The sequence below is a fragment of the Borostomias antarcticus genome, assembly GCF_949987555.1.
Source record: "Borostomias antarcticus genome assembly, chromosome: 20".
Taxonomy (NCBI): domain Eukaryota; kingdom Metazoa; phylum Chordata; class Actinopteri; order Stomiiformes; family Stomiidae; genus Borostomias; species Borostomias antarcticus.
The window spans coordinates 6956754-7026898 of NC_140253.1; the positions used below are offsets into that span (position 1 = coordinate 6956754).

At 46.7% G+C, this 70145-nt stretch overlaps 3 protein-coding genes across 7 annotated transcripts in view; 2 read left to right on the top strand and 1 right to left on the bottom strand.

The window, feature by feature from the left end:
- The first annotated feature begins 26229 nt into the window (after positions 1-26229).
- frg1 (FSHD region gene 1) lies at positions 26230-34784 on the top strand. The gene is made up of 9 exons (XM_084454323.1): positions 26230-26350; positions 26652-26719; positions 26814-26936; positions 30601-30658; positions 30909-31023; positions 31309-31413; positions 31990-32081; positions 33405-33515; positions 34620-34784. Exons 1-9 carry the CDS (start codon positions 26292-26294, stop codon positions 34654-34656), a joined length of 768 nt encoding a protein of 255 aa, XP_084310449.1. The 5' UTR covers positions 26230-26291; the 3' UTR covers positions 34657-34784.
- Positions 34785-35878: 1094 nt separating this feature from the next.
- Positions 35879-40522, top strand: asah1b (N-acylsphingosine amidohydrolase (acid ceramidase) 1b). Its single transcript, XM_084454339.1, has 14 exons — positions 35879-36020; positions 36191-36237; positions 36523-36613; positions 36721-36807; positions 36935-37013; positions 37145-37219; positions 37339-37384; positions 37591-37735; positions 37888-37942; positions 38104-38185; positions 38455-38586; positions 39217-39340; positions 39675-39731; positions 39852-40522. The coding sequence occupies exons 1-14, from the start codon at positions 35952-35954 to the stop codon at positions 39939-39941; spliced, it is 1179 nt and encodes a 392-aa protein (XP_084310465.1). The 5' UTR covers positions 35879-35951; the 3' UTR covers positions 39942-40522.
- A 9215-nt stretch (positions 40523-49737) lies between these two features.
- The window catches only part of pcm1 (pericentriolar material 1), a 23822-nt gene continuing 3414 nt past the window's right edge, over positions 49738-70145 (bottom strand). Inside the window, exons 5-40 of one of the 5 annotated variants that reach the window (XM_084454577.1) lie at positions 69846-70016; positions 68790-68900; positions 68053-68242; positions 67780-67892; positions 67342-67630; positions 67063-67210; positions 66602-66811; positions 63816-63976; positions 63476-63732; positions 62221-62348; positions 61982-62111; positions 61405-61575; positions 61010-61185; positions 60676-60867; positions 60072-60342; positions 59616-59761; positions 58988-59223; positions 58677-58857; positions 58195-58559; positions 57463-57627; positions 57095-57151; positions 56299-56471; positions 55883-56008; positions 54925-55054; positions 54518-54715; positions 54242-54333; positions 53951-54085; positions 53609-53830; positions 53449-53505; positions 53193-53349; positions 52932-53080; positions 52739-52802; positions 52244-52455; positions 51291-51383; positions 50763-50886; positions 49738-50479 (exon numbers count right to left, since the gene is read on the bottom strand). In XM_084454577.1, coding sequence (XP_084310703.1) covers positions 50454-50479; positions 50763-50886; positions 51291-51383; positions 52244-52455; positions 52739-52802; positions 52932-53080; positions 53193-53349; positions 53449-53505; positions 53609-53830; positions 53951-54085; positions 54242-54333; positions 54518-54715; positions 54925-55054; positions 55883-56008; positions 56299-56471; positions 57095-57151; positions 57463-57627; positions 58195-58559; positions 58677-58857; positions 58988-59223; positions 59616-59761; positions 60072-60342; positions 60676-60867; positions 61010-61185; positions 61405-61575; positions 61982-62111; positions 62221-62348; positions 63476-63732; positions 63816-63976; positions 66602-66811; positions 67063-67210; positions 67342-67630; positions 67780-67892; positions 68053-68242; positions 68790-68900; positions 69846-70016 — 5826 coding nt within the window. In that variant the 3' untranslated portion in view covers positions 49738-50453. Of the gene's footprint in view, positions 50480-50762; positions 50887-51290; positions 51384-52243; positions 52456-52738; positions 52803-52931; positions 53081-53192; positions 53350-53448; positions 53506-53608; positions 53831-53950; positions 54086-54241; positions 54334-54517; positions 54716-54924; positions 55055-55882; positions 56009-56298; positions 56472-57094; positions 57152-57462; positions 57628-58194; positions 58560-58676; positions 58858-58987; positions 59224-59615; positions 59762-60071; positions 60343-60675; positions 60868-61009; positions 61189-61404; positions 61576-61981; positions 62112-62220; positions 62349-63475; positions 63733-63815; positions 63977-66601; positions 66812-67062; positions 67211-67341; positions 67631-67779; positions 67893-68052; positions 68243-68789; positions 68901-69845; positions 70017-70145 lie in introns of all 5 variants that reach the window. The other 4 variants (XM_084454579.1, XM_084454578.1, XM_084454576.1 and 1 more) reach the window with 4 other exon arrangements.

Genomic DNA, 70145 nt, shown 5'->3' on the forward strand with positions numbered 1-70145 from the left:
TACCCTGCATGCATTCGTCATTACAATGCTAATGAGACCAGTGGGGAGGTAAATAAGAAACTAGTGAGAAAGGAAAAATAGATAGGGGCAAACTGTTTGGATCTATGGAGGCCATCTTGGAATTCAAGGCCCATGCACAGAGTATACAGTAAATAAGCAGTCTTTTAACAGGAAGTAATCAAAATTGTTTCATTAAAGATGGAGCAGGAAGTTATATGGCTGTGCAGGTATGGAAGTAACGGCTAGAGTAGATATCTCATGAATATGACATTCCTTGTCAGTAGTGCATGAATAAGCATTTTCTGTCCAGTCTCTTGTGATTCCATCTCAATTATTCATCGCTAAAAAGATAAGGATGATGATGATACAGTATTTCCCCAAAACGCATGCATACCATCGCAGAAGAGTTTATGCACGGAAACATTGACTCTAAATACACAGCTGTCCCTACCACACAACTCCGCGATCATCCCTATCATTAACCTGGGGAAGAAGACGACAGCCTCCACGTGGCCTTCCCTGCAAGTAGCAAGAGATGGTGCAAGACCAACTTGCGAGACGAATGTTGCCAACCAAACATCGAGCTGGCAGGCCAAGGTACGGTGGACCTAATCTGAGGCCTACCAGTGCTCCAACTCAATGTCGACAGTCTCCCCACGGCCAAACTCAAGGTTGTGACTCGTGCGTCACCTGGCTGATTCCAAGGAAACACTCTGAACAGATGATAACATCCTCAAGATGCCTGGGTTCCATCTCGCTGCATCCACCTACAGTAAGCAACACGTTGTGACCTTCGTCAGGACTGATCTAAGATGGTCAGCCAGTAGCCATTCCCCACCAGGCTCTAACATCGAGTGGCTGGCTACTAAAATCCAGGAAACATCAGTCATCAACGTATACAAGCCCGCACTATCAGAGCTGTCTGTGTCGTCACTCCCATCCGTGACTGCACCTGCTATCTATGCAGGTGACTTCAACTGTGAACACACAGATTGGGGTTACAACCGCCCAACACCGAACAGAGTGGGATTGAATGGGTCTCCAACACCGATGCTCTGCTGCTGTTCGACCCTAAGGAGCCTCCAAGCTTCTTCTCTGCACGCTGGAATACCTACACCAACCCTGACCTGACCTTCACCATCTGCCACAGCAATGACCCAAAACCGGAGAGATGCGTCGTGGACAGGTTTCCCTGCTCACACCACCGACCGTCCATCATAAGTCCCTTCACTGCTGCAACCGTTAGCAGGGAAAGCTGTCAAAAGTTGATGATGATATCATACCATTACCATAAACACATGCATACCGTCGCAGAGTAGTTTATGCACGGAAAAATTCACTCTAAATACACAGCTGTCTCTACCACACAACTCCGCGATCATCCCTATCATTAACCTGGGGAAGAAGACGACAGCCTCCACGTGGCCTTCCCTGCAAGTAGCAAGAGACCAACTTGCGAAACAAATGTCCAGCGAACAGTTCCAGCAAGCCCCGAAGTATCTCAGCGTGCGTCTGGGTCGGACACTGTCCTTCAAGCAACATCTTGAAGAAGGTAACATCAAGGGTCTCGCTGATCGGTCGCCTTGCCGGCACGACCTAGGGAGCCTCCGCCAAGACTACATCTACCCAAGCACTGGTCTTCTCTGCAGCGGAATATCCACATCCTGCATATCACCATAACGACAGCAGCGCCCGCAAGTAGACTCAAGTCCTGCCACCCCTACAACAAGGCGGCACAAGAGATGCTCCATTCTGTCCCTGAGGACCTGTCCAGAAACGCATGGCTGATGGCAGCTTGGAAGCAGGAGTGGGAGATGACCGGGCCCACCCGCATCCACCGCTACCTCTGGGACTCAGGAGGAGGCGCCATAGGAGGAGACGAAATACCACGCCGGCAATGGACCTTACTGAACCGTCTACGAACTGGGGAAGTGGGGCCTGGCAGACAGTGCAGCATGCGAGTATGAGCAGACTGACGAACACATAATAACCACCTGCCCCCTATACAGACCACCCTCGGAAGCCAGCCTTTTCGACGTAGGACCAGAGATGAGGGCATGGCTGCACGACACCAAGTTGGATCTCTGATGTTACACGAAAGAAGAAGATTAACCCGGGGACAAATGAAATAAAAACCACATCTGTGGCCAAGGAGGCCCGTTATCTCATGAGAGACAGAACGGTGACATTTCTGGCAACGGTGCCTGGTGATAGTGACTTGCGATGGGCACCCTGTGAAGCATGACCTTCCTGATGCTCTGTGACCTGACCAGGCCGCTCTGATATACCATCAACCTGTGGCTGCTCTGCTGCACCACACACACACACATACACATCGCACTCTTTATTTTGATCTAAGTTCATCTCTTGGTTGCTATCAGTGGTAGTGATATAATAATTACTGGACCTCGAGGGTCTTTTTGCCACACGTGATACACACGTGAGTGAGCGGAGACACAGCACACACACATCTTCAGTGGTTGCCGGTGGAAAGTTGTCCTCTGCATTTGGTGGTTGCTGGTGGACGTTGTCCTCTGTATTCCTCACATTATTACAATGCTACTTGTTTGGGCTAGCAGTACTGTATCAGCAACACAGTCTACGATAAGCACTCTTAATAAATCCTGTATGTGTGTATGTGTCTGCGTCTGTGTGTGTGTGCGCGTGTGTATTTGTGTGTGCGCGTGCGCGCGCGTGTCTGTGTGTGTGTGTGTGTGTGAGAGAGATATCCTGCAATGAGTGTGGGTCTCGGGACACCTCTGAGAAAAGCAATCATCATTGCTATGACTCAGACCAATGTGTAGTCCCAATCTTGCCTCCGGCCCACACACACACACACACACACACACACAGATAGTGAGAATAACACTGTAACAGATTACCCTTTAGGACATAAATCAGCAGCCGTTTTCTTCAGCCCCAGACCACACTCGGCCTCTAGAATCAACTCATCACTGGAACGAGAAATGTCTGATGAAGAAAATATTGGTGTGAAGAATGCCTCTGGCACATTTTTAATGCACAAATTTGTTAAAAGAATATAGTCATGAATTACTTCAGCTCTGTCTTTAATATCCCCGCAGTGTATTTTAGACAGAGGCACGGCTCTCCAGCCATAATGTATCAAGAAACAACTCATTTCAACAGCTAACTGGCTTTTAGTCCCTTTTTTCGGAGATCATTTGTTTCCCCGTTCAATATTTTTCCCCCCGTCTGGCGATCTTGATATAAGGAGTCTCATTCAATGCCCTATTTTTATACTTTGGATAAAGCAGACAGGGAAGGATGCCAGGAGAAGATGAGTGATGCATCGTTACGTGTTGGTGGGGAGTCAGCGATTTGCAATAAATCAAGACTCCTGTGCTCTTTCGCCCCGGAGCACCCCCAATAATTTATTCCCCTCCTTTTAATATTAAACAAATGATCGTGCCCTTTCCGTGGACCCAGAGTATTTTAATTACAAGTAATACTGCTGTGCCAAGGGGATCTTTACAATTACTTATCGGTTACGATTAATCTTACTCACTGTATATCAGGATTCGATTACATGGTGTTTTTGGGGTCATTTCTTCTCATCGTGTCTTCATAATGTGGCTGTCATCAAATGCCTTCTGTCGTCATATTGCCACACTTCGTGGAATCATCAGCTTCCATCGGTTTATGTGTCATAGAAGAGACAGGGTGATTTAAGTGAGAGAGACACTGCGTGATTTAAGCGCGTAATGATATTTAATGGTTTGAAAGTATTAATTAAGATGATGGAGTCTCTTATTTTAGCTGTGAGAGACTGAAACTGACTCTTTAACTTTTGAAATTATGTCCATCATTGTCCCTGCTGGGGGGTTTTTCCTCCCGACTTTGGGAACCTAACCCGGCCTGCCTCCCACGCGGCCCGGCATGCCTTCTCTGTGGGAGCGGGTCGGTGGACTTCAGTTGAAAACAGGCTCTTTGTTCAGTCCTCAGGCAAGGAGGTTTTCCCCAGGTTCAGTAGCATGTTGTGAGGAGGCCATCTTTCTGCCAAGACTCGCAGTCGTTCTCCAAATGGCCTCCTGCCAGAGGTAGCTGACAACCAGCTCAAACAACACCTCACTTTGTCGGTCATCGTAGTTGCATCCCCTTTTTCATGCAGTGTGCCAGCTGGGGGAAAAAGCTTGTCGACTTACGATTAACACCACTGACCTTGTTTTTCATTCTGTGAGCTCCATTATCTCAAGAGGGCCATATCAGGTGAAGTTAGGCATTTTCTAAGACTTTGTTGTGTACAGAGTTCGATTTCCATTTTCAATAGAGAATAGTGCCTCAAAATGAAGCTCTTGAAGCGAGTTTATCTGCTCGAGAAAGTTTGTGGTGTTTTTGTTGTTGTTGTGGTTGATGTTGTTCTGTGCTAGAGTTCATTGATTTCTCTCTGCTAGCAAAGCTTATCTTTGTTTATTCAGTTGTTCTCTGACCCCAAGGTCTTGGCTCTCCTTGATTATAGGTGCTCTGGACGATGACATCACTGGTGGTGCAGAGATTCAATTCCCATGTGAATTAGCTACAGTATACGCTCGTTGATTCGCCTCATGTCTAACCCCCAGACTCACAGCCTTTGGTTCAGTGGTCTAGCACCAACGCTTTCCTCTGCTTGGCTGGGCTGCCGCTGAACCGTGAAATCATGAGTCAAACTCAGCGGAGGGCAACTCTGGTCAAAGGATACAGTGTGTGTTCAAGATGGAAGGATTTCAGAATGCCCAATACTTGGACTGCGGCCTCTAGAGCAACTAAAGCAATATTATTTACATAATTTGATGAATGCTTGGCGTATCGACTGGGATCAACGCTATTGAGTAAATGATGACGTCTGTCTGATCAGAGGGTTTAGTGTATTCCATAAGCGGCACTCATTCAAGAAGAGCAATATGTCTTTGTGTTTGCTGGTTGACAGTTAATAATGTATGGCATGAATACGAGGGGTGTCTTTTTTTATCCTGTCAACATTCCGCCACTGAAAGGAATTTCAAGGTCAAACGACTCGCATACAGTAATTATCTTTCACTTGATGTACAGTAGACTACTATACATTCATACTTCATCAGCACAGCTGAGAACACTTTGGCCGTTTAAGAACTCATTTCCACGCGTTCATGAATCCGACAGGGATCTTTCTTAGGGTTGGTCTTACGAAGTTTGTAAGAAGACATTTAAGAAGACACTTAAGAAAATGTTTAGGAATGAGGTCCAATGTTCTCTGTTCTTAGAGCGGAATGGCAGTTCTGAGCTGCCTCACTAAAACCCTGTTATCGCTGCACAACAGAGGCAATTTTCACCTCGACATTCTGAGCCATTGTCCTTCATGTCATTTTCCAGGGGGAAACAATCCTGTTTCCTGTAGTCAGAGGGTGTTATTTTCGAACTGATGCGAGGGGTGCTTTAAGACTCGTTGGGGGGGGGGGAGTAAAGATCGAATGCAGTGAGAAATCACATGGGAGTCTTATAAACATGTCATGTCAATATGCATTTACAGAACAGACCCCTCTTCCATTCTGAATACACTATCCTGAATAGCTGGTGGCCCAAGTTCTCCCACACAACTTCCCTTCTCCGTTCTCTATACTGGCTCCACACATCCAGTTTAATACTCTGGTATTATAGCCTACAGGGCAATGAAAGGAACAGCTCCCTCTTACCTCCAGGCAATGGGCAAGCCCAAGCCCCCTCCTGACCACTACGTTCTGCTTCCTCGGGGCGACTGGTTGCCCCGTCACTCCGAGGCCCCCGAGGTCAATCAACACGGTCAAGGCTCATCTCTGTCTGGGCCCCGCAGTGGTGGAATGGAACTGCCCAGTTCCCACTGACGTCAGGACAGCAGAGACGCTGGCCATCTTTCGCCTCAGGTTCAAAACTCGCCTCATCAGGACATACTACCAGGATCCCTCTTATTATTTTAAGTTTGCTATTCTTCACTTTGCCTTCAGCACTAGATTACGCTCTTAGTCATTTGTTTTAGAAAGGAGATGCACTTGTGAGTACACTGACTTTTCCTACGTTAAATGCAATTACTGTAAGTCACTTTGGATAAAAGTGTCGGCTAAATGGCTGTAATGAAATGTAATGAATATGCAAGATGTAGGCCTACCACGTGCATACACATACACACACACACACACACACACACAGTATCTTATCAGAGACCGCACACACACACACGTCTCTTCAGTGGCGATGATAGATGGCACATAAGCAGAGCCTGTCTCCGCCCCCTCACCCCCTGTAAGAGCCTCGCTGCTCTACTCCACTGATTCCTTCTCTTCCTCCACATTTATCATTCCGGCAGACGGACGGAGGGACGGACGGACGGAGGGAGGGACGGACAGGGAGTGGGGGAGGGAGGCTGGACCGCTGGGCTGCTGGGTCGCTGCCAGAGACGTCGCCCGGTGGTGGTCTGGTTCTGATGGTGGAACCACATGACCACATCCTCCTGTTAGACCATCCATGTATTACCACTGACAGACTGTACATGAGGTCTTGGGAGAGAGAGAGAGAGAGAGAGAGAGAGGAGGTGAAAATGAGAAGTAGATATATTTGCTGTGAGCTTCCGGGGTACGGAGGGGGCGACAAGACAAAATGACAGGCGAGAGGAGGAGAGCGGAGGAGACGACTGATTGACAGATGGGCCAATGGGTGGCAGATCGCTCGGAGATAAGTCATGCCTGAGTTGGGAGTCCATCATCGCAGCTCGAGATTGATTTGTCAGAGATGAATGTGTGGAGTCAGCATGCCAGACCGAGTGGGCTGTGTACACCCTCTCAGAATAGATGGAGGTAGACAAGACTCTGTCAACTCCATGTAATTATGTTAACCTTATTGCCCACTGTGGATTTACAGCATGTTTTGAATAGCTCAAGATTCAAGATTCCTTTTCTTCGTCACATGTAATGTACGGTGTATAGTCACAGTGTGTTCAGGACGGTACCTTGATGAAGCGTGAGAAATGTTGTGTAAATCGGACAATGTATGTAGGAGTTATGATGACTTCCTGCTTGACCTGTAGGTGGCGCTATAAGTATGACTCAATACTGATCTACAGATGTGTTCAGGATCCGACCTTCATGAAGTGTGAGCAATTTGGTCTAAATCGGATAACGTATGTAGAAGTTATGAGGACTTCCTGTTTTATGGCGAAACGTCAAAATTCGCCGCGGCGCCACGGCAAGAGTGTTTAGTAAATGTACATTTTTTTGGATAACTTTTAATCAGAAAGGTCTTCAGATGAAGCAGACCGAGTTTGAAGTTGATGGGATGAAATCTGTAGGAGGAGTTCGTTAAAGTACGAGGGATGGAAATGTCAAAAATGAGCAAAATGGCGGACTTCCTGTTGGACTTAGGGTATGGCTCCAAGATACTTTTTTGTGTGTGTGGATAAATTAGCTATGTCTATCAACTTTCGTTTGCCTACGAAAAACTGGAAGGTGAGGCTTGCCATTTAAAACTTTCCAGGGGGCGCTCTGGAGCCGTTTTGCTACGCCCATTTCCGGCACCCATGAAATATCTTTTTTTTTTACCGGGACTGACGTATCTGCCAAGTTTCAAGCGTTTTCATGGATGTTTAGGCCGCCCAAAAAGGCATTTGTGGTTTCACCAGTAGGTGGCGCTATAAGTTTGACTCAATACCGATGCATAGATGTGTTCAGGATGCGACCTTCATGAAGCGTGAGCAATTTGGTGCAAATTAGATAATGTATGTACAGTAGGAGTTATGAGGACTTCCTGTTTTATGGCGAAATGTCAGAATTTGGTGGGGCGCCACAGCAAGGGTGTATGGTGAAAACTAAATTTTTTTTTTAAACTTTTGATCACAAAGGTCTTAAGATGAAGCTGACCGAATATGAAGTTGATTAAATGAAATCTGTAGGAGGAGTTCGTTAAAGTATGACGCATGGAAATGGAAAAAACAAGGAAAAAATGGCACATTAAGAGCAAAATGGCTGACTTCCTGTTGGATGTTGGGTATAGCTCCAAGAGACATTTTAGTGCGTCTCGATGAACTACATAGGCCCACCGAATTTCGTTCGCCTACATCAAACTGAAAGGTGGGTGCCATTTTACATTTTCCAAGGGGCGCTCTTGAGCCGTTTTGCCACAGCCATTTCCGTCACCCATGAAATATCAAATTTTTCACCGGGACTGACGTATCTGCAAAGTTTCATCCGTTTTCATCGATGTTTAGGCCGCCAAAAAGGCATTTGTTTGGGGAGAAGAAGAGAATAATAATAATCCTTACAATTTCAATAGGGCCTAGCATCGCTAGTGCTCGGGCCCTTATTACACATTTACAAGTTACAAATTTACAATTTACAAAAATGACAATTTTACAAATTAACAAAAACATACAATACGTCCCCTTTCTATAAGTATAAAATTAAGCAGGGATGGGGTGGATACAGGTCTGGATGGATTGTGTACATGCAATATATGGATATGAATGAATAAATAAATAACCTGGTGAACTACATGAATATTACTGACAACCTGGAGTTTCACCCGGCCTGGAAAAACAGAGAGGGTGATTTCCAATGGCTGTATGATACACAATGCTATCTTTTCCTTGTATCACAAGACACAAAGCAACAACAGCAACAATGTGGTTCCCAGCGGAGCACAATAACAGAAATACGCAGCCTGACAAAATGTAGAAGTTTCGTGGATTCATCAATTCATTTTCCAAGTATCCGAGAGACCAAATGACAGAGAGTTGGACTCTCGGGTGGGAGAAAAGGTATTTACCGTGTGAGTAATTGTCCACAGCAGCCAGAGAAGTGAGTCTGGCTCTTATTAGTTAGGAGGGGAGACTGCAGCTGTAGTGTAGTGTCTCAGGAGTAGCAGTACTTTGTTGTTTAGGAGAGGGCTGGAGAGAGAGAGAGAGAGAAGCTGTGAAGAAGTGATGAATGGTGTAGCACATATTATAGAAAGATAGAGAAAAGAGAGGTGAAAGAGTATGTGTGTGTGAAAGAGAGAGAGAGAGAGAGAGAGAGAAATAAATAAATAATAAATGTTCACCATGCTCGTCTTGGTGAAAGAGGACAAAGAACGAGACTGAACTGAACTAGCTGAATCATTCTGCTAGAACTGGACAAAAACTTTATTTTCATATTTTGCTATATACGTAAGGTGTGATTGTAATGTGCCAGTTTGATTAGGCCAGTCTCATTCACTGTGATCGATGAGAGTCTGAGCTTTCTCACATCTCCCCTGGTCTAGTCTCTCCTGGTCCAGTCTCTCCTAGTCTATTCTCCCCTAGTCACCCTCTCAATCTTATCCTTCCCATGGAAATGTTTTTTTTTTGTTGCTCTGTGTCCTCAATTCCTACTGGGTTCCATTCATGTCTAGTTAGGACAGAGAGAGAGAGAGAGAGAGAGAGAGAGAGATTGACAACCCTAACCCTCGCACTTTGTTCACACCTAACCTCCTTACGTAAGGCGGCAGCTGAGGCTACACACACACACACACACACACACACACACACACCTCTCCCAGCAGACAGAGAAGTACTCACTGTTCCAAAACAGCGAGGAGTGTTAGTGAGGAGCTGAGGTCTGTCTGGCAGCCTAATCTTTCTACTAAACACTTTTAGCACAAGCTTTGCAGACCCATTTATTTATCAACCCCTATTTTACCAGGCAAACTGAGAGTATTTTTGGTGACCTCGCCATACCTTATAAGGTACTGTAGGGATCTTTAACTCTGGCAGAGCAATGACTCAGGGAAATCATGGGAAACGAATATTATTCATAAGCGAACACTGCAAATTCCTTTCTCCACCCAGCTCTTTTTATGGCCACAAGAATGATTTGGGGATTTCAGAAGCTGTTCACACACACACACACACACACACACATACACACACACACACACACACACACACACACAGGTGTACACACACAGGTACATCCCCCCTAACACATACGCACACACAGACACATGCACGCCTCCGCCCACAAACTCACACTCTCATACAGGCATGCACACACACAAGCACACATCCCCACATGTGCATGCACACACACACACACCGGCAAACACACACTTCCACCCACACTCTCACTCACACATACACATCTGTGCCGAACAGGTGTATGTGTGTGTGTGTGTGTGTGTGTGTGTGTGTGTGTGTGTGTGTGTGTGTGTGTGTGTGTGTGTGTGTGTGTGTGTGTGTGAATGAGTGAGTGTGGGTGGCTGGGTGGAGGTGTGCGTCCCTTTGCCAAGCCTGCATCTACTGTTCAGTCGCCCTGCAATCATCTGTGTGTGTGTGTATGTGTGTGTGTGTGTGTGTGTGTGTGTGTGTGTGTGACAGTTCCTTGGCAGGTGGAACAGCAGTGCTGCTCTGGGAGGCTGCTCAGATGTTATTTAGCTGCAAATCTGTCCCCCCGGGGCGAGGAGCCGGCAGGAAATAGATTCTCTCCCCTCGATTCCAAACACTGGCCTCCACCAATGGACACGCGTCTTGGAGAACAATGTCTACACAGACCCTATACACTACAATGCTAACCAATAGGTGTTGATCATATAGGAAGCATGTTGCTAGAGAAATGTGTCTATTCTTGGAGGGAAAAAATCCCACACAGATAGACCACAGTATTTCAGTTCATCAGATCATTGTCTTCGTCGTCATCATCAATATCATCATCATCATCATCATCATCGTCATCATCATCAGGTCCAGCCTTCTTCCTGGTGTCTTCATCTGCAGCACACACACTGGCGGGTCTGAGGAGACTTCTCTGGGCAACTCCTGGGAACCAGAACGGATCCACGCTCTTTTACCTGAGTCAGTATTCGTCTATAGACCTCTGCTCTTCATGAGTCTGTATTCATCTATAGACCTCTGCTGTTTATGAGTCTGTATTCATCTATAGACCTCTGCTCTTCATGAGTCTGTATTCATCTATAGACCTCTGCTGTTTATGAGTCAGTGTTCATCTATAGACCTCTGCTCTTCATGAGTCTGTATTCATCTAAAGACCTCTGCTGTTTATGAGTCTGTATTCATCTATAGACCTCTGCTGTTTATGAGTCTGTATTCATCTATAGACCTCTGCTCTTCATGAGTCAGTATTCAAATATAGACCTCTGCTCTTCATGAGTCAGTATTCATCTATAGACCTCTGCTGTTTATGAGTCAGTATTCATCTATAGACCTCTGCTCTTCGTTAATCTGTATTCATCTATAGACCTCTAAGAGAGGAAATATTGTTTGTTACTCTCAGCGGCATGGGAGGAGAAAACAAAGCAGCGTTTTGTTAAACTGACAGAAGTACAGAATGCTGTTCCACAGTGTGTGTGTGTATGTGTGTGTGTGTGTGGGGGGGGGGGGGGGGTGGTCATGCACTGTGCAGAACACGCAGCTGTAGAAGTGAAGCACCAGCTGGACAATTACGGAGCGGTGTTACACAAAGACCACGTGGAGGACTTATGGACTCTCGCTCAGAGAGAGTGAAGAGCTTCTTCATTGAAGAGTGTCGTTCTCTGAAAATGTTATACCTGAGCACAGGCAAACTGTATTTGTGTGTGTGTGTGTGTGTATGTGTGTGTGTGTATGTGTGTCATCCCTCTCTCCCTTCATCCCTCAGTGGCAGCTTGCTGTGGAATCGCTCCTGATAAAAGATTATCTCTGCTCCAGCATGTGTTAGAAAGGAGAGGTCAAGTGTGTAGAGCTACATGACATGGACATCTGTTGGCATAATCACTGATTAAGACACTCTTGTTGTTTTCCTGTTTTTCCAGTTCTCCTTCTAATGATCTGCTGTGTTTATGAAAATTATTTACTACAGTATGGGTTGTATTGGCAAACCATTACTACTGTAATACACTTAATTAGCCATCCAGCAGCTCCCTGAGGGGACTCACCTGGTTCCATGAAGCTGAACCAGACCAGACCAGGACGGTGTGTTCCGGACCCGGACGGTGTGTGTGTGTGCGTGTGTGTGTCCTCAGGTGCGGGCGTGCCCGGTTGTCCCAGTCGTGTTTGAACAGCCTAATCCTCTTCCCTCGTTCTTCATCCCAAGTTCAAAGGCTGCCGCTGTTTGGCCACTTTCCCCCACGGAGACTGTGGAGCCGCTGTGTTTAGCACACAAACCCAGAGAGAGAGCAGAGGCTGGGGGCCGAGGCTGGTGGGGGCTGAGGATGGGGGGGGGCCGAGGCTGGGGGCAGAGGCTGGTGGGGGCCGGCTTTGCTCTGGCACGTTGGCCTTCAAAGAGCTGCTGCGCCCGCTAGCTGATAAAACACTGTTTGGACCTGTCTCTTTGAAGACAGATACCATACATGAACTGAAGAGTGTATGAAGGACTGGGCACACACACACACACACACACACACACACACACACTTTTTATGATTGAAGCGAAAGGTCTGGTACACACACACATGCTCACCTGCATAGGTACAAATACTTACCGGTGCATTTCTGTGTTTCATGTGCGCGTATTTGGCGCGTGTGTGTCTGGAATGGTGTTCAGTGCTGAGCACAGCACAAGCCATCAACACTAATGAGAAGCATTCCTAATCACTGCTGAACAGCCGGCGCCAAGCTGACTCCATCACCTAAAATGAAGATGGTGAATCAGAACTCCTCCACATGCTCACTAACCCTCCCCTCTCTCTTTCACTGTCTAACCCCCCACCCCTCTCTCTTTCACTCTGTCTAACCCCCCCCCCTTTCACTCCATCTACCCCCCTCTCTCTCTTTCACTCTGTCTAACCTCCCATCTCTCCATCTTCGTGGATTTGTTACCATGAGAATCCCTCCCTTTCACCTGCCCTTTTCAAACGCTCACGCTCTCTCCCGCAGTCTGTCTGTCTCTCGCATCCACTCTTTTGCCAGTCACCCCATCCCTTCTTCTCTGCCTCTCTACATGGTGCCATTAGCATCCTGAAAGGTTACAAATGGGGGATGGGGGGGGGGCCGATGGAGGGAGGGAGAGAGAGAGAGAGAGGGAGGAAGGGAGGGAGAGAGGGAGTCAGACATCTGGAGCCTGATTGCAAATTAAACCAGAGATGGGAGGGCAGCTAATCGCATGTGTTAGTTGACTTGTCTGTGGGAGAGGTGTGGCACATCTGGGAAAGACGCAGGCAGTCGCGGTATATGCTCTGCGGATTTGTACGCCCCGCTTGCTGAGAAAGTGTGTGTACGTACGAGAGAGGGGGGGGGGGGGTTCTCCTCTTTGCAAGCAGTTAGACCAGCTTGTGCGAGTTTTTAACATTGACATGTAATTCGTTCTCCCAGAGGAGTTGAGTGTTGACTAATGTGTTAAGCAGTAGTCAAGTACGTGAGTGCACTCCACCTAGCAATCGTGGTCACTGCTGCTCGAGGCGCACATAACCTGAAAACATCAATCAGCTCCTCTAAACAACCATGTAGCCATTCCAAAAAATACCTGAAATATCTCTGGCATGTGGAGTGCACAGTTGGATGAAGTTTAAACAGGATTCATGCGTTTAATTACAGCACTGGCCAACATTTTAACTCAAACATTTAATTAATCAGGGGAGACAATTGACAGCAAGCTCTCGTTTTACAATGATAATTTAAAAACATGCAGAATAGGGACATGATACAGTACAACAAAACACAAAATCACAAAAAGAAGTCACAAGATCCAAGAATAAAAATATGACTATGAGAAATATATACAGTTGACCTGGAGCGCACCTTCTACCAGAGCCTTGAATCTCTCCAGAGAGACAAGTTGCTCAAGCTTTAGCAAGTCCTGCAGCCTTTTCCACCTCTCGGGTCCATAAAAACTAAAGGCAGACTTTCCTGCGCTGGTGTCACATCGAGGTACACATGTACGCTCAACCTTACATGCCAGTGTGACCTAGTAGGGCGTTCCATGTCTCTAAAACTAAAAAATGAGGAAGTATAATGGCAGCTTGCCAGACAGTGCTTTAAAAATACATAAGAGAGAATGTTGTTCCCTTTGAATGCCAAGGGATGGCCATCCAACTTTGCTATGCAGTACACAGTGATAGGTGAGAAACCCAACACCTGAAATGATATACTCAATATGATACACTGCAACAAGAGGCTTCAAAGAAGTCGGCGAGGCATGCATAGTATACAAAACATCACCATAGTCAAAGACAGATCATATTGTCGACTGCACAATGATTTTCTTGCTAACAATGGGAAAGCAGGACTTATTTATGAAAAGGAATCCTATTTTTCCCCTTAGCTTGGTGAGGTGCCCCACGTGAGTCTAGAATGATTGTCTGCTATCCAGCGAAATACTCAAGTATTTATAGGAGTCAACTATTTCAATGTCAGCCCCCTGATGAGTGTGGATACCTGTACTATTGCAATCATTTAGACTTTCAGGTTGCATAAATATACTGTAATAGAAACCAAATGAATCAAGGGTATTTCACATTGTAGATTTAGCTATATGTTACAGAATAATTGCTGAGTTGTCGTAGTCTTTCACTATCACATTGATCACCGCTTTCAAGATATCAGCGACGCAGTGGAGTCAGACATGTTCGAAGCAGCTGGAAAGTAAATGCATGGACCTGCCTGTAGCTTCACACTGTCAGGCCAGCGGGACGCTAATGAGAAATGTGGTCTCACATCACAATGACCGGCTGACCCGCCATGCTGGGCTTTGATTAGCCCCCTCTGGACCTCTGGGTGTCCTCGACCAACCGCTGCTCAGAACCTGCTCAGAATATTCATGGATCCTGCTTCGGGAGCCCGGAGGAGGCATGTTGTGTTCGGAACGACGCCGAGACCCTGAAACGGCTGGTTTAGGGCTCTCTGTTGATAGGGAATTAAGCTGTTGTGTCCTGGAACAATCCGGGATAAACCAAGTGTCCGCAGAAGGGGTGCAGTGGTGTTCCCTGACTGGGGCGAGGTATTAAATGTTTGCTCTGGATCTCGGATGGATTCATTAAAAGACCCTTCTTAAAGGAAACAGACAGGCTGCAGTGTCACCTTTTGACATATTAAGTTGATAATCCGGTTAGCCATATTGGCGGCCGTCTCTATGCTCGTGAGTTGGTAACCATAGTAACCATGTGAAGCTCGATGACAACAGCGGAAAGAGTGAGGGGTTTGTTAAGCTCTTATGAATACAAGGTCTTGGTATTTTGCAATAACAATTTAACTGAATAGAGGCAGGACAATTATCTGTGTGTGTGTGTGTGTACTGTATGTCCTTGTATGCATGCTTGTGTGTGTGTGTGTGTGTGCGTGCGTGTGTGTGCATGCTCGTGTGTGTCCTGCTCATCTCTCCTTGCTGTACTGAGTGCTGCTGGGAGTGAGCTCCATCCATCATTGATGAACGCCACAGTCGCCATGCTGCTCCGCTGATGTGTGTCTCTGTCCCGGCTGTGATTCCCGGGGCTGCGTCACATGATGGGACCTTCCCTCTGGGACGCACAAGAAAACACTCTGCCATGAATGATGGTAATATTGAAATGCAAAGCCTGATGAAGGCTTAGAGACACAACAAAAGTTGTTTTTAATAAAGAATAAGACAAGTAGTAGCGGAAAATGCACGCACATCCAAGAGAGAAAAGTGACAGGTGCTCTACCAAAAACGATATAATTGAAGAAAGAAGAGAGGTCTGCACACTGTTTCAAAAGCTCCCAAAGTGAATGAGGCCATGCTGGCTGAAACGTTGGGTTTTATTAAATCACGTTTGGAGCTTTTGAAACAATGTGCAGACCTCTCCTCCTCAAGTCCACTATTCAAGCACCTTGGTTGGACTGCGGGTGAGAAGTAGCAAACCCATTGCTCAATACTAACAATGCTAGATTTCTTCACTCTAAATATGAAAGGAGTACCTTTACTGAGTTATGTGACTGCGAGAGAAGCCTGCCCTAGTGCCGAAATGTATATATTGTGATGAATTGACCTGGTGTGTATTCAATGAATAGCCCAGAGAAGAAATACAAAACTTGAAATCTAATTTCAGTTGATTTTCAGTGTTTGTGACCGGGCCTGCGTTTATGGAAAATACTGTACAAAGAGGTGAACGTTAAACAGTGCAACTTTTGTTGCGTTAGCCAGGGGTGTGGCTGCTGTCAGGTCAAGTTATGGTGAGCTGTCAAAGCCTAAGGTGCTGTAGACCCGGGAAGACGTCCAAAGGAAGTGAATCAGACCGACTCAGCTGATGGTTTGTGTGTGTGTGTGTGTGTGTGTGTGTGTGTGTGTGTGTGTGTGTTCATTCAATGCTAAAGTGTGATTGATAATAGTGTGAGTCATTCAGTGTCCTTTCAGTGAGTATCTGTTTGAGCACAATGGAAATAAAAGGGCTTGGTTTGAGCTGGATGAGTCCAGTCCGGATACAGTTATGTCAGGCGAGGTCAAGAACGTTACAGTCACAAAGATACACACTAACACTTTGTTTAGATTACTTATTGAAACTCTAAGAGCCAAGTCCATTGTTGGTCATTTTGTTACCATTGGTATTGTTAGATCAGATTCAATGGTAATTCCCATCCCATCGGATATAATACTGAATGTTTAAATTAATATTTGATGATTAGAGAGCTAATTATGATTAGCATTGCGAATTGGAGGTACCCCTGGTAAAACTGATACAGAACAACGTTGAGAGGAGAAGAAGAAGAAGAAGAAGAAGAAGAAGAAGAAGAAGAAGAAGAAGAAGAGATACAGTAGAAGAGAAGAAGAAGAAGAAAGGCCTTAAGCCGGAGGATTAAGATGCGTCATGGCGACCCAGGGGCATTCCCTATAAGCTAAAAGATATGGCGTCTATTAGATAAGCAAATGTGTGTGTAAATACATTGTACATCACCACCAGAGGACTAGCGCTTCGGGCTTGTTTTGTTTTTGAAGAAAAGGTTAGAATAAAATACACATATTGTATTTGTTGAAGCTGGGGTGAATGTGACATGCTGGTGTAATCCCCTATTCACAGCACTTTGTTTTATAATTGTGTGTGTGTGTGTAGTATCCCGCATGTGTGTATGTGTAATACTCTTTCAATTTGTGAAAAGCAGCTCCGACTGTCCACATGTCAAAGTATCCTTGAGCAAGACACCTCACCCCAAATTGCTCCCAATGAGCAGGTTAGCACCTTGCATGGCAGCTACCGCTATTGGTGTGTGAATGTGTGTCTGAATGGGTGAATGAGAGGCCATTGTAAAGCGCTTTGAGTGCCGCTAAGGTGGAAAAGCTATATAAGTGCAGTCCATCTATCTATCGTACATTTTTCAGTGATGTCTAAAATGCATGTAAAATGGCGGTTATTTGCAGTGGCGATTGCTTGTCGAGACTCCTATTTATAAAAAAGAAAGGCTAAAGCGGCACTCGACTTTTATATATCAGAACAAGATGTTGGCTTTCTGAGAGCCTTCATTACGTGGCTTCGCTAAGACCAAAATGCAAACCCAAACACTTGTGTGTATAATGCTGATACAATTTCCATGGGATTAGGACTGAGAGGAGGAAAAAAAGCATGAACGGTATTTCTCACCATCACATACTGTAATGGGACTTCAAAGAGTCCAGTAGGTCTAATCTCTGACACAGAGTAACTGACTGTCTGGACAAGACCAAATATGACCCTGCCACATGCTCAGCCATCAGAGGCTGAGAATGTACCCACCTGATTTAGTTAGAACACATGAGGTACTTTTGTAGGAGTCACCTTGTACCAGTATGACTTTAATAGCTACAGTACTGTTCTACTCCTATCCCTAAAACAAAGCTCACTTTAGCCCATACCAGCCAGAGGCCTCACATAGACATGCACACACACACACAGACACACACACACAGGCGCACACACACAATCTGGACTGGATACAGGGGTGGTTTTGTCCAAGGGCACAATCACTGAAGGCAAGCTTTCCCAATGTACATCTCAGCTAAATGGTTATGCAGAGTTCAGGGTTATTCGCATCTCCCCCCCAAGAATAGCTCCGAGGAACTAAGGCACCAGGCGCCTAACCTTTGATCCCTGATGGGATGACCCGGACCCTGGCTGCAGCCCAATCATGATTTCCCCACCTGGATTCGATTTGAAAGGCACTGGATTTACAATAGCCATGGTAACCACAGGCCATAATAGTTACGGCAAGGCTAATAAAGATCCATGTTTATTGCCCGTTGTAAAAGGCTTGATATATATAAATGTGGACCAGATCCTACCATCAAACCATTACATTAAGCGGTTACAACCCTCTCTGCTTGGTCTGTGCTTCCGTCCTGCTCCGTTAGTCCTCATTGTGTCTACGTGTGTGAGCGCCCGGGATTTATACAGCAACGCCCACCGTCAAACAGAAGATGTGCTGAATTCCATTGGCACCCTATTATATCAGGCTGTTGATTCTCTCTCTCTCACACACAATTAGCCTCATCCCTCTCACATTCCCTTCCCTGGCTTTGTTTGAGAGTACTTGAGAGTACTAGTCCTCCTCCTCCTCCCTTTTTCCTCTCAACTTCCATTCCTATTCGCCTCCGACTGCTCTTCTCTCTGTCTGCAGCTGTCTTCATATGGTCTCTGCTTCTGGAGCGGGCCGCCTCTAATAGTCCACTCTACACGCAGTCTCTCTCACCCCCTTCTTCACAAGCTGGATTAGTCCATTTATGATGCTTATGGCTGCCAATGTCTTCACAAGATGGATTAGTCAATTTATGATGCGGGGTGGTGGTGGTGTGGTGTGGTGGGTCTCTTGTGGCTCAGGAAGTAAAGCGGGTCGTCCAATGACCACAGGGTCCGTGGTTTGATTCCCAGCTCCTCCTGTCCACACGTCAAAGTATCCTTGACCAAGACCCTGAATGCCAAATTGCACCCAGTGAGCAGGCTAGCTCCATGCATGGCAGCTGGCCGCCACTGGTGTGTGAGTGGGTGAATGAGTGGCCACTGTAAAGCGCTTTGTCCGTTAGAAAGGCACTATGTACTGTAAGTGCAGTCCATTTACCATCCAATCTGCCCGGTGACAGAGTGTGCAGTAGCCTACAACAACCTCACATGCGGGCTGCGACATTTGGAGGAAGAATGGATGTTTGGGTCACTAAAAATGGCAGAGGCAAATATGGACCTGACCTTACCGCCTGCGCGTCTGATCTAGAATATTATGAATAATGTATTTCCCGTTCAGTGTCCTCTGTAATTCGTTATGAACAGTGGACATGCATTTCCATGTTTGCCGCTGATTAAAGAGGTTTCAGTCAAGAGGATTTGTAAAGACAATGCTATGGGTGGGAGAGAGAGATCAATGCAAATACACAAGAGCCTATATACAATATCCCTTGACTTCAACTGTACATGTGCTGTGATTTCATATTTATACTATAACATAGGCTTATGTTGTAGTTATATTATTGCTGCTACACTGCCCTTGCATATAGTACAGTATAATATGATGTTGATCTGATGTCTCTCGACAACTTTTGCCTGTGAATATTTTGCTATGTTTGGATGGGATTTATGGGCTGCAAATGAATTGCCCTTCTGGGATCAATACAGTTGACTGAATCTGAATATGTGAGCTACTTTTACAGAGTATCCTTCCCCACAATGTAGCCTAGACCATATTCTCACATAGTAATGAATAATCACTGGGCCTCTGGGGTCTTTATTTGCCACACAAACACACGTGAGTGAGTGGCGACAGCACACGACACACACATCTTCAGTGGTCGGCTGTGGAATGTGTCGTCTGCATTTATCCCATCCTGTCTTGCTCCAGGGGCAGCCAGGAGCAGTGGGCAGCCTCGTCAGTGGCGCCCGGGGACCAAGTTCAAGTGCTCAGTCCAAGTCCTGGTCAGGGACTGAAGAGCGATCTGTTCTTCTGCATGCAGAAGAGACTCCACACAGAAAGGCCCGGGAGATACCCCACCCAGGAGATACCCGACAACCCTGGGAAGAACATCCCCAGTGCTGACATTGTCCCAAGCTGGACCCAGGACCTTCTTGCTGTGAGGCAACAGTGCTAAGTACAGTACATACCTCAATATTGACGCATTTAGCATAGAAATGCTCTATGTCAGACTGGTGGGAATCTGATCCTAGATCAGCAGTGCTGCTCTCAAGCCGATGCAACCCTAGATCTACTAGAGTGGCTAAGTCCCAAATCTGAATGTCAAAGATTCCCAAATCTGTCAAAGACAGGTGGGAGATATTTTCCAAACTAACAGTGAGTCTGGTACTGGCAGAGAGATACAGGAAGAGAGCAGCAGCCAGTCCTCTACAGTCAGTGGGACTCTCAATCACAGGCTCTCACTTTGCTTTCAAGAGAGAGTAGAGAGAGTATGTCTGTGGTTTGTGTGTGTGCGCGCGTATGTGCTTGTGTATGTGTCGCCCACTTGCAAGCACATCATGGAGTGGAGGGAGGCACTGAAAGATGAACAGTGTGCCAGTCTTGTGGCAGCTGGAATATGATTCACATCTCCAGGCATTATAAATGCATGGCGATGTTTAAAAATACACATGATTTTGAATTATTCAACCACTCTTCACATTGAGAGACATTTGAGCTTGAATGCTGTTCAGTTAGTGGGTTTATGTGACAAACAAGGCATCATGCCTGACAATATAGGCTAGTAAAGGTGACATTTTCTGTTGTGTACAGAGCTGGAAGGGATGCAGGCAAAATACACTAGCCTAGCCTACTCACCACAGGCCTATAACTGAAGGAAGCAGTGTTTCAATGTGGATGGGTTGTGAAGATGTAGAAGTTAAAGGTAGCCTACTACTGCCTCAGAACTAGGAATAGCCATAGGTGCCATCCCGTCCCAGCATTTCAACGTTTGCTTTTGGTCACTTGGTAGCCTCGTGACACCATCATGATCTCGGGAGCTCTGTCACGTCAGGTTAGTCACGTGGTGCACCCGATGGAGCATCTAAAGGGCTCCGGAAGATCACATAAAAGACACAAACTCTGAGCTTCACAACCTGCCCCCGTACCTTGTGGAATCGCCTTAATTAATGTTTTGTTTATTTAACACCAGCCCTTCTCCTCAGCTTGCCTGACCTACACTCCTAAGCCAAATTACATTCCCGGGAAAAATAACTTCAGCTCATGTACCTCTAAATTATGCATTCACTTGCGCGCAGCCAAAAAATATTCTCCCTCCGATTTATTTTGGAACGCTTCCTAAAACTGACATTGTGGCAGCGCGAGACGTTAGCGTGCATGAAGATGAACTGGCTCATGACCGCGCATGTGCGCAACTATGAGTGGGTAGTGCCCTCTAGTGGCCAGACGCCGAAGTAGAAGAGATGAGTCGCTTTTTTGCTGCCTCAGTCCATTTGGCCCTTCTGTAAGGTAGACCTCATGAGAGATAAATTAATCTCTTTCAACCATCACACTTGTGACGAAAGGTGACATCAATGTCCGTGAGGGTGAGGGACTGTGGGGGGATTGAGAGGGATGAGAGGAGGGAAGGAGAGAGTGACAGAAGGAGAGGGAGCTGAGGTGCTGTGATGCGAGAATGTGAGCGTGTGCCAACAGTGAGGAGAGAGTGGCACAGCATCCACCTGCCAGGGAGGGGAGAGAATGGAGGTGTGCCGTATGTATGTGTCTGTGTGTGTGTGTGTGTGTGTGTGTGCGTGTGTGTGTGTGTGTGCGCCAAACAGCGTGATTCAAACATGATTTACTTCCAACACATATGTTGCTCTCCATCTGTGCGAGTCCTTTAGGAGAATTTTCATGAACAGCCTCTGACAGAACACAAGGGAGGTTTCTAAAAATGTGTATTTTCACTGGGCACCAAAATGACTAGTTTCATCACCGCTTAGATTTTGTAATTACAGGGCCGTCTGTATATTTAAACCAGCCAATGAAAGCTGTCTGGCATGACGGAGGGTTGTGTAGACCCATATATTCCTTCTCCAAAACCCTCATATCAGTTTCTTTTAATGGCACTTGACGTGGCCATTTTCTTTAACATCTTTTGAATAAAATGACTTTTTTTCCCCAATGGTAAAATTATAGGCTTACTTTGACATTACACTATTTCACGTGGTTCGCTTTGTTTGAAATAGGCCTACCTGCTTAGGCGAGACACTGTGAAATGGCAAGCCAGGCCAAGTGTAAGCATTGTGCAGTGCCTTGTATCGAACCTAGCCTTGTGAGGATTGCACCCTCTTATTTCTGTCTTTCCAAGTAGCCAGCCACATGGAATTGCATGGAACCCATCAGCCCGTGGCCTGCGTTTTCACCCTGCGGCATTGTGCGCAACACGAGTCCCCACGGGTAGCTGTCTCTGTGAGGGAGCAGGTACAAACGAGTGAGAGAAGTAGAACTGAGGGAGAAAACACAGCGGAATGTAAGGTTGTCTGTTACCTTGAACAAGGTGCTGAAAGAACATTTCACGGGTGTTTATCCTTTCGCTGAACTCTTCTCTTCCGTGCCCTACTGCGAAATTGCCAGGAGCCCCCCAAATGACTTGAGACTGTTGTCAATTTCCAGACTCAGAGCCCCATGAAGTTGAGTATTACCTATGAAGACCACCATGTGAGAATAGGCCTACTCACTACTTAAAAAACACTCCCTTTTTTCACCTGATGGAAAGAAAACCCTTTTCACCCTCTCAAGTGAATCTGTTCTCTAAACCCTGTGTGCTTGAATTCACATAGTACTTCAGTGGTCAGTTCACTCTCAATTAGCTTTTTTTCTGCATCATTCATTTGCACTCACTGTCACTATAGTAACTGGACTGTCTCTCAACAGACCTGAGCACATAAAGTGCATCATTTCCTACCAAGTACTTGCTTCGTGTTAGTCGAATGAATCCTGAATGAGCTGTTCTCATGTACAGTAACATCACGTGGAGCAGTATTTCAGAGACACAATAGAATAAATACATCTACCACAAGATTTCTCAACCTTGAGAGGCGAAAAAACAACAACATGAAAACAATCAGAAACCAGACAAAAGCTGTGGATATGTTCCCAATACACATACTTTTCTGTGTGAGAATATCACTGCCATACACTACATCTCACATTGGTTTGATTACTAACCCTTATGTGTAAACCAAACAATTCCAGACCTTTCAGAAATGATTGGAAACTCAACTGTAAGCTTTGACCTTTGACCTTAGAAAACCCCCACCTCTCGCACCCAACCGCAAGGTTGGTGACTCCCCTCTCCCTTAGCATCCCTCCTATTCAGGAAATTACATCATCATGTTGGTTTTTAACCCCAGGGTTCCCCCTGGAAGACCCAATCGTAAGACTCAAGTTACTCAATCTGTCCCTGTCGTTCAGATATTGCCCAGTTCAAAGACTCCCCCCTCGGTTGGAGAACACACATTTCCGCGGCGGGCCTGTGAAGCGGCGCGCGGTGACATTGACAAAGTGAGAGAGGGGTCATAGGAGACTGTCGCCACATGCCGTCACTTAATAGGACACCTGTTCCACGCTGTCAGCGACTTCACCCTGCATCACCCGAGTCCTCACCAGTGCAGTTTGAGTGACACATACAGGCCAGGATGAGAGAGGGAGAGAGAGAGAAAAAAACAGTAGACCTATCACAATAAAGCTTTTGAGCATGAACAGACACTGACTACAGTGGTATTGAACTACAGTAAATACCACCAGCATTTCATCTAGACCTCGTCTTTTAAGCTGAATACTCTCTCAGCATGGTTGTGAGTCTTAGCCAATTAATAAAACATGATGAATTCTATTTTTCACGGTCAAGAGGCAGCTAATGGGGCGTGGAGAGTTGTTCGACAAAATACATTTGAACAAGGACATGAGAGACACTAAGGAGAGGGATGGATAACAAGAGTTAGTTCACCAAGCAACATTTTATTCTGCATATCCCTAACACAGTTCTGTTATTGCCTTTTTTATCTCTGAAAATTGCTTAAGGGAATACCTGGAATATGTAGAGAGTGGGTCGTATGCCCACCTCCCTTGTTCTCTGTAAAGCGCATTGTGTTGCCTCTGGGTATGAAATGCTCTATACAAATAAAGCTTTGATTGATTGATTGATTGATTGAATACACTTTACTGAACATTCATCTAACCTGATTAGTGCTTGCAAATTAGCCACCTGTCAAATATATAGCCTAGTAATACTACTACTACTACTACTACTACTACTACTACTAATAATAATAATAATAATAATAATAAATAATCAGGCTACTTGTACATACACAGCTTATTCTCTCAGCAAATTACTTCAGTGAATACACATGATTAAATATTCAGCTAACTTGATTAGAAATTGGTCAACATGTCAAACATATAATAATAATAATAATAATAATAATAATAATAATAATAATAATAACAATAATAATTATAATTATAATAATAGTAAAAATAATTGTCGTTGTCGTCATCAGCAGCAGCATAATCATAATAATATTTAGCTTGTACTATACCGTAGAGTGAGTACAAACATCTGTTTGCAAACATTTTGTTTTCATAATTATAATAGATATAAGGCTGATTTGCTTGTGAGCTGTATGCTAAATGTACTAGCCAACCCAACTCCCTTAAACCCTCACGGAAAGCTTTCCATAGACTTTAGTAATCCATGTCAGCTGAATTTCAGCCCCCTTTTTTTTGTCTGCGTGTCAGCGCAGTGCAAAAGTAGAACTCTGTGAGGAAGCTTTTTGTGACATAGGGCAGGCTTCTGTTTCACTTATTTGACTTCCTGACAATGTCAATCAATGATTTATTACCTCTAGTCACTAACTTCCTGATTGGGCCATTCCTCCTTAATGGGGTGTCATTAGCATAAACTGTCATTTGAATCCCCTGGTTCCCTCCTTGCTTTCCCTCAAAGGTTGAGGTCGATAGTTTCAATGAAGACTCATGAGAGAAATACTGTAGTTAATTGCATGGAACTAACACATTATGTCAGGAAAAGTTGAGCCGCAGACCCTAAGTGTGTTGAGCAGCAGACCATCTGTGGTGTGTGTGTGTGTGTGTGTGTGTGTGTGTGTGTGTGTGTGTGTGTGTGTGTGTGTGTGTGTGTGTGTGTGTGTATGGGGTGGGGAGCGGGGAGTGACAGAGAGAGAAAATACTGCTTATGTGATAGAGAAAGGGCAAAGGAGAAAGAAAAGTCAGACAGGACGAGAGAGAGTGTCAGTGAGTGAGTGAGTGAGTGAGTGTGTGTGTGTGTGTGTGTGTGTGTGTGTGTGTGTGTGTGTGTGTGTGTGTGTGTGTGAGAGAGAGAGAGAGAGACAGCGAGAGAGAATATGTTTTTGTGTGTGTGTGTGTGTGTGTGTGTGTGTGTGTGTGTGTGTGTGTGTGTGTGTGTGTGTGTGAGGGAATGTCCTTTTCTGTAGGCCGACATGCATGTGCAGACTTTGCATGTGCAGAGCTTTCATCCGCAGGCCTTCCAGGAGTCTTGGCGGAGGGGACACAGAGCCCAGGTCTGGGCTGTAATTTACAGTAATTTGCTGGTCAGGGACAGCAGACGCACTGTCTACTGAGACAGAAGCCAAACTCCAGAGCGAGTCGGAGACAGTCTTACTACCACTACACTGCCAGTCTGGTCTGCGGGGAGTTTAGGTTTATATGGCCAAACTCTCTCTCTCTCTCTCTCTCTCTCTCTCTCTCTCTCTCTCTCAAGCACCAACACTTGTCTTTCGGTGTAGCCTATTACAGTAGATGTCTCTCATTTAATCTCTCACCACTCACTCACTCACTCACTCACTCACTCACTCAACTAGAGGGCTCACCACTCACACACTCAACTAGAGGGCTCACCACTCACTCATTCACTCACTCACTCACTCACTCACTCAACTAGAGGGCTCACCACTCACTCACTCACTCACTCACTCACTCAACTAGAGGGCTCACCACTCACTCAACTAGAAAGCTCACCACTCACTCACTCACTCACTCACTCACTCACTCACTCACTCACTCACTCTCACTCAACTAGAAAGCCACCACTCACTCACTCACTCACTCAACTAGAGAGCTCACCACTCACTCACTCACTCACTCACTCACTCACTCACTCACTCACTCACTCACTCACTCACTCACTCAGCTAGATAGCTCACTCACTCACTCACTCACTCACTCACTCACTCACTCACTCACTCTTACATACACACATACACACACACTCATCGCGAAATCTGGAAAATAAAGTGCGGAACCTTCCATGCCATTGTAACCGAGTTGACTTGGTTCAACTCACCCCTCAGCCTTAACCCACCCGCGCCCACCGAATCACGGCTTTTTTTTGCTGCGCCGCGATGCTTTTCTGCTTTGACTTTTGTTTGGACCTTAACAGCCACCATACACACGAATTGTTTTCGTTTTGCTAGTTTATCTTGTGCGATAGCTAGAGTACGAACAAATGGCTGAATATTCGCACATAAAATCAACCAAACTCGTATTGAAGGGGTTGAACAAAGGGTGAGTTAATTCACAAAAACATATCTATCTAGCTACGAACCATAGACTTAGAGATATGGATGTGGTTTGCTAGTTGGCCTGCTAGCTGGTTAGCGTTTGTAGTAGCTAGCTAGCTAGTTTAGTTAGCCATCTAGGCTAGCTATGTTTGTACTAGCTATGTTAGTAAATGGATGTCTTAAAGGAGTGTGTGTAGCTAGTGAAGGTGTGTGTGTGCGTGCTTACCTTCCTGGGCTTCTCTGGCTTGGGAAACCGTCCAGTCACGTTAACGTTCCAAATGTTGGCCTGTCTCTTCTCTTTGCAGGAAAAAGAAGAAGCACAAAGACAAGAAGAGGAAAAGAGAAGATGGCGAGGGGAAGGTTGACATCGTCGGTATGTATTTTAAAATGAAGTGAAACGAATAGAGGATTGCCTAGTCCTATGAGCACATGGAAGCGTCAGACCCAGATCATCCTCGTCCTTCCAGGTGGATGGTGGAGCGTCAGCGGCTTTGGAGACATATCAGGAACTGTGGCCATAGAGATGCAGAAGGATTCCTACGTCCATGCCCTGGATAATGGGCTGTTCACAGTGGGGGCCCCACACAAAGGTAAAGGGAATAACCATCTAATCATGTTCACTCCGCATGCAGTTGTGTTGTAGACATGACTCCTTATTTAATTATTTGACCAGGAGGGTAGTCTCATTGAGATTAAACATCTGTTTTTTAGTGTCCTGGCAAGACCAAGACAGGCAGCAGTACAAATAGACGGTTGCAGACATATAACAATTAAGAATGAAAACACAGGACAAATTACAGAATCATGAGAATAATACTAATCATCATCATTAGGGTTGCAAAATTCCGGGAATATTCAAAGTTGGAAACTTTCCATGGGAATTTATGGGAATTAACGGGAATGAACTGGGAATTTGGGGGTTATTTATACTAACTGTATTTACCTTGTCATATACAGACGTAAATATAAACATTTTGTTTTGTCATAGCAGACATGCAGGCAAACATTTCATTTTTATAATGACATTTTTGACTCTAATTGTGAGTAGAACTTTAATGGATTCTGCAGTCCTGTGTGTTAGGAATTAGCTGTGCGTGTGATGGAAGAATGCACTGCACATGGAGGAATGCACAGTGCAGTTGTTTTAACCAACATTGTTTTTAAATCAGGTTGTTTTAACCAAGATCTTGCTTCAAGATCTAGAATTGCATTTTATGTTTTTTTCCCCAACTAAGCTATGTTTAAGTTCCCTGTCATAGGGGTCCACAATGGTGTAGCAGTCTAATGCATCCAGATCTGAGTATGGCCGGATCCCAGAGGGAGGGCCTATTGGGCCGCCACTCCCAGAGGGTGGTTAGTTTAATCTCGGCTTGAGGGTTCGTCTCACAACAGCAACCCTGTCTGGTGTTGGAATTACGGTTTATGAGCTGAGAGTCAAGGAGTTGTCACAACCTTTCGTATTGCCGACCGGCCGGGCTGTGTGATGAATCCTCAACGGTTAGTAGGGGGGTAATTGGACACTAGCTCAGGTTAAATTGGCTACAAAATTGGGTGAAAATGAGATAAAATCCTAAAATAAATGTATAAAATAAAATAGGCTACAAAAAAGGCAAAATTTCCTAAATTCCCGAGCTTAAGTTACCATGGTAAATTTCCGGAAAGTTTCCGGAAAGTTTCCACCCCTTTGCAATCCTAATCATCATCATTCAAAGCATATACAGACAGATGTGCTTGCTTCCATGTCATTAAAAAAAAAACTTTAAGTGGTGAGTAAGTAAAACCGTGTCAAACTGTATCTCAATGCTCCATGGTAGACAGCATCCAGCATGTGTAGGTATTGCAAAGATCTCCTTATATTATAGCTTCAGATAGTAGCCCAGGTCCTAAGAAAAGGAGTCTTTTCATTCTCAAATCAGTTTCCTTTCTTCGTGATCATGAAATGGAATCCGGCGTAGAGACCAATTGCACAGAGAAATAAGTGTGAAATAGCATGCATAATACAATGCAGACCTATGCATGAATCTCTGCATGAATGCCCATTTTTCGAGACCATGCAATCAGTCTTGAGATGTAGTCACTTTCCACTCTTCTTACACTTCACCTAGAATGTCACAAAATGAGTCACTTCAGGGTATCTTTGAAGCTGCACAGATTGCACATTGAAGTACCTGCACAGTCCGAAATAGGCCAGGCTTAAGATCTGTATGGCTATTGATGGCTCCCTGATATCATAGTACCACTTAGAGCAGTGTCGCAGCAGGTGTTATTTAAAAGGAGCCGGTAATTGTCAAGAATATACGACTCCAGATTGGGGGCGGGCTGTTTCCTTTCTGTCCCAATAGCGAGGGGGCAGGGGAAGTGGCAAAGAACGGAGCTGTAATGGACTTCATGTTCCATTAGCCTGCCTAGTCTGGCAAAACAGGGGGCAGTTTTTTGTGTTCATTCATTTGTGGTAATGATAAAGGGTGGGGGGGAGCTACACTCTGTTGTTCCAGAATCTGTTAGAGATGCATTTGTGCACCCCCCCCCCCCCCCCCCATACACACACACACACCCACACCAGCCATTAATCTCCTTTCTGGTCCCTCAAGCATGTTATTGAAGATCATCAGTATGAATCCTGCCGCCTAGCTAGGACGATTCATGGTCTCCGTCCACCTGCAGCTATAAGACAGCAGGATTTGCTACAACCTGTCTGGAATGGCAGAACGCCTTGCTGGATTAGAGAGCATTTACCATTTACCAACATCTGTCTAGCCCCTGCAGCGTCTTTCTACTGTGGCAGACTAGGAGAGTGTACTGTGTTGTGTCTCTGGGCCAGGTTCGGAAGGACCTCACTGCTAAATGGGGCTGGGTTTAAAAAATCAATTAATCGATTTATGAATCGCAAAATCGATATTTTATTTAATGAATGAATGAATAAATGAAGGAATGAATAGTTCATTCATTCATTCATTAACCGAATCGATATTGAATCAATCAAATCAAATTGAATCGTGATAATCAATTCTGAACCTTGTGAATCAGAATCGAATCGATTCTTGAAATTCAAATCGATATCCAGCCCTACTGCTAAACCATCATTTCCCTTGCACCTCTCTGCCCTCGGGCTGCTCACGCTGAATACAATAGGCCGCTCTAAAAAGAAAGAAAAGAAAGGTTGACTCTGTGCTTGGAATTCATTCGGAGAGAGAGAGAGAGAGTGAAAAATGACCGGGAGATTGGAGCGGCCCAATTCCGCCGGTGGCATCCGCCCTGCGTCCTCCTCCGTGTGCACACGGGCTCGTTTAAGAGAGAGGAAAGAAGGATGGAGCTAGCACTGCACAGAGCGAGGGAGATAAGACATAGACACGTCCTTTTGTGGGGGCTCCTCAGTGTAGGGCAGCAGGTCCATGGATAAATTAGCCGCCGCAAATGAGAAGAGGAAGGGGGGGGGGGGGGGTGTTAGTGAGGAGTGGGGGGAGCGGTGCCCTTTCTGCTCACCTTAATGGTGAGGGAAAAGTTACAAATGCCCTCCAAGGAAACTTGAGAGACCAGAGGGTATATTTGGCATGTAGGCTAACCCACTGTACCCATCTGCTTAATTTGTCGCATGCACATGCACACACACACACACACACTATATATATATACTGTATATATATACTGTATATGGACTTTCTTTGGGAGATATAGAATTTTGAGTGGGTTTGGGATTGAGCAATACCATGGTCTTAACTGTTTCCTTGCAAACAGCGTTAGATTATAAAGTTGTCTTCTTGGCGGGTGTGCATATTTGCAACAGCACCATGTAGCCCAGGGTATTAGCCATTAATCACTAGGAATGATTAGAAAGACATGGAGTCTCTCAAGGGTGCACCCACTGTGGAAGGACATGATGCATATTGTCCAGCTCTGAAAATGACAGCTCATTATTGTACCTCTTATTACATCTGAGATTAAATACATAGATTTCGCAACGCAACAGTTTTTTTTCTGTCAAGATAGCAAACTCAGCTCAATTATTCGGAATGAACGAGATGCTCATTAGCACACGCGGAACGCTAACTCAGGCGGCGGCAGCGCGTGGCTTCTTCGGACGTGTGAAGTGATAATAAAGTTGTTGTCTCTCCTTTCAGGTTCCTCATTAAATACACTTTTAAAGAGAAAGGTGGGTGGAAAGCTGATTGGGCCTTTCACCCTCGTCTGATTAGAACATCAATCCTTGGATTTGTGACTCTCAAAAGGGGCATCTTGTCTTTGAATTTCTTTCAGATGATGAAGGGCCAGACCCACCTGAGCAGTTCACTGCCATCAAGCTGTCAGACTCAAGGTAGGTTGAGGGGATAACTAACATAGACAAATCTACCAATTCTTCCAAGAAAGACGTTTTGAGTTATGAATGTTAACTAAAAAAGTATTTTGTTGTTGTTTTTTTTAACAAAAAATCTAGAATTTATTTGCCTTGTAGGCTACAGTATATGAAAGTGAGCATTTTTGCCGTGGTCTTCCATTATCCAGATCTAATGTTACCACCCCCCTCCTGCTGTCAAATGTTTTTTTTACGTTCTTCTTTCCCCCAGGGTAGCCCTGAAGTCCGGCTACGGGAAGTACCTGGGCATTAACTCCGACGGTGTGGTCGTGGGACGCTCCGACGCCATCGGTTCCCGGGAACAGTGGGAGCCGGTCTTCCAGGAGGTGAGCTGAGCGATCGAGCCGTCAGTCCTAACTTCACATCCTCAAGTCATTTAACGTAGGAGACCAGGTAGTTGTCATAGACGTTCCAACAAAACAAGACATTTCCCTCACCGTTTGCTGTTTTGGTGGTTGAGGTAAATGTACTGGTCTCCGATGCGGCACACAGAGGAAATGCACTCAGCGCTACCAGTAATGGAGCCGTGCTGTAGATGGAGTATCTGCATGTGGTTGAAAGTCATTGCACAACGTCATTGCCTCTCGCTCTCCCTCCGCCTTTCTTCCCAGGGTAAAATGGCTCTTATGGCTAGTAATAGCTGTTTTATCTCATACTGCGAGAATGGGGACATTGCGGCCAAGAGCAAGATGGCAGGGGAGGAGGAGATGGTGAAGGTGAGCAGTCCATGTTTATTCACTAGGCTGCGTCCAGACACTCACACTCATTACACACACACACGCACACGTACACTGCTCCGTCTTGGCAGACAGAAAGAAGAAAATGTCCCAGTAGATTGGAGGAGCTCTCTCTGGGCTTGACGGAAGCACTAACAGGTGCTCTTTGAACTGAAATGACAGAAGACAGACAAAAAAACACTTTCCTGAGTAAGTGTGGAGAAATCAGAAAGTGTAAAAGGCCTCAGCATCTGATGAAGACAGATGCAACACACAGGTGTTTTTATTACTGTGAGTATACATAATAAAGATCGAGGGCTTTTGGAAGTTCTTTCGCTCTTCCATTTAGTGATTTCTCCTCAGTAACTCAGCAAAGCTTTTTATTCCTTTTGAAAAAACAAAATGCTTCTCAATTCACATTTGAAGTTATTGCTTTTCAAAATGCATCCCCATCTCTCTTTCTTTCTTTCTCTTTCTTTCTTTCCCTGCTTTCCCCCCTCTCTCTCTCCCTGTCTCTCTCTTTCTCCCCCTGCCTTTCCCTCTCTCTCTCTCTCTCTCCATCTGTATGATGAACAGATCCGGTCGTGTGCCGAGAGGGAGGTCAAGCATAATGACGACATCGCAGACGAGGACAGGGGCAACGTCAAGAGTTGCGAGGTCAATTATGTGTGCGTATAATTTAACCTTCCCTCCCCTGGCTCACACTGACACAGACAGGACAGAAAATACAAATGTGCGTGTCTTGTTGCATCTCTCGACCTATGATATGTTATGTAATGTAGAATATCGCTATATTATTGAAGTCACAAAAATACCCTTTTTCCAAGGGTATTTTGTTTTGCTGTGTATTTCTGATGTAATGGCGTTGAGCCAGGTGTTGTGGTTTTGTAGCACATGGCCGCTGTGCAGACCTGGGGGAGGCCGAGGCGTTTCACGTTGAGCAGAGAGACGCCTACGGGCGGCGGGCGGCCTTTCCGTAGTCTTGACAGCCGCCATCCTTGCGTCGCCCTGGTAACCCTTGCGTCACCCTGGTAACCCTCGCGCTCTGCTCTGCTTCGACGAGAATCACCGGCCTGGACGGGAGGAGGGAGGGAGGGAGGGAATAGGCAGAAGGCTGTGGTCCCATCAATTATTCCATCAATGGCCCACAGGGGGCAAGAGACGGGCCACTGTGTTTGAGGATAGGGCCCTCAGCCCCTCAACCCCCCCCCCCCGAATGGGACACCACTGCTGTTTTTTTTATACAGCCTGTTCGCGGCCCATTAAGCTCCCAGGCGAGACACATTCGAGGCTATTCTCCCCTGCCTCTTGTGCCCCCCCCCCCCACCGCCCGTATTCTTTTTTTTTTCCAAGCTAGAACGCCGGGGAAATGGACTCATCATGTTGACGCGATGATAATGGCCGCCCTTGAGCCCTGCTTCTTGATGTAGTGCTCAGCATCCAGAATGTCCTCCCGGAACGGAGTGCCGTTCCGGAGTCATAAACCACTGTCAGAATACCTCCTTCTAGCCTGGCCCTAAATGTTGCATAAGTGCCTGATAAAATCACTTATTTGTTCATAGCCCCCATTTCACTCTGTAGTCACTCGCTATTAGGGCTGTTTACTTCAATGGGAATGAAGTGGTTGAACGTCAGTGGTCCCAGACACATTTGTCATTGTTAATGTAATGTTTTGCGGTGATACGTCAGCTTTATGCTCTGTCATTGAGAGTACCAAGTTCGAAGGAGTCATTATGAACACTTTCACTCTGGCTGAATATTGTGATCATTAAAGAGCAATGCAGAGATGTCATTGCTGGCAGTTCCATGGTTTGATGTCAATTTATTAAGGGTGTTTCAAAATGTGTTTTCTTTTTGTGTGTGCCTCACTTCACTGTATATATAATATGTTTTACCGTTAACATACGTGTTGCCGTTTGTGTGTGCGCTAGTGTACATAGTGGTTGCCATTGGAGTGTTAACTGATGATGTTTGTTGTTGTTTATCACCAGAAAGAAGTTCCAGAGTTTCCAGGACCGCAGACTGAGGGTGAACGAGGAGGACAGCGGTTCACTGAAGAAGGCCCGGACAGACGGGAAGTTTCACGAAACACTGTTAGACAGGTAGGAAACAACTGTCCATGTGATGTTAAGTGATGTTTTAAACAGGTTACGTGAATAAATGATGTGTGGAGGTTAGGGTTAAGGCAAGGCAAGTTTATTTGTATAGCACATTTCAGCAACAAGGCAATTCAAAGTGCTTTACATGAGACATTAAAAGCATCAAGACAAAGTGCAACACATAAAAGGTCATATAAAACGAAATGCAAAAAAGGACACTTCTTTATGACATACTGAAATCTTCTTTCTTTTCACTCACTTACGTACAATGTCCTTCTGTATAGTTGCTCGCTGGCTTTTCACCAGTGCCTCAAACATCCTTTCTGAGCAAGGGACCACACCAGCTGTCAGTGGCCTGCTGTTGTGTCACTAGGCACACTTTGCACCAAAAATCCAACTCCTCCATTTCCAACATACATTTCCGTCTTTCTCTTCCTCCCTCAAGTCGTTCTACTAACATTCTCTTGTACTTTGCAGAACATTTAAAACAAAATGCAGGAAAAATAAAATACAGGAATAAAAGTTTCAGTGCAGTGTATGAATAAATAATAATTTGATTTAATAAAAAGCAGCGGCAAAAAGAAAAGTATTCAGTCTTGATTTAAAAGAACTGAGAGTGGCAGCAGACCTGCAGTTTTCTGGAAGTTTGTTCCAGATATGTGGAGCATAAAAACTGAACGCTGCTTCTCCATGTTTTGTTATAACTCTGGGGACAGAAAACAGGCCTGAGAGGTTCATAACCTAGCAGCAGATCAGAAATATATTTTGGCCCTAAACCATTCAGTGCTTTATAAACCAACAGCAGTATTTTAAAGTCAATTCTTTGACAGAGAGGAAGCCAGTGTAAGGACCTCAGAACTGGAGTGATGTGATCCACTTTCTTAGTCTTAGTGAGGACTCGAGCAGCAGCGTTCTGAATCAGCTGCAGCTGTCTGATAAGTTTTTTAGAGAGACCTGTAAGCACACCGTTACAGTAGTCGAGTCTATTGAAGATAAACGCATGGACAAGTTTTTCCAGATCCTGCTGAGACATAAATTCTTTAATCCTTGATATGTCCTTTAATCCTTGATATTAATCCTTGATGTTAACATTATTTCTTCCCACAGGAGAGCCAAAATGAAAGCAGACAGATACTGCAAGTGAGATGCAAGACCTGGATGATTGACATATCTTTGGTTTTCCTGTTTGCATTCATGAAGAGCATTTTCTTTTTCTTTTTTTTGATAAATTTGTGATTGTCATACTCAACTTTTAATGTACCTGTTCACATTTTTTTTTATTTTAAATCATGAATAAATCTTATTTGGTCAAAAATGGTGTAGTGATTTAGCCCCTACTCTATTCCTTCTCTGGGAGATATATAAAGACAGTCTATCCTTTGGTAGCACAGGTTACTTTCATTGTGAAGGGGCTATCTCTTCCTCATCTCTCAAGCATAGACATATTACCAAATGGGCCTACCAGGCCCAGGGGCCCAAGACCTCTCAGGGGGCCCTTTGGATTTCTTGTTGCAGGGACACCGATAGAAATTTAGGGTGAGATTCCTTACACAAACATAAAAAAAACATTAATATTTTGAACAGTTTATAGGGGCCCACTTCTTTTAAAAAAGAAAGAAGCTTGTGTGGGCTACATATTTTGCTTTACAGCAGGTTCCTTGCATTTCCAGTTTTTAAAAGAAAACAAACGATGAGACCAACAGTGTTGCGGCGAGGCTGTAGGGGGGTGGGGGGAGTGGGTAGGGAGGGGGGCCCCTCTACACATCCAGGCCCAGGGGCCCATTTTTTCATGATCCGTCTATGCTCTCAAGACAATAAACTGTGGAAGTGACTACAGTGTCCTAGATAAGACACGGCCTACTTTCTTGTACAGTATTATCCCAATACCACTACATTGCTTGCTTAGCTAGACTATAGTTCACTGTTTATGTCCATGTTTTCAGACTGCTGACAGAATGCTGACAGATGCTTCCGTTATGTTTCTGTGACAATTGATTCTGGATGCTTCAAGCTTCTGTGTCCATGTGGCACAATTCACTTACACAATTTGACCTGATGAGCACCTTCTGTCTGGCAGGCTGGGATCCGACAGATTGGTTTGACCAAAGGTACTGAAACCCCCGGCTAGACCCTTTTTCATGCGTCTTAAAATAATCTTGTGCACTTGTTTTCACTAATTACAAGTAATTTACAATTAAATTACAAATAACTAATAGATAATGTATCTTAAACAGGGTGCATTTGATGAATTAAATGAAAGCGCTGCTGGATTTGAAGCCTACCACCCCCTCCATTTAGAGCAAATGGATCGTCCCTCAGCTGAACAGTCACGAGGAAAAGGCACTACTTCCGCATCCAGTCCAACCAACAACTACAAAACAAGTGAAGTCAGTCAGAAGAGTTCAATAACAAGCCAGAGTCGAACAACAACGGGGAGAGATGGACACGCTGTGTTGTCTCATTTTGGTCTCTTTATCTACGGCCGTTTATGGCCAGTTTGTACCACCGGTGAGTGATTACAAAGCGTGAACATTTAGTTCTCTTCTTAATAGTCTTACTAGCTGAAGTTAGCGAGGCGAGCTTGCTAACTGCACAGTCGCCGATGTTGGCAAGCCTTATGAAAGATGTCCCGTCTGTTGTGAACTTAACTAAGCATTGCATGGACTGGTCTGTTACAGTACACGGAAGAATGTCGAACGGACATGTATCCTCCTAAGGGCCCAACGTAAGTATCTTGTTTAAAGTTATTACCTGTGTGACTCTCACACACAAACACACACACAAACACACGGTGTCTTAACATTGGACGTGTGTCCATGCATAGGGTTCAACTAGACCTAGACAGTACTACTAGTAAATACTTGGAATTTCTTGTCACTTCTGGGGGCTCCAATGAAATTAGGAAATGAATCAACAATGAAATGAGGAAATGAATCAACATCTCTCAGGAGCTAGTGTAGTGACTTTGATGGAGTTACTCTTAACACTGTTGCCTCCTCCTTTTGAGCAGGTTCAAAGGGAGCGTGACCTGGTACACAGTAGACCTTGATAAACACCCCAGCGACCGGTGGACTGCAATGATCACTGACAAAAAAGCAGATGTGAGAATCTTCCATGTCGCTTTGGTCTCAATTTTGCCCATTCAAATGTAGTTTATGAGTAGCGTGAACATAATGGTCTTTCTGACAACTTGTCTGGTTTTCTTTAGCTGGTGAGCATGATCCAGGCCATTAAAGATTTGGCTGATGCTTTCGTGCCTAGTGGGAAACTGATAGAAATTGTTGACAAAGGTTTGGTAAGTGTTTTTTATTGTCCATTTCAGCTTTAACACCTTAATAAAACTGTGGCAATGCTTGATTTGAAAGTGCCTTTGTTTGAGGTGTTTATGATTCTTGGTTATGGCTTCTTTGTGTTCTGTACAGCCCTTAGTGGCGAGCACCCTCCCCTATCCTTTCAGGGATGAATTAAAAGGAATCGCAACCGCATCTGGAATCCCTCTAGGTAATGTTCCCTCAAATCTCTGTTTGGTGTTTTGTTTGTGCTACCCCAGTGACAGTTCCTTAATCTTAGTGTTCCGTGTGTGATTAAGTCTCTATTCTGATCCATGTCTGCTTCCCCTGTTCGTTCTTTAGGTGAAGTCGTGCTGTTCAACATCTTCTATGAAGTGTTCACTGTGTGTACTTCACTTGTGGCAGAAGACAGTAATGGTAGGTGTATACGGGGATAGCAGACAATGTCGACGTGATGTTACAATGCTTGTCTTGAGTTTTTATCACACACACACACACACACACACTCTTGGGTCGCTGACTCCGCCTTGTTCCAGGTAATCTCATACATGGGCGGAACCTGGACTTTGGGCTATTCATGGGGTAAGTTCTTGTCAGTTTGTGATCATCTCATGTCAAGTCAAAAATCAGACAAGTTGATCTTTAATATTACGGCGCTGTTGATTTATTGTTGAGAGGCATATGGAAGAAGAATAATACTTCTGAAATGTGTTTTTAAGTATAGCCTAAATAGTTTATAAAAGTATAGCCTACACAAAAATGATCAATCTCTTTTCTTTTTGTCCAAGCTGGGACATGAAGAACAGGTCGTGGCTAATCACAGAGAAGCTGAAGCCTCTGGTGGTCAACATTGACTTCACAAGGAACAACAAGACCGTCTTCAAGTCCACCAACTTCGCTGGATACGTGGGAATGCTGACCGGTATCAAGCCTGTGAGTTTTCGGACGTTCCGTTCAGAGAAAGTCGGGTCGTAGATCACACATCTGGTTGTCTTCTCTGAACGTCACTCACTGTAGATGTAAATTGGCGTGTCGTGCAAAAGGTTCAAATCATAACGATGGGCCTGCTCTTGTTTTTCTTTAAGCACGCGTTCACGCTGACCATGAACGAGCGCTTCAGCCTAGATGGAGGATACATCGGTGAGGCTAAACTCCCATTAGTACACTTGAATCTGATTCATAGAATCTGATTCACATCAGATTCAAATTCATTCATTTGACATCTCGCTCGAAATATGAGGACCGGACTGTAGTCCTGATCATCATCATCATCATCATCACCACCTTCTGTCCACCAACAGGGATCGTGGAGTGGATTCTGGGACAGAGGGATGGCATGTGGATGAGCTTCCTCACTCGCTCTGTCCTGGAGAACGCCACCAGGTACCTGCATATCCCTGGCTGTTGGCGTCGGCTCGAGCCGAACGCATCCTCTTCCTGCTGTAGAATAATGCGTCTCGAGGCTAGAGACCTCACTTGAGCGGCCCCGACGGCAATTTGCAAAGACAACGCATTAAACGGTGCGCTGCGCTGAAAAGGCCAACGGGGCAATAAAGCCCGTCTGAGATGTGAAGACAAAAGGGTCAGAACATTCAATCGCAAGTGGCAGCACCAGTAAAACCGCATGCTCTTCTCCTCCCTGTCCTGTGTAGCTACGAGGACGCCAAGAACCAGCTGGCCCAGACCAAGCTGCTGGCTCCGGCCTACTTCATCCTGGGGGGGAACCAGACAGGCCAGGGCTGCATCATCACCAGGTCCAGGGTGCTCAGCCTCGACATCTTGGAGTGAGTATGGTGGTGGTGGAGGTGGTGGTTGGGGTTGTTTGGGGTGGGGGGGGGGGGGGGGGGGTTGTGCCGGATCTACGGTTATTCACGTAATTGTGTAGTCCCTTTAGCAGCACTGTTTGACATGTCAGTGCGGTAGACTTGAGTGTTAGTTCACTGGAGCTGCGGTTACAAGGTTTTGATTTGTTGATCACCAAAAGAAGAATCGTAACACTGCAGTTCATAGTCTAAGACAACAGCCTAGGGCTAGCTTAAGGGCTTATCTAGAATATCACTACAGTCAAATGGATGTCATGAAATTGGGAGCGTGTGCACTGTGAGCCTTTGGTTTGAGACCACGGGATGAGTCATTTCTTATTTGGCCCGTGAGTGGGATTGAGACACAGCAGTCAGTGTCTGAACACCACTTGACTCTGGAATGACTTGACGGGGGTGCGCTGGTCACATGATCTGCCATGATGCAGCAATTCTGAAGAGAGTAGCTAGACGGTTTTGTAAAACAAAAACGATTTGCAATGCAATGCTTTTTAAATTTTATTTTATTCAGCTTTTATGTATACAGATTAGCCTCAAAGATACCAAGCCTATGTCCCAATGCGTAGAACTAATCTGATCACCGTCGTCTGTAAGGATTGACGTGAAGCTGGGCCGCTGGTACGTCCTGGAGACCAACTATGACCACTGGAAGGAGCCCCTGTTCCTGGACGACCGCAGGACCCCGGCCATGAAGTGTATGAACCAGACCACGCAGGCGGTGAGTAGAGCCCACCGCGCTCCAACACCGGGCCATAGGGACCCTCATGTCAGCCGGTTGGTTTAGTTTGACCACCCTGCCTCTATACCTACCACGGTGTTACGTTACTCAGAGGGCACTTGAATTAAATCTAGGAGTGGAGCTTGTGCAGCAGGAACTTGAGAAATCAAGACAATATTGTGATGCTGATAGGATAATTTTTTGCGGTATGTATGTATGTATGCATGCATGCATGCATTAATGCTCTGGTTTAGATGCATGCATGCATGCATGCATGCATGTATGCATCTAAACCAGAGCATTAAATAACCTTTCCCTTCCCGTGTCTTTCCAGAACATCACTCTGAAGACCGTATACAATGTGCTGTCAACTAAACCAGTCCTGAACAAGGTAAGCCCACACTAATATGTCCAGTGTACCGCCCTTTTCCTACACATCCGTCTTAATGTGGAGCAAAGACCTCCGAGTGACCTTGTCCTCCTTGTCCTCCACCCCCCCATCACGCTGCAGTTGACCACCTACACTACGTTGATGGAGGTGTCCCAGGGGACGCTGGAGTCGTACATCCGCGACTGCCCCAACCCCTGCATGCCCTGGTGACAACGTCCTGACAACAGATCTCTGATCAGTGATCAAACGCTCTAATTGCACAGAAAGGGGGGAGGCGGGTGGGAAGACGAGCTCAACCGGTACAGGTGCAGGCAGTGGAAGAGACATTCTCGTCGATTTCCAAGTCAATGCACAGCGACTAACCACTATGAGATCACCTCACAACCGAGCACTAGCTTTTTGAGATTTTTTTTTCCGTTAATGTTTTTGAAACAATGCAGGTAAAAAGAGAATTTTATAATGCTGTTTTTAACTGATCTGTTGGAAATAATAAAACAGCCTTCCTTCCAACAGCTTTAGCCTTTTCAGTGTTGCTTGAAATCACGTCTAATCAAGTCAACAGATTGTGCGAAAGATAATTAATGATAAACTGGTGTTTTGTGTGTATTTTGTAATATGACGGGGTGAAGATGTTGCTCAGTGCCCGGTCGTGGGATCAGGGTCTCTTACTGTAACGGCACATAATTGTAGCATTGATGTCCTGCATTCCTCCTGGTGTTGACGGTTGCTTTTCCAAACTCTTAATGTCCTTTCTAATGTGATTGTTCTTGTTCAGAATAAAAAATAAACACGTCCCTATGTGGAATTTGTGTTCATTCCGAAATTATTTAACATGGTATTTGACAATTTTGAAAAAAAGAGCTTGTAAAAAATGATTGATAAAATTATCAAATTATGATTTATAGTTTTATTAAATTATAGTGAATTCCATTTTAGTGTATATTATTTTTATATAATAAAATATAGAGGATGATATATTATACATTATATAGTTTATTATATGCAATCCTAGAGTAAATATTTCATAAGTATAAGTATCTAGTCAAACTACAGAGTCCTTTCAGAGTAAAGTTTGTGCTTAATTAATTGATGCCGACTTACGCAGCTGAAATTGGGCTGCAGTTGCAAATTAAAATGTCCTCTCCTCCCAGCACTCGCCCATGGATGGGCAATAATCTCTGTTTTCACCAGTTGGCACAACAACATTAACAAACATGTTGGATATCACAGAACTATAGGCACACGGCAGGAACTGGACCTGTGTTTGTTGAGTGAAGACACCCTCATTGCCTCATTGAGCTACCCGAGAGGTCAGCAAACAAGCGCTCATCCATCATACTTACACCTGATTCCATATCGAGTTAGCAATAATGAATTATTGATATATGTACTGCTGGAGTTGAACCCTTGTCCTGACTTACCCTCTAAACTACAATTTTGCTCCCCTGACAAGTGATAATTCAAGATTATCTAACATCTTTCAAACCCGTACTAGTTGACAATTAGCCTTTAGGGAAGCCGGACATCTTGTTGCTCAAGCCACCTACCCAGATGAATCTGATCTAATGCAACAATCACCAGGATAGAAACAGTTTGCAGATCTAGCTCTAACATTGAGTCTATGGGTAGCAATGCTCAGAACTGACCACTTGTTTTAGATCTGGAACCATTGCCATACCATTATGGGACTCCGCATTACATTATTATTATTATTATTAGACACAGCAAACACTCAGATGTGATGATCTGACCAGAAGATGAATTGTCTCACTTAGGGTTAGGGCTACTGTAGTTGCTAGAATTGGTATTTGTAATGATCCCAACCAAGGCAAACATATCAATAAATCATTGTTCACATTGTTCATTGTTTGACATCTGAACTGAATGACAACTTTGATATCCACCTGTGATATTGGCACCCGAATGCAAAATCAGCCTCTAAAGTGAATGAGGACTCAAAGGGATGTGAATGCAGCACAATTTGGACATAGCCTTGCTTTCCACAGAGAGACTGATTAGACCAAAGCTTGAAAAAGCAAATTTAATTCAAGCAAATTCCACTTTAGTGTAATGGTAGCCGCTGAGCGCTCCAATACTGGAGATCAAAGTTCAATCCCCATTGATGACATTAGATAAGCCTTGGGCTAAATATAAAAGGTCTCGTTTTATGATGTATTAGCTTCAGTTTACAAAATAAAGGTTAAATAAACCTACACTCCTACCTTACCAAACTTGGAAAAATCCAAATATCTGCCTTTGACTTCATCTACCAGTAATTCGTCCTTAGTACCTAATGGTAAATACTGGAGGCTCTTACGGGAGAGAATGGGGTTTGATTCCCTATAATTACCTTACAGTCAGAAAGTTATTAATATAACTGTTAGTAGGGACACGTGTAAGTAGGTTGGACTAGCCCTTATTTGCACAGTACTTGAGTAGCTCACTGGGATGATGCTGGCAGTTGCCAAGCTTGCATTGAGATGTGTGTTGAAATCTGGCAGTGCCCAAGTCCTAAAGTTATTATTATAAGTATGGTAGTAGGGAATCGGGTGTAAGTAGGATAGACAAGTGCTTGTGTGCATAGCTCTGCAGTAGCACACTGGGCTAACTTTAGCAGTTGCCAAACCCAAATCTGTCCATGAGATGTGGGTTCAAATCTGTCCGTGTCTGGAAGGTTTTATTATGACTAAGTTAGTAGGGAATCAGGTGTAAGTAGGATGGATGAGCACTCAATTCACAGAGCTGTCTGGTAGCTCACTGGGCTAATGCTGGTAGTTGCCAAGCACACCATGTGTGCATTTACACGTGGGTTCAAATCTGGCATGCCCATGTCAGAGACCTATTATAATAACTACTCAGGGAATCAGGTGTGTAAGTAGGATGGACGAGCACATGGTTCCAGAGCTATTGGGTGGTCCAATGGGTTAATGCTGTCAGTTCCCAAGCTTCTAGATTGTGCATTGAGATCGGGGTTCAAATATGGCAGTGCCATGTCTGAAAGGTTTTATTTGGCTAACAAGGTAGTGAATCATTTGGATCATTTGACTGGTTTGAATTCACCTGGCCAGTTTGCCATCCGCCAATCAACAAGATCATTGATGTCATGTGTTTGTCCTCTTCCATTTTTGGCAGACCCACCTAGAAAGATTTGATCTAATGCAACAATCACAGAGATAGGAACAGTTAGCAGATCTAGCTCTAACATCGAGCCTATGGGGAACCAAAAGCAGAAGGCCAATTTCCGGAACTTGGTTCCCCATAGGCTCAATGTTAGAGCTAGATCTGCTAACTGTTTCCATCTTGGTGATTGTTGCATTAGATCAAATCTTTCTGGATGGGTCTGCCAAAAATGGAGGAGGACAGTCACATGACATCAATGTTCTTGTTGATTGGCTGATAGCAAACTGGCCAGGTGAATTCAATCCAGTCAAATGAACCAAATGATTCACTAGCTTTTTAGTTTTTTCTTTTGTTGAAGAATTAATTAAAACATACACCTGACAAACAGGACATAGACTCAATACAGTCATACCAATATATTAACAGAATTACATTTTATTCATGTTTTTCCTTAAACTATTTTTGAATAAAATCTGTATCCCATGGTTGACTTTATCATTGTCCAATTGATTGGCCAGTGGCTTCAGCCAATAAGTGATCAGCAGTCAGCCATCTTGTTTAATCATACCTATCCAGATGAATTTGATCTAATGCAACAATCACCGAGATAGAAACAGTTAGCAGATCTAGCTCTAACATTGAGCCTATGGGGAACCAAGTGCCTGAAATCAGCCATCTGTTTTAGATCTGTAATGAGCTACAATGAGTGGATGGCTTCATCATTAGATCTGGTTCATCTGGATTGACTTACTTGGAGACAGACAAAAAGCGTTGTCATTCTAATATACAACCTACAAACGTCTGAATTACCCTGCTTATACAATATGTTTCAGCCAATCTTGATGCATCAGATCTAATGATGAAACCATCCACTTATTGTAGCTAGTTACAGATCTAAAGCAGAAGGCCAATTTCTGGAACTTGGTTCCCCATAGGCTCAATGTTAGAGCTAGATCTGCTAACTGTTTCCATCTTGGTGATTGTTGCATTAGATCAAATCTTTCTGGATGGGTCTGCCAAAAATGGAGGAGGACAGTCACATGACATCAATGTTCTTGTTGATTGGCTGATGGCAAACTGGCCAGGTGAATTCAATCCAGTCAAATGATCCAAATGATTCACTAGCTTTTTAGTTTTTTCTTTTGTTGAAGAATTAATTAAAACACACACCTGACAAACAGGACATAGACTCAATACAGTCATACCAATATATTAACAGAATTACATTTTATTCATGTTTTTCCTTAAACTATTTTTGAATAAAATCTGTATCCCATGGTTGACTTTATCATTGTCCAATTAATTGGCCAGTGGCTTCAGCCAATAAGTGATCAGCGGTCAGCCATCTTGTTTAATCATACCTATCCAGATGAATTTGATCTAATGCAACAATCACTGAGATAGAAACAGTTAGCAGATCTAGCTCTAACATTGAGCCTATGGGGAACCAAGTGCCTGAAATCAGCCATCTGTTTTAGATCTGTAATGAGCTACAATGAGTGGATGGCTTCAACATTAGATCTGGTTCATCTGGATTGACTTACTTGGAGACAGACAAAAAGCGTTGTCATTCTAATATACAACCTACAAACGTCTGAATTACCCTGCTTATACATCATGTTTCAGCCAATCTGGATGCATCAGATCTAATGATGAAACCATCCACTTATTGTAGCTAGTTACAGATCTAAAGCAGAGGGCCAATTTCGGGAACTTGGTTCCACATAGGCTCAATGTTAGAGCTAGATCTGCTAACTGTTTCCATCTTGGTGATTGTTGCATTAGATCAAATCTTTCTGGATGGGTCTGCCAAAAATGGAGGAGGACAGTCACATGACATCAATGTTCTTGTTGATTGGCTGATAGCAAACTGGCCAGGTGAATTCAATCCAGTCAAATGATCCAAATGATTCACTAGCTTTTCAGTTTTTTCTTTTGTTGAAGAATTAATTGAAACATACACCTGACAAACAGGACATAGACTCAATACAGTCATACCAATATATTAACAGAATTACATTTTATTCATGTTTTTCCTTAAACTATTTTTGAATAAAATCTGTATCCCATGGTTGACTTTATCATTGTCCAATTAATTGGCTAGTGGCTTCAGCCAATAAGTGATCAGCGGTCAGCCATCTTGTTTAATCATACCTATCCAGATGAATTTGATCTAATGCAACAATCACCGAGATAGAAACAGTTAGCAGATCTAGCCCTAACATTGAGCCTATGGGGAACCAAGTGCCGGAAATCAGTCACCTGTTTTAGATCTGTAATGAGCTATAATGAGTGGATGTTTTCTTTTGTTGAAGAATTAATTAAAACATACACCTGACAAACAGGACATAGACTCAATACAGTCATATCAATATATTAACAGAATTACATTTTATTCATGTTTTTCCTTAAACTATTTCTTTAAGGCATTTCTGCTTTATTGTGATAGGACAGTGTAGGTGACAGACATTAAAGGTGGGAGAGAGAGAGGGGAAGACACGCAGCAAAGGGCATGGGTCGGATTCGAACCCACGCTGCTGCAGAAAGGACTAGCCTTTACATGGTAAGCGGCCCAGCCCATTGAGCTACCGGGGCGCCCCCTCTTGAACTATTTTAATAAAATCTGTATCCCATGGTTCACCTTATTATTATTAGTTACAGATCTAAAGCAGAGGGCAATTTCGGGAACGTGGTTCCCCATAGGCTCAATGTTAGAGCTAGATCTGATTCACTAGTTTTTTTAGCTTTTCCTTTTTTTGAAGAGTTAATTAAAACATACACATTACAAACATCATTACATAAACTCAATACTGTTATACAAATACATTAAGAGAACTACATTTTATTCATATTCATCCTTGTTGCAGTGCGCAGGACTTGAATCTGCATTTGGTGGGTGGCAACTCCAGCATTACCCTGTTGAGCTACCCGACAGCTCTGGTATTGAATGCTCATCAACCCTACTTAACTGATTCCCTGCTACAATACTTAGGCTATAATAATAAGTCTCTGACATGGGAACTGCCAGATTTTAACCCATGTCTCAACTCACAGCAGGATTGACAACTGCCGGCATTAGCCCAGTGACCTACCCGACAGCTTTGGTAGGCTACCAAGTGCTCGGCCATCCTACTTACACCTGATTTCCTCCTACAATACGTATAATAGGTCCCTGAGATGGGCTCTTAAGATTTCAACCCACATAGCAGTTTTGGCATCTGCCGAGAGAGCTACACAACAGCACTGGCCTCAAGCGCCCATCTATCCTCCTACGTACACCTGATTCCCTTCTACTATACGTATAATAGGAAGTCCATCTATAGTGCAGATTAAGTTGTAATGAGACAGCACTTGGCCTAGATAGAGCAGGATTCAATCCCATGTCACAATGCACCCAAAGGAGGCAAGCTACATGACTTGCCCTCATCCACTGAGCCACCAATGCTTTCTGCGTTAGTATACCGGATCATTATATTCAAACATCATCTCAGACTAATATGTGTGAAAGATGAGCAAACCAAGAATCGAACCATGCATATGCGGTCCACATTGATATACAGTATGTGAACAAGTATTGGGCAGAGGTAGGGCAGGGTTTGAACCCATGCTGAAATGTACACAAGATCGGTACATGACTTGCCCTTATCCACCTCTAACGCTGAGTGAGACAATTAACTGTCCAGATCATCACACCTGCGTGTTTGTTGTGTCTGTGATTGGCCCATTATAGTATGGCAATGGTTCCATATCTAAAACATGTCAATTCTGAGCAAGTCTCCTCATAAACTCAATATTAGAGCTAGATCTGCTAACGGTTTCCATCCTGGTGATTGTTGCATTAGATCAGATTCATCTGGACAGGTGGCTTGAGCAACAAGGTGTCTGACTTCCCTAAAGGCTAACTGTCAACCAGTTATAATTAATGTCAGGTGTGTTGGTCAAAATATGGGCATGTCCCTTTACGTATGCCTCTGCCAAATGTCAGGTTGCTCGAAACATCTTTTGTGAACTTCACCTGTAGTCAAGTGTTATTGACCTTTGAGCACCAAAATCTAACTAGAGTCCAACTGGACATTCTGGCCAAATTTGAAGAAATTCCCTCAAGCCGTTCCCAATATATCACGTTCACCAGGCCAAAAATACCATGGCCTGGGTGAATACTCTTCTGATTGGCTGGATATTTAACCTGTCTACCAAATATAATATACAGGTGTGTTCACTTGACACAGCCTAATGTGGAATGCATTAATTTTTCTTAAAGGTGCTCTGTTCGATTTACTGCACTTTTTGTAAAAAAATAAATAAAATTCTATATATGCAATAAATAGGTCCAGGGGAGTCATAACCATCTGTACAGAAAATATAGCCAACAGTGTAGTGCCTGTGGAGCAAATGCATAATTTATTTTTATTATAAGCGAAGCCGGCCCGGCGCTGAGCCCCACCCCCTGAACGGCATCATATGGAGTGAAAACGCCCACTTGTTTATATCTGATACGCTGCACCACTGCACCATCTAGTGGCCGAAAAAAATCGAACTGAGCACCTTTAAGTGTGTTGCACTCTACCTAAGACAAGTCATTTACTTGTGTAGCAGAGGGTTGTGTGTGATGAGTAGTCCTGCCTGCGACTGAACAGACCAAATATCATCACAGGATGTGATGGAAATCCTTACATGCTCATATTGTTAGATTAGATTAGATTAGACTTTATTGTCCCTCAAGGGGAAATTCATTTTCACAGGACTGCAGCACAATACATTTAACAACGAACATTTACATAGACATCGTAGGTGGACATTACATAGACATTGACAGTACAGTAACAGACACCACCGCTCATGGACAGACACTACAAAGTTACACCCATCACCATCGCCATTGAACAGACCCCCTTCAGCGTGGACTGCTGTTCAGGGCAGCAAGTGCTGTAGGGATCAGGCTCTTCCCAAAGCGGGCCCTCCTACACTTAAATGTCCTGTATCTGCGTCCAGAGGGTAGTGGGGTGAGGTGATGGTTGAGTGGGTGAGTGAGGTCCTGTTCTATTGTGGATGCTATGCGGGTGATGGCTATGTTGTTCAGTTCTGAGAGGTTGGGTGTGGGGAGGCCAATTATCTTGGCGGCGATGGTGGTGACGTGTACTTTAGGGATGTCACACATTTAGGGAAGTCAAGACATCTTGTTTTTCAGGCCACCTATCCAGATTAACCCGATTTAATGCAACAATCACCAGGATAGAAGCAGTTAGCAGATATAACTCTAACGAGTCTATGGGGAGACGCATGCTTCGATATTCACCACCATGCATCTTATACTGTCCACACCTCTTTTGCTTCACATCCTTTCTAATACCCCCTCCTTACATCCCCCTTTTCCCAAGGGGGCCAGGGCCCCCATTCCTCAACCCCCCCATGTTTCTCCATGTCGGCCCCGCCTCCATCGGTAACCTGCAGGTGAGCCAGACATTAGATCAAGTGGGATTCAAACCCACATTGCAATGCGCATTAGGTACACTGCAGGAATAGAGCCTGCGTTGTGGCAACAGCATTACCCTATTGAGCTATCCAAGAGCTCTGTAAACAAGTTTTCATCAATCCTACTTACACCCAATTCCCTACTAACAGTTAGCCAATAGAGGAACTGACAACACAGAGGCCCTTTATAGGAAAGGACAGAGCAGACCTGTCCTGCTCAGGAGGCTCAGGTCCTTTGATGTGTGTAGCAGGCTGCTGCGGATGTCCTGCCAGTCTGTAGTAGCCAGCACACTGTTCTTTGCTTTTGCCTGCTGGGGAGAGAAGCAATAAAGCTGAACAAGCTGGTGAGGAGGGCCAGCTGTGTTGTGGGGACATAACTGGACAGCCTGGAGACTGTGGTGGAGAGGAGGATGAGGGACAAACTGAAGTCTATTCTAGACAACCCGTCCCTCTATGATGAGCTGTGGCAGATGAGAGAACGTTCAGCTACAGGCTCATCCCACCCGGGTGTAAAACAGAGCGGTTCAGGTGCTACTTTGTGCAAGCGGGCATCACTCTATAACAGTGCCTGAGTGTTCCCGTGTGTTGCGGATGTGTGCATATATGCATGTATATTTGAGCATTAAGATACATTTATACAGACTATGTACAGTATGTTTTGTAATTTAATCCATGTACTGTACAGTATATTATTTTCCCGCCATTGCTGCTGTACTTTTCCCCTGCTGAGACACTCAATTTCCCCCCACAGGGATTATTAAAGTATCTATCTTAACAAACTGACATAGGCACTACTGGATTTGAACCCACATCTCAAACCACACATGGCAGAGCAGACTACTTGATTTACAGTACCATGAACTACAAATCGTCTCTATCCACAGCTGATAATACAACATTAATCAACATCCTCCCAGATAAAGACAAAACCAGCATGGTTTTGAAACCTGTTGCGTTCTACCGTTTCATTAACACATTTAAGTAACATTTCAGAGGTACAGAATTATATGAGACATTTGCAATTGGGTAAGCAGGGTTTGAACCCACATTGCAAAAGACACTGTGGAGCATGCTTACTGTGAACTCTGCTCAAACGCCTTCTTCCATCATATTAGAACATCTTGTCATGAAACCAGGCAGCATGCTTAGATTCAATCAGCAACATGTGGCATTTTTCTACAGCCTTATTTGGTAGTGTAGGGGAACCCAAACCCCTAAGCAGACTAAATACTGTTACTCCTTGAAGAGTCGGTTCTGGATCCAGGATGAGTTAAGTGGGATGGGGTTGTCCAGTTACAGGTGGGGTTGTTAAAACTTTCACTATACAGACACCACCACTGTCAAAAGATCAATTTTATTCTTTATATCTTCATACAGTAGTTAACATTTTAATTACATGGAAATCATTGGAGACTACTCAAAAAATGGAAACATTGCTAGAAAGGTAAAAATAAGATTTGAAAAAGAAAAGAAGAAAACAGAGTGCATAACGTTTGAGCAAGAAGCCCCACTGAGGAGAAAAAGATGAGAAGATATTCTTGCAGGCTAATCAGCACCGTGGAGCCATTTTTGTTGTTATACTGTGAATGGACTGCAATTCTAGTGAAGTTGTGAAAGTTCACTGGTCAAGTGCATGGACAATGTAGGTGCTTTTGAAGTATAAGGCCGAGACAACAAATATAAACCGATTAAAATGACAAACCATTCCAAACTGATCATCCGATATCCCAAAAACAGGACTAAGGCAATTTAACAGGTTTGCAAGACTACAGGATTCAAACAGTCTTGTAAAAACATAAGCGATAACACAGCAGCATAGACGCAGCCCACCCCAAATTAACCTGCCATTGAATCCCAAATCGACAAACGAATCACACAACACATTCAGGAATAAAATGAACAACTGAACAAGTGTTGATAGTGTTTTCAGTTTCAGTTCTCTTAACTGTTGCTTCAAGCTAAGCTAGGTCACTGGCGCCATAAGATGTTTTACCTGCCAGCCATTCCCAGTCTACGCCTTGGAGCAGAATAAAATATCAATCTTGAGTTGTAACATTTAGGGTGTGCAGAAAGTGTTATTGTAGTGTGTACCATAAGTAGTCATTCAAAGATGCTTGTGAGAGACGGTCTTCATGCGCTCTGTGCACCGACTGTTTCTGAAACAAAGAGAACAGAAAGTATTGTACTGTGTGTGGATTGGTCTAGAGGTAAACAGAAAGTTAGTCGGGTACAAGCAGTTGAAATCTACAGACTTGGTTGAGATTAGTCTCTATTTATACCAGTGTTGTATATCAAACCTCTTTTTGCACCTGAAGAGCACTTGAAGTGCGGTAGAGAATATAGCATTTACGGTTGTTTGCAGCTTGTCTATATGAACGGCGGGGCAGTTGTATATAGCACGCTCCACAGAAGAACAAATGTAGTTTAGCTTTAACACACCTGGTTCTTTGAGGGCCTGGCCGCTGCCCACCAGGCCGGTCAGTGTGTCCGTGTTCCCGTTCAGGATCTCTGCAGACAGGTTGTTGTTCTGCTGCTCCTCCACGATCCTCTTCTGAAGCGCCTCCTTAGGATGGAACGCGCACACACACACGCACACGCACGCACGCACAAAGGTAAGTTGGAATTGTTCTAGAGGGCTCAGCCGCCTGACGATAAAGAAGTCATTTAGGATTGAGGATGTAGCCAAACGCTTGCAGAGACACATACCGATAAGGCTTTAGCCCTTTTAGTACAGCGAGTACAGTGCCAACATTCCGAATATTAATTGGATTTTTCCTCTAATACTAGAATGCGCAGGAAAGTGTTGGAATTTTTTGTGTGACTTTTTCAAGATTTTTTAGGGTTAACCAACTACACGGCAACAATTAATGTTGTTGTTTACGGAACAACCTTGAAACAATCATCACACCATCTACTGTGCAGTGGATTCATTTCATGACGATGATGGTTTACTTATGTAATACTGACCTCACACATGACGGCGAGCTGTAAGGGCAGGTCTTCCACTTTGACAAAGTCCTCCTCATCAGACTTCTGGCTTGTGTTCCCTGACCCCACCTCCTGGGTCCACATGGAAAGGATTAGTTACTGGACAACCTTACCAACTGTTTGACCATTAACTAAGGATGTGGTATGGTGCAGTCCCACGCCAGGCTCAGATTGGATGTGCATGTCTCTGTGCCGGGCACCGAGTGACTCTGCTCCTCTGCACTTTATTCATACGTTTGCTCGCGGAAAAAACAGACCGAACGACGAAACTATCGCTGCAGGGTGCGAGCCGGGCGTGAAGCTCCGGCATTATGTGACTCACACACTGAAAAATGAGTCAAGCCCGTAAAAAGCTGATCTCAAGTGTAGGTCTAATGAGCATACATTCAAACCATCGGCAAGAGCGATGCACCGATTGCAAAATTCTGGGCCGATGCCGATGTTTAAAATAACAATCCGGCCGATGGCTATTTTATTTTTATTTCCCATTTTGTGCCAGAGAAACAAAGAAATTAAGTGTTTGGTTCCAAAATGCCAATTTTTATTTCACTTTCACAAGCAAACTACACATGCATTTGCAGCGTTATGTCACGGATCTTCTCCGAATCTGCAGCTGGGTAGGCTAAGTTTTGCAACAAAAAAAACCCCGTAATTGTTGCAACATAACATCGGCCACTACCATCGGTGAATGTCATTTTATTTGCCGACGGGCCGATGGCAGTCAACAAGGCCAACGTCGGCAGATGCATCGGTGGATTCCTAATCAGCATAGGTGACACATTCAACATAATGGTACATTCAAACCATCCAACTGAATGTGCGCTTTACCAACAGTAAGCGATAAATGGTACATTCAAACCCATTCAATTTAACGAGTGATTTGAATTAACATACTGTGGGGGAAAAAACCCTCAAAAACGTGGTGGACTCACGTCTGCATTGATCATGACGGGGGACTCCGTGTCGGGGCTGCTGCTGCTGCTGGAGTGGGAGGCCTGCTGGGGCTTGGAGGTGGCGGAGGGGGAGGAGGCACCTCCCTGGCCGTGGCTGCCCACCTCGGGGCCCTCGCACTGGGCCTCGGCCTCCTCCCGCTCGTCCTCCGGAGAGACCGCCGCCTCCACGCACTCTGACTCAGTGCTCTTCACTGCAGGACGGCACGACGGACGGATGAGGGAAAGCAGGGAGGGAAAGGAAATAGGGTAAGGTGGAAATGAAGGGTAGACGATCAAGGAGCAGAGAAGAGGGGGAGCGGAGAGGAAAGGGAGAGAGACGGTATGTGGATCAGGGCAGGAAAAGATCGAGGTTATCCGACAATCAGGGGGGCTGAAAAGATATGGCCGCCATCAGGGAGAATGCCGAATGAAAGCGTATCACATTCGATATGGGTACATTTGAACGGGAGCTTCTTAAGGTACAGCGTCATTTACCTTCGGGGCTCTCCTGGTCTGACTGGGTCTCTGTGACTCCACTCTGCGCTCCTCCGTTCGCTACCTGAAACATACAACGACGACAAAACCGTGAGAGTGACGATTATGGGTGTGTGTCAGTGTATCAGGGCTGTGAACGTGCACGACTGTGTGTGTGTGTGTGCCTCACTGTGTGTGTATGTGTGGTTCTGACCTGTTGCTCCCCCAGTCCGTCGTTGCTGGCCTGCAGGGAGGTCTGGACGTCCACGGGCCCGGCCTCAAACTCCTCCATCTCCTCCACCTCGTTCTCATCCTCTCCACTGCCGTAGTTGGTCAGGGCCTGGGTCTCTGCTTTGGACAGGCCTGCGACACACACACACACACACACGTGCGCACACACACATTTCGTTAAACCAACAAGACAGATTTGTTTACAACACAATAGCCTAGCGTTCCTCGTAGGGCTTTTACGTACTGATCGAGAGAGGCAGTCCCTCTCCATCGTCCTCGTCCTCTTCGTCGTCCTCCTCCATTTCCGAGGCTGCGCTGCTCCTGCTCCCCTCCCTCTCCCCCTGCGGGTCTCTCTCAGGGAGGAGAGACCCGTCGCCCTGCTGCTCCGTCTCATCCTGGTCCTATTGGAGGGGGGTGTGGGGACACCAGGGGTCAGCAGAACGCTCACGTGTCTTCAGTAGGAACAGTGGAACCTGCGCTAGTGGACGGATAGTACGTACTTTGTCCTCGTCCAGATACGTCAGGGACGCGCAGTTCTCGCCCTCGGACTTCTTTTCCTGATGGGACATAGTGAATATTCAGTTTGTGAAAACATCACACACACACACACACACACACAACACACACAGATACACATGCAAAGTTTGACACATTCCCCACCTCCGGTCTCTGCGTGGGTTTGGCGTTGCTGCTGCTGCTGTTGTTGTTGTTGGCGGTCTCGACCCTCCTCTTGTTCTTGTGCTTGGCCGAGGCGCCGCCGCCATCCAGGTCCTGCATGAGCCTGAAGAAGGCCAGCTCGTTAAAGAGGATCTCCGAGATCTCCACCACCAGGTCCTCGCCGCAGTCCTTCAGAGTCCGCCCCGCAAACTTGCTGAGGGAGTCCTGGGAGGAGGAGGAGGAGGAGCGATGAGAGGAGAGAGCAAGTTCATTTTTCTAAGTTTCACAGGTCCACGGAAGAGCAGTACAGCGTGTCTACAAAGGGAGCGCCCCCGCCGCCCCTACCTGCAGTATTCCTCCCAGCTGCCTGTGAAAGACGCGGACGAACTCCTTGCTCTCGTCGTTCTGCTGCGTGAGGGTGAGCACCAGGCGACGCACCGAGGCCAGCAGCTGGTAGGAGCACACCTCGTCCATGTGCTCCTGGAGGGGGAGGAGAGAGAGAGAGAGAGAGAGAGAGAGAGAGAGAGAGAGAGAGAGAGAGAGAGAGAGAGAGTGCTTATCACATTGGTCACGTCGGCAGTTGCTTGGTGCAGAGACACAGGAAAGAGGGCAGTGGAGGAAGCCAGAGGAGACTACCGTGAAGAAGGGGATGACCTCCCTCATGATGGCCTTGATGTGCCTGTCCAGCTGCTGGGTGTCCACCTGGGGGCATCGGACGGCCGCCGCGCCTTCACACACACAGATTTATCCATTAGGTTATCAACTCCTGTCAGATTTGTCCCGTTTCTGATCGGGCCTAAAACATTTTCTCTGATCTACCCCCCTCAGATCCACAACATGAGTACAGTTAGTTGGGGCTGGAGGCCGGGTGGAAGTGTGGGGAGTGGGAGCGAGAGAGACGTCAATGGGTACCTTCCAGTGGTTGAGAAGAGCGTTGCCCAGCGTTAGAAGCCTCCGAGCCAGAGCCAGAGCCAGCAGCGGCGGTAGTGCTAGTGGTAATGGTAGTAGTGGCGGTGTTGGCGTTGCAGGGGTTAATGTCGGCCTTGAGCTTCATGCGCTCGTACTCCCTCATCCTGGCCATGGCCTTGTCTAAGTAAATCACCGTGTTGCCTATCAGTGCAGTGAGGGAGGGATTGATTAGGCGGAACGTGAACGAGAGGGAAGAGAGAGAGAGAGATGAGGCCAGAAAAAGAGAGAGAGAGAGAGAGAGAGAGAGAGAGAGAGGGGGAGGCAGAGGAAAAGGGGATATTAGAGCAATCTTTGCAACAGGCGGTGTCATGTGAGTGTGTGTGTGTGCGTGCATGCATTTCTAGTCCTACCCAGATCGTCGCAGGCGAAGGGCTCCAGATTGGAGGAGGTGGACATGCTGCTGTCGTTGTCCACGGAGTCGCCGTCGTTCCTCCTCTTGCCGGAGGCCTGCTCGACCCTCGCGTTCTTCTCCGAGCCCTCCTGAGGGAGGCGGAGGGAATCAGGAATTAGATTAGAAAATTGCTCTCTTTAAACATGTTCCCCAGGGGAATTTGCCTCGCGCAATGGGAGTCGACAACACAGAGCAGGTCCCTTTGGCTGGCGATACGGCCGAAAACAGGTGGGGATCTGAATGCGGCGGCACAAAAGCATCCAGATTTCAGAGGCCCGGACAATAGCCGCTCATCCTTCATTGTCTGAAGATTGTGAGGGGAAAAACAAGATTAATCTCAGCTCCCCAGCACCTGAAACAACAGCCCCTCGGCTCCCGTGACGGATTTGTCAGGACGAGGGAAATTAGCAGCGTGCACACTGGGCAGAGACAATAGCGGTTGGGACCCACCACTCTCCCCGCCGCCCTGCGGAACCGAGGGCACTTCATCCATCATTCTGGAACAAAGGCGGGTTATTTAGAGAGACAAAAGGGAACGGTAGCAATTAGCAGAAGCACCCCCTCCGCGCCCGCCACCACGGGAGGAGCACGGCCCCGGGAACAAAGGAGCGCTCGCGTGTTTTCAGGCGGCGAAGGTTCTGAGAGACCGGTTGACACCCGTCTGTTGACCCCGGATGCGCTGGGCGCCTGCTGAAGCCTCGCTGACAGGTGGGACGCAAACAAGGTGGCGGGGGAGGAACAAAGGTGAGACTAGGGAGAGAAAGATGGATGGACAGAGGGAGAGACAGAGGTGGGAGAAGAGGAGGAGGATGAAGAGGGGGGGGGGGGGATGGATAGAGCGTGAAACAGGACAGGTGAAGGAAAGGAGGGAGAGAAGGACGAAGTAGTGCAAATGAGGAGGAGGGGGTTGTACTCACCGCGTCGCTGGTGGCCAGACTCTCGCTGGGCGTGAGCTCCGACTGGGAGCCTGCCGCCCACACCGCCGCCCCCCGGGATGGGGCCTGGTCCTCCACCTTCTCCGTCAGGTGCCTGGTCACGATGTCCTGGAGGACGCACGGGAACAGCGGGTTAGACGAAACAGCTCCGTGGCAAAGAGATCTACTTCCTACGAGACCGTGGCTTCGTCAGCGCTCTGAGGTGCGACCGTTGTTAGGGCTCTATGCGGGCGGATTTAGACGCGCGCGATCCGCGTGGAAATGGCGACTTTGGTTCACCCTTTTGCTGTCCGACTACAGAATATTTGAACAGGAATCGGATTCCCGACAGCATCCACACTGGTATACCATACAAACGCCTGAGCCTCCTCCTAGACATGTAGGAGACTGGTGTTCACCTGCAGGGAGTAGAGCGCCCTCTGGCGCAGGTAGTCGGTATTGAGCAGCTGCAGCTCGTGGAAGAGCTCGATGAGGAAGTGGGGCCGAGACTCGTTCTGGGAGATCAGCGTGGCCACCTCGGAGTAGATGGTCTCCCTCAGGGCCTCGAACAGGGAGAAGTCACTGCTGGCGTCTGGAGCGAGAAAGAGAGATTTGGACTGTGAGAGTAATGAGCCAACACTCCCAAAACCAAACACATAGCATAGAGAGAGAAGCACCAGCAGTGACCACGTCTGGCACCACATCGTTGTATCATTTATATAAACTGGTGACTATTTCCTGAATCATGAAAATATCTTATTAGGAGATCAATATGACAACTCAGAGTATTGTAGTAGGTTGTGCACCTGATTTGTTCCAATTGTTGCTCCAGGAAAATATAATATTTTATATTCTCTTAAGCATGATGGAGATTTGTCTGCAGTTTTGTATTTCATGGGGATTTCAGTCTGAATGATACAATTCTGTGTCACATGCTAACTGACAACTGTTTTTCCAGGCATTTCAAGCAAGCAGCTGTTAAGCTTATAGAGTGAATTAAGTAGGCCTACTCAATGATTATTCAAAAGATTTGGTGGGAGACAGGAGTTTGGGGTGTGAAAGTGGCACGTCACTCATGTTGGTTAAGATTGAAAATGATTCAATCTTAACAGACATGAAACTCAATAAAAATGTGACCAATGGCAGGTTAGCTAGTGCTAAGGGGGGGGGGGGGGGGTAGTTTAGACAGGCTAGTATATACAGGGGTGAGTTTACCTGGTGCTTCAGTGCATGCAATTCTGTTAGAGAGGAAGGGTGTTCTCCAAGCATAGGCTGTGAGGAATTGGACAAAGTAAAGACAAAAAAGTGATGACAAAGAAAAACAAACCCAAAATTAAACGTGGGGTCACATGTCGTAATACAGAACACGTTAGGGACACAAACAGATTTGAAGGTTGAAATAATAAACAATACAAATACCAGGCACCCTAAAATGAAATAACAGCCTTTGGATTTCAGACACTGCAAGCCATGGAGGGGGGGGGGTGGAATTAGGGCTCTGCTTAGAGAAGCAGGTGTTTTCATTAGTTCCCCACCGGGCAGCAATAGCCAATAATGATCTGACCCTGGGATAAGAGTATTACCAGAGGAGATGTCGTTGGGCTTGTTGCCAGGTTTGGTCTTGCTGTCCAGTTTCTCCTGGGTCAGTTTGTCCAGCAGGCTCTGGTTCAGTTCCCTCTGACGCTGGGGCTGCGGCGCCCTCTCCTGGACGAAGTCGGCAGTGCTGGAGACACTGTCGCTCTCCCGCCCTGGGGGGGGGCACAGGAAATCATTTTCAGCACCATTTCAGTCCACTACTGACACATGCAACCTAGTTTGTTTGTTCTATTTTGAGCCTTCCTTCCCAGCAGAAACTGTTTTGTTTTCTTATAATTGCTGGCGTTTTTTGTTTTGTCTGGTATTATATGGCTGGGAAATGCATCATTTCAGTATATAATTTGAATATAATGCCTTGAGTTTGAGAGGGTTCTGAACAGGTAAGGGGTGACCTGGGGGGTGCTTGGGTCCTGTGCGAGTGCGTTTTGGGTAACGTTACGTGTTAGTATGTATGGTGTATGTTGATGTTTGCATTTTTTTATGTGGATCACAGGAGGAATAGTTGCTACCCTGGTGGCAACTAATGGGGATCCAATTTAACAAATAAACAAATCAACTGCCTGCACTTGCACTTAAATCAAGTTTCATTATCTAGGTTGAGAGACAGGACGGATAATAAGCGTGAGAAATAACCTCTCACTATCAGAGAGTATGTGTCCTCGTACATAACCCTATCATTGCCCGTCTAACTGGAAAGCCTCTGGCCTCCTCGCCCGTACCGGCGTTCTTCTGCTGGCCCTTGCTCCTGCGCCGGCGGCTCTTGGAGTTGGGCGTCTTGTCCCGGGAGGCCAGGCTGGCCTGGGCCGAGGCCTTGCGTCCGGCCCGGAACGTCTTGGTGACGGTGGTGGGGTCGGCGGGGTCCGGCAGGCTGCTCAGGCTTTCCTGGGAGGCTCGGTCGAAGCCGCTGCCACCGCCGCGGGGATGGGGAAGGGAGGAAGGGGAGTGGGGGGGCTCCTGGCGTTGGAGCCGGCTGTGGTCGGCGTTGGCCGGGTGGTGGTGGTGGTGGGTGGTGGTGGCGCTGGTGTTGTTGTTGTTGATGCGTGAGGAAGTGTTGAGCCAGCCGGGTTCATTCTGTCTCACGGCCCTGGTGAGAGCAGCACAGGGAGGATGTGTGAGGCAGTGGTTGACAGAGCTCATCAATCACACACACACACACACACACACACACACACACACACACACACAAACACAAACACACTACCTGTTGTCTGTGCTGTTGAGCGGGGAGCGTTGCAGGGGCGGGGGGAAGCTCATGTACTCTGTCCTGACGGAGGTGTTGTGGTCCAGCTGCTGGTGCTGCTGCTGGTCCGGACTGGCGTGGGCCCCCTCTCTCTGGTGGAACTCCCCCATGGCAGCGGGGTACAGGGGGTTGAAGTTAAACCCTGAGAGAGAGACACGGAGAGAGGAGGAGAATGAATACTTCATTCACGTTGCTGCGCTAGGCGTCTCCCATGCAGTTTGCAACACCAAATTCTAAATAGACAAGTGTGTGTGTGTGTGTGTGTTTCCTACCGGCGGGGAGGGGGGCGAAGGCGGTGGAGAGGCTGGACAGGTGCAGGGCGTTGCCAGCGGAGGAGGGCGGGGCCAGGGAGGAGAAGGGCAGGAAGAGGCTGGGAGAGACGGGGGGAGGAGGAGGAGGAGGAGCGTTGGAGGGGTCCAGGGAGGAGGCGGCCTGGGACTGGCCCTGCTGACCTGGGCAGGAGGCCGACTGCTGCTGGCGGAGGAGGTCGTTCAGAACCTGCTTCAACCTGACGGAGGGGAGGAGGAGAGAGAGAGAGAGGGGGGGGGGGGGACATTTCACTTGTAATGACTAAGTGGGCCGACCTATACCTGGAACTAGTGCTATTCTCAAGAAGCAGGAGAATTCTGTTAACTGCTGGGCTGTGTTCATAATAAAAGCAATACAGAACGCAAATGAACAGGTGAATAAGCACTACAGTAGCTGCATTTTTTAGTCGTCTGGTTTGTTCAGAAGGAGAGATAGACACAGAGACAGAGAGACAGATAGTACTATATTAATCCCCAATGGGGGAAATTAATAAAGTACTATCTATCTATGTATCCATCTCTTTCTTTCTTTTCCGGCGGTGAGGGCGTGTTCCCGCGCGTGGGTGCGTGTGTGTGTACGGCGTGCTCCAACCTCTGGACGTTGGTCTGCTGCCAGGCCAGCTGGGTGTAACACTGGTTGAGCTGCTGCATGAGCAGGTGGACCTGCGGGGACGCCACGTTGTTGGGCAGCACGTTGTACTGGCCCGTCAGTAGAGTCTGCAGCATGTAAGACAGCGTCTGGAGACAGGGAGGAGAGGGAGGGAGAGGGAAGAGAATATGAAAAGAGGGGAGGGAGAGTGGGAGGGTAAAACAGATAGGATAAGGGAATGAGGGAGGACGCAGAGGGGAGAAAGGGAGGAGAGAAAGTGAATCAATCCCCTGTCAGATATTTCCTTATACAAATTCTGACAGGCCGCTTAAAGAGCCGAGCCCACGGCTGATTTCTAAAGGAGTGCTGGCGTTTTCACTTGGGTGATACGTGTGTGTGTGTGAACGTGCATATTTTACGTGTGAGCTTGTGTGTGCGTTGACTCGACTCAACACCAACCTGCTGGTCCTGCAGCAGTGTCTGACACATGCCGGTGCTGAAGTCCAGCTGTCTCTGCAGCTGGCCGACCTGCTCCTGCCAGTGGCGGGAGCCCTCCGAGAAGGAGAGCTCCGAGGCCCAGCACAGGTTCTCCTGGCGCCGTGCCCCGCCGGGCCCAGCCTGGCTGAGGTTGAGGGTCTGGGCCTGGAGCTGCTGCTTGGCCCGGGCACGGGCCCTGGGCGAGGGACGGCCCCCGCTCTCTGAGCAGAACGGCTGGGGAGGCTTCAGGTTGCTGGGGGGGGGGGGGGTGGGGGAGGGCGGAGAGGGAGCGAGAGGAGCGAGTGGGGAGGGAGGGGAGAGGGGTGAGAGAGAGGGTTATTTGCGTAATAGTGCATTAAGGCTATTTATCTAGCAAGAAACAGGCATAGGGTGGAGTTAGTGCTGGATGTGGATGCTGGGAGATTAAGCCAAGGGTCTTCCACAGAAGACTCACATTAACTCTGGCTCTCTGAATCCTATTTCAAATGATCTTCCAAACACTCTAAATGACCCAGGCCTGATTTCTCCCAGCGCGCGGTCAGTAGATTTGTCTAGACTAGAGGGGCTTGGCGGAGTGTGGTCAGACCTGGTCGGGTTCTTCCTGTTGCTGTAGGGACGCTGGTTCCTGCTGTTGGGGTAGATGTGGACGTCGTCGCTGGAGCTGCTCTCCGCCCCGTCCTCCTCCTCCTCCTCTTCCTCGGCGCCCAGCTCCGACGGGTAGCCGTCCTCGTCCTCGTCCAGGTGGCAGGGGGTGGAGCCGCCCCAGGTCGCCATGGTCCTGGGGAGGAGGGGGGGACGGACGAAAAGTCTGTCAAAATAGTTCGCCGAGTTCAACAGTCAGGCCGATGAATGAGTGGCTGGAACTCTCCGGAAACAAGGAAAGAGTTGCTGGACTGCAGCGGCCCTCTGCCCTCCCCTACCTCTCGTCCCTGCTGAGGGGCTGCGAGGCGGCGTGTCCCTCGGGGTCCTCCAACCTGTAGGGGGAGTCGGCGCGGCCGCTGCGGCGCTGGTGCTCGGCCATCAGGGACTCCAGGTGCTTCCTGCGCTGCCTCAGCTCCTCGCGGAGGATCTGGTGGCGCCGCATTTCTGACCACAGCTGCTGGGGGGGGAGAGGAGGAGGAGATGGAAGGAGAGAGGGGGAGGAGGGAGAAGGGGAGAGGAGGAGGGAGGAAGGAGAGGAGGAGGAGTTTTTCACCCAAGACTATCCAGTGCCGTAGATATGACATAACAGGTCATGACGTCAACGCCAGGTTGAAGCAGTGCCGGACGGCCGAGTCGGGCGGAAGGTCGGCGGCTGGCCGGAGTGTCGTCTCACCTCGTTGTCGGTGACGGAGGCGCTGGCGGCCTCGGCGGTGGGGTTGAGCACTGCGCTGGCTTTGGGGGCCGAGGCGGCGAGGGGAGGGGGAGGGGCCGGGGTGGACGCCGCAGCCGGGAGCTTCCTCATCGCCACAGGGCCCTGCTGGCTTACAGTGCTCGACATGGACGACTGAAAGAGAGAGGCGAGAGAGAGAGAATGAGGGGGAGTGAGGGAGGAAGGGAGACGGGTACTTAGTGCGCAGCAGTAGAGTGGAAGAACTGTTTCTGAAGAAGGTTTTAGCTTCATAGAGGTACAGTATGAGTGTGCGACAGAGAGAGACAGTCTGACAGAGTCTTTGTGTCTGAGCTTCATATCGCTGCTGGGGTTTTTTTTCAGTTGAAAGCTGGGACTACTCTTTCCAACCTCTGTACACCTCCCAGCCCTGGGACCAATTAAGTGTGCTCTAAACAGATCATATGTGATTTTAGGTTCAAAAACAGAAATTGTGATGTTCTTTATGAAAACTTGGATACAAGGTTTTCACCCGACAGCAGCGGTATGTATGTGTGTGTGCGTGTGTGTGTGTGTGCGTCACCTGCAGGTCGGGGCAGGCCCACTGCAGGTCCTGGATCTGGCCCTGGATCTCCATCAGTTTGCGTCGCTCCTCGTGGAGCTGATGGAGCTCCTGCTGCTGCTGTCGCAGCTTCTCCTCGTACAGCTTCTCCCTGGGAGCGGGGGAGCAGAGGTCAGCCACCGAGACCGGAGCACACCGGCTGATCCGGTACGAGTGTGTGTGTGTGTCTGGTACGAGTGTGTGTGTGTGTGTGTCCATACCTGGCCTTGTCAGAGAGGCTGAGGTCTCGGGGGGTCTTGGGTCCTGCTGCTGCTCCAGCAGCTCTGGTGTTGTTGGGCTGCTGCTGGAGACCCTCGTCCTCGTTGGTGGTGGCGTCTGTGTCGTCGCTCTGACAACAAAGAGGGCCACGATTCAATCGGAGTGGCCCTTATCAACGGTCCGAAGACGCTCAGCTATCATTTGAAGCGTTTTATTTTTACTATCCGCTAACCCTAACCCTAAACCAGCTGTTATACATCAACAGTTTAAGTTGATAGTTAAAGGTATAATATGTTATACGTGGATTAAAATAACATTTAAAAAAATCCTTCTCTCCATCCATTGCGAAGGCTGCAGAGTTAAAGTATTGCCTTTCCATAAAAAATATTTTGTCTGAAATTATTACATTTTGATTTTGATGGCCCGACAATGACACTCTGTTGATATCATACTAGCCAATAGTATTACAGCGTTGGTACTGCGCGCTGGGTTGCCAGGTACTATTCTAGCTTCACCACTGTGAGATTAGCAGTAGCCAGCTAACGTTATACTTCCATGAATTAGCAGCATTATAGATGTTGGTTAGCATCAAGTGTGTGTGCGACTATAAAACGTCAGCTTTTCCGTCCACTTCCGCTCACTCTTTTCAGCTAAACGTTTGGTAAATTGGCAGAGTTTCGTCGTCCTGCTTCTCCGCCTGAGACCCGGTGAACCGTGCGATACGAATCTCAAAAGCTCAGTGACCGAAGAAGGAGCAAAAGTCGGATAAATATCGGGCCAGCCTTTGCTCGTTGGACGGAGTTTATGGAGTTTCATGGGATAAAGTCGCATGGTGACATGGCTTTTCTACTACACCGGTAAGCTAGCTAACTAGCTATCGTTATCCTTCTTGGAATATGCATAGCCAGACCTAATGTTATCTCCACACTACAGCATCTAACGTAACTTATTACATGGCACTCTGAAATACTTGATTGTGATTACTGATTAGTGTAACATTATGTTCCTCTCGGAGTGAAGATCTTATCACAGTATGACTGAAACAGTGCATTCTCTGGCATTTTGGCAACCAATGTTGTTGCAGTTCTTATCTTTAGACACTAGATGGGGGAAATAATCCACATACAACATATACCTTTAAGTTTTTGAGTATCTGCGACCAAGTGAATACGGAGCCCCTGTTCACTTAGGACAGGGAACAGAGCATGTAGCCTCAGCAGCAGTGTTGAGGTTCTCTGCCTGAACTGTCTCCCTCACCTGCACCATGGCCACCAGCTCCTGCAGCTGCCGCAGCTTCTGCTTGGCCGTCTGCAGGCGGCGGACCTTCTGGGTGAAGGCGGCGTCGTCGTTCCCCAGCGGGCTGCTGCTCCTCCGGCTGGAGCCGGAGCCCTGGCTGTCCCTGCGCCTTCTCCTGCCCCGCGCCCCCTCCTCCTCTTCATCCTCCAGAACCTCCTCATCCTCCTCCTCCTCATTGTCTTCCTTCACCTGGTTGTAGGGGCGGTTGTACTGGCACTCTGGTTGGGGATAGAGGTAGAGCTGTTCAGAGCGTGTGTGTGTGTGTGTGTGTGTGTGTGTGTGCAGGGCTGTGTTCCCTTACCTATGACAGAGGGAATGTTGAGGCTGCGGAGGTTGGCTGCAGAGCGGTTGTTGATCTCACACTCCGTGTTCAGTCTGCCGTGGCGGTTGTTGGCTCCTCCTCCTCCTCGGCCGCTGGTCAGGCTGTTCAAGTCCGTCCAGTTCCCACTGCGCTGGGAGTTCCTGATGACCAGGAGAGAGAGAAAGACAGAAAATTCACTTTGAATTGTCAGTTCAGACGAGATAAAATGTACCTCTGGAAATACTAGAGATGTGACCGATGTGATCCAGTATAGGGATCGGGCTCAGATACAGAAGTAGTTCACGGATCGGGTATCGGCCTGACGTTGCCAGTACACGTACTGATCCAGATGAAGTGAAAGGGCTCCGGTATTCATTCTCAATCAAAATTCAAATTTCCCTCGGCCCAGTGTCTAGCTCACCAAACTAGCCAACCTTTTCAGACCTTAACTGAAAATAGTTTCAAAGTTTGTGAGTGAAAGTGAAAGTCTCGAGTTGCAAGCGCTGCTTGAGTTAGTTACACTAGACGGTGGCGCGGATTTCCAAAAGCAAATGCGCCTATTTACCAATATTTCAGTTATAAACCCAATGCTACAGGTAATAGGGAACATAACATTATTGATGAGGTAATCTGTAAACTAGAGACATTTCTCCCTCTCTTTACTCTGGTCATGTGATACTGTTGCTCTCTACTGAGGCTGAGACCCACTCTCTTGCACGTGCAGAGTGAGTGACAGGAGAGCAGAGCAGACAGCGGATCTCATTCCAAGCTTATAATTTACAAATTAGTTATTATATTTGATGAACATAGGCGCTGATACGCGAAAATGAATATCTAGTAGGATTCACAAATTCTTTCATTGTTAGGCCTACATCCAATATACTGTACAAGTAGCCATATGGGAGTATAATTATTGTTTTGGCTCCTCAACCTTGCAACAACAACAATAGGATACAATATATACTAATAATAAAAACAGTTCAACGCAGTAGAGAAAAAAATGTGAGTGAAAAGTGTAGAAAGTGCATGTTAATGATAATGATTAACTAAGTTAATGATAAATAATTATTCAAGAAAAAAGATATCAGATCGGTATCGGCAGATATCCAAATTCATGTATCAGAATCGGATCGGAACTGAAAAGTGGATCGGTGCATCTCTAGGAAATACAGTTAAAAATTAAAGCTGCTACGCAGCGATGAGGCGGGGCCAGGCAATTTCAGGCAAGTTTAGGAGCAATAAGCGAGAGAATATGAAGACAACAAGAAAGTTGACATTCCACAATGTTCATTTTGCATCAGTTGAGGATTGAACTTCTAACCTCTGACACCAAGCAACATCCTCTATCTCACTGAGCTAATTAGCAACAACTCACGTTTGGCTTCACAAATTGACGCCAGTCACCAGTGTGCGTGGTATATGTAAAAGCCCAAATATGTTTGTTGATTAAAGTATACACACTGAAACAAAGGATATAACAATAGAAGTTGCATCCTATAATGATGGTATTCCCTTCAAAATGTGGATGAGTGGCTGAAGTGATCAGTCTCATAATATAGCCTACAACAAAGGAAAGAGGAAGCTGTTGACAGTACTGTGTATTGTAAAACATTTTGATGCACTGCAAGCTTAATTTTGATGACAATCTGGTCAATGAGTTTATGTATCACAGTCTGAAGATCCAGTATAGCAAAATTGTATTAATTGAAAAATTAAAAATGTGAGATGAGATATGTTTATTCATTTTTACAGTTTTTTTTTGCTTTTCTTCATAATTGAACATTAACTTGTCAGCCAATCAATGAATTTAGTCATTGTAATCCTCGGCGGGGGCTGGGTAGGGTTGCCAAAAGCGATGTCTCCGATTGGTGGAGCTTGCGTTGGATTGTGGGGAGTGGAATTTTCTCAGTATGAAGTGTTGGTTTCAGAGGACAGAATTAAACTTTTTTTTTTTTTTTTTAAATCATTTAAAAAATCACACTACATCTACCCTTTTTTTTGTCACTTTTTATGAGGATGATCAGACATTGATGTGGCAAGAATTCGTAGGAACTGTATACAGAACTGTTAACAGTAAAACATTTTGATGCGCTGTGGGCTCAATTTTTCATATTTCACAAATCTGTGAGGATCCTTTGGTAAGGACCGTCTGAAGATACAGTATATCCATTTTGGTGTCAATAAATAAAAAATGTGGGAGGAGATTGATTGAAAAATCAGAGTGATGGACTTAAAAATTCCTGCAAGGTCAGAGCGTATGAAAGTTGTGTCTCACTTGGGACTACATTCACATGGTGGTTTTACAGTGATAGCACCTATGGCTGATTTGTTATGATTTTTTAAAGTTTTAAACTTGACTGTTGCTGTAGCACCACCTTCAGGTTTATTGACCTACAATGTAGGTTGAGGACTTTGGGTATAGTACTGGAGCCATGTGCACATTTTTGTGAATTTTTGTCCACGGTAAGTTAGACTTCAGTGGAAGATGGAGAATAATAATAATAAAGATAGAATCACTTAGGGTGCCTACGCAGCTTTGCTGCTTGGCCCCCAATAATACAGGCAAATACAATAGGGTTCCGGCAGCTACGCTGCCTGGCCCCTAATAAATAAAATAGGCCGCACACATACAAGGTTGTTTTCTATGGACCAATTCCGTGCCTGGAGCAGCCGGCTCTTTTGACACTCGCAAAAGTGCAGGTTCTCCTATAGTCTAAATCAACCCCACCGTCTCCCGATATCATATCATCATGCCTCAGGGCTCAAATAAAGGATCGCCGGCGCACCTGATGTTGGTGACGGGCGGGCGGTTCTCCTGCTCCGAGTCGAACACGGTCTCGAACATGGAGCCGTCCTCCGTCTCCTCCTCCTCCTCATCATCGTCCTCCTCCTTGACGTTCTCGTTGACCGTGTCCACCATCATGTCCGACGTCTGCTCATAGTACTGCACCAGCTCCCGAAGCTCGTTCAGACGCTTGTGCACCTCCTTCAGCTTCCTGTGGACGGATGGAGGGAGGGAGGGGATTGGCGTGGGGAGGGTAAAGGAGAGAGGATGTAATCATACTAGCGGGTCTGAGGCGGGTTGGCTCCGGTCTCATCTGCGCTGTGTAAAAGGCGTGATGGGGGAGACGCCTCGCCGCTCAAAATGCTCACCGCCTGTCAAATCCATCCACACGGCACGAGTAGACGCACCTGCTGTGCTATGCATGTGTGGATTTATTCAGTGGTTTCAGCCGTGTGTGCGTACCTGAGTTTCTCCGCGGGGTTGGAGCTATCCTGGAGCGGCGGGGGGTGTGCGGGCTGGAAGGAGGTGGAGGCCGTGGCGCCGCCGGAGCAGAGAGCGGAGGGGCGGTCCGAACCCACACCACGCTGGGCGGACGGGAGGACGCCTCCACCTGGTGGGGGGGGGGGGGGGGCAGACAGCAGGACCTTCCGGTTAGGAAAACATGGAGGGAATATACACACGCACACACCCCTCAGGGAAGTGTTACGCAAGCCTAACGCAGAACGGAACTGGCGCTCTCACAGGAGTTGTTGTTGTTGTTGAGGGTCTGGTCCCGGAGTGAGTGCAGCTCCTGCAGGATCTTGTCCATGGTCTGCTTCTTGTCCTGCAGCTCCTGCAGCTTGGTGAGCTTGGCGCTGGCCGCCGCCGCGCTGCTGCCGTGGGGCAGGGAGGCGGTGGTGAGGGGGGCGGAGAGCAGGAGGGAGGCGCGGGACGACGGCGGCGGTGGCGGCTGGGAGGGCCGCAAGCGACACACCTCCCTGGAGAGGGAGAGGCTCTCGGCCTGGCGGCGGTTGTCCGGCACAGCCTTGGTCTGGAGGACGACAGGGGGCAGAGAGCAGAGAGGAGGGTTGAGTCCCAGCTGCCACACCTGAGCCTCTGGTTTGGTTTAGCTAGCTAGCAGTTTAGCTAGCCTAGTGCTCTGTCACTACGGGGGCCATTAGAAAGCATATCTCCTGAGACCTGGGAGTCGTGCAGCTGGTTGTGGAACCTCTGGATGAGGTCGTTGAGCTCGTCGTTGAGCTCCGACGTGATGCTCAGGCCCGACACGCTGCCCGTTGTCTCGGTCACCACAGCTGCGACGAGAGAGAGACAGAGAGAGAGAGAGAGAGAGGGAGGGAGGGAGAGGGAGAGCAGCAGGGAAAATGCATTAGTACACCGAACAGAGGAGTCGTTGAGTACTTCTGCCGAGTGAGTGAGTGAGTGAGTGAGTGAGTGAGTGAGTGAGTGTCAGACCTGTGTCGTCCATGGCGGCAGCGGCCCGGTCTGCGCCGTGCTGCATGGCGAGCAGCGCCGCCTGGCGTCCCTGCAGGGCCCTCAGCTGCTCCTCCTGCTCCAGCATCTTCTTCAGCAGCTCGTGCTGCTTCCGCAGGTTCTCCAGCTCCTCCTTCTGCCCGCCGGCCCGGCCGCCGGACGCGCCGCCACCCTGCGGGGGGGACGGAGGCGGATGAACCGTCACACGAAACAGGCGCTCCGACGTGAGGAGAGAGCAGGCGGATGAAACCAGACACGGGTTTGCGCGCCAAGGTGAACGCAAATGCGCAGACGCGCGCCCAAGAAGGTCTGGAGTTGTCATGGAAACAGCGAGTCGTTGGTAACGATCGGCCGGCATGAGCGCGACCGGTTGTGCGTATCAGGTGCTGACAGCACAAAGACTCAAACGTCCTACCGTTTCCAAAACATTGGCAGGGAGGGAGAGAGAGAGAGAGAGAGAGAGAGAGAGAGAGAGAGATGGTGGGATGAGGGGAGGGAAAGGGCCAGTGAGATCAGCATCAGATCTGCACGGGTGACTCAGGTTTTTCTAGGGAGTGCTGCCTGACACCTACAGTTGGACGGGAGATCCAATTACCAAGGAGTACTATGGATAGATTAGCTTGTGATCTCGCTGGCGCACCGTCCAAGCGAAACAAACACCCCAGCAGGGGTTCGTGTGACAGTGCGTGCGTGTGTATCTGTCTCTCTCTCCTACTCACAGTAGCGTTGGAGGAGCGCACCTCGATGTTGAGGGAGGTGCTCTCGGCCACCGAGCCGGAGCCTACGGCAGACTCCAGCGTCCCCGCCTCGTCTCCCTCGTTCTCCCTGGCCTGCGGGAGGGAAGAGGAGGAGGAGGAGTAGGGGGGGAGGAGGAGGAGCAGAGTGCCGCGGCCGGCAGGTCAGGGGTAGTGCACACAGCGAAAGACAGAACTAGGCAACAGCCTACCTGGCAAAGGTCCCACTGTAAACTAGGCAGCGGTTCAGTATGAGCTTCAATGGGAATATAAATAGCAAAAGGTGGGATTAGAAAAGAGTGCTTCGCTCTATTTTTCCCTGTTTTTTTTCTTTTTCCCTCTGTTTTCTCAAACCTAGCGAGTGATCAATGTCCTCCCATGGTCCCACCGGCTGCCTTTCTTCCTTTATTACCAGCGCAGATGGTCCAGAGAGAAACAAAAAACGAAACGGGAAACCAGCAATGACAAAAAAAGCGACCAAAACAAAAAATATTTGGAAACAGTCCAGACTTGCCTACTAGAATGTGGGTCTAACCGGCACTTTCTGGGTATAGCTGCTACAAATGTTAACGCTGACATATCTACTGAACACTGAACAGATGCCCTTCGGCAGACTGTGTCTCATCATGTCCCAGTTTTTCCTCTAAATGGAACAGGAGACCTGACTGGCCTGTCTGTGTCGGCGGCGTGTGCTTAAGGAGACAAAGAAATGCAGCCATTAAAAATACATGTCGGGCATATTAAGCAGCACAATGGAGCACTGAACAACAACCGCCAGGCTCTAACTTCGCTTCGCCTGACGACACGCGACACCTTCAGCCAAAGCAGCAACGCATTTGACTGCAAAGTGGAATCGTACTCCGTGAAAGACCGAGATAAAGAGAGACGCAAGTATTTCCACCACCAGTCCAATCGGGCTCAGTCACAGAACATTTTAAGAAAACAAAGAGAGCCAGAAACAAAGACAAGCAAACAAGTGAGAGACAGACAACAGCAAAAAAGACAGAGGTGTGTGTGTGTGTGTGCACGCTGGTGACTGACCAGCATCTTCTGTAGGAAGCGCAGGTAGGACTTCTCCTGCTCCTTGAGGTGGCTGATGAGGTGGGAGAGGAGCTCCACGTTAGCCGGCACGTCGTTCTTCTCCACCAGGTCATCCCTCATGGAGCTGGCCTTGCCGATGTACTCCCGGATCTGCACCAGCTTGCTCACCACCTGGGATCGCAGCACGGGCGTGTGTGTGTGTGTCAGAGAGTGTTGGGCGGATGAGCGAGATACAAGTGAGTGCGTGTCAGGAGACCAAGATGATGACAGCGGTGTGTGTGTGCGTGTGTGTAAGAAGAG

What these genes read in the sequence shown, in the direction of transcription:
- asah1b (XM_084454339.1), top strand. Translation starts at nt 35,952, where the DNA reads ATGGACACGCTGTGTTGTCTCATTTTGGTCTCTTTATCTACGGCCGTT. An exon ending in ATGGCCAGTTTGTACCACCG is followed by an intron (nt 36,021 to 36,190) that starts GTGAGTGATTAC and finishes GGTCTGTTACAG; the next exon opens with TACACGGAAGAATGTCGAAC. An exon ending in CTAAACCAGTCCTGAACAAG is followed by an intron (nt 39,732 to 39,851) that starts GTAAGCCCACAC and finishes ATCACGCTGCAG; the next exon opens with TTGACCACCTACACTACGTT.
- frg1 (XM_084454323.1), top strand. Translation starts at nt 26,292, where the DNA reads ATGGCTGAATATTCGCACATAAAATCAACCAAACTCGTATTGAAGGGG. An exon ending in AGTGGGGGCCCCACACAAAG is followed by an intron (nt 26,937 to 30,600) that starts GTAAAGGGAATA and finishes AATTTCTTTCAG; the next exon opens with ATGATGAAGGGCCAGACCCA. An exon ending in GGGAGGAGGAGATGGTGAAG is followed by an intron (nt 31,414 to 31,989) that starts GTGAGCAGTCCA and finishes TATGATGAACAG; the next exon opens with ATCCGGTCGTGTGCCGAGAG.